This window comes from Acartia tonsa, chromosome 9, assembly GCF_053477335.1.
Source record: "Acartia tonsa isolate MP-2025a chromosome 9, ASM5347733v1, whole genome shotgun sequence".
Taxonomy (NCBI): domain Eukaryota; kingdom Metazoa; phylum Arthropoda; class Copepoda; order Calanoida; family Acartiidae; genus Acartia; species Acartia tonsa.
In genome coordinates, this window is record NC_137268.1 from 46,347,773 (window position 1) to 46,419,861 (window position 72,089).

The window sequence follows — 72,089 nt, forward strand, 5'->3', positions numbered from 1 at the left end:
TAGATTATAAACATATCTAACCCATAGTGATTATATGTATAAATATAGTTTAATATATTGGATTAATGGTAAACTTGACACCTTATTGAGATATTACATCATATTAAGTAGAGCAACTTCTGTATAATCATACTAGCAGCTACGTCCCCCTAGAGGACTCTAGGGGTATTTGAGAGTGTGGAGGGAAAGTCCAACCCACTTTCAATTTTAGTTTAAAAAGAAAAGGTAAAAAGAAAAAAAGGGGGGCGAATTTTCTTGGTAGGGTGCAGTAAACTCTCCCTAAATAGTTAAGAACCTTCCCAGAACCTATGAAAAGCTACCCTTTAACGAAGAACCATTTCGGTTCAGTGGTTATCCTCTTACTTCATCATAAGAATTGTTTACCCTTAAAAAATTTGAAAAAGTTAATTTTATTCCTTTCTCTATCCCCATATTAATCTAACTTATTAGAAATTAGCTGCAGGACATATTTGGTAGACTCGTTCAAAATCAAGGACGTCCAAGCTTTTTTAATTGGGCGGGGGGGGGGGGGTAACAAATCAAAAATTACAAATTTTTGGGGGTCCTACGGGGCACCCCTAAATTATTCTTTTTTTTATAGGGAAGGATGTCCAGGCTTTTTTATTTAAAAATTATCGTGTAAATTATCTCACTTACTGTTTACTCACTTATCTTCTTACTTCTTCACTCCTTCAATTAGAACATTACTGTGATATATTACTGCTATTGCTCGGCAGTCATACCTTTCCCAGCGGCTACAAGATTAAAATTCTATGCCTGCAGATGAGTGGCTTAGAACTAAAACTTTACCCATCTACGACCGGTCATTATAGTTAGAACTCATGGAACAATAAGAGATTACAGTCGCAGGTGTAAGAAATTTGCTCATTGTCGGGAATGTTATAGGTTCAAATCTTGGCCCAATACCGCGTCATAACAACCGACGATAAAAATGGTATTTTGCAAAATTGCTTAAATACAGAATACAGTAAAAGTACATACTTTCATTTTTAGGATTTAATTGTAGAGATGCCATGCTTATAATATTGTACCCTTTTGTTCTAGGAATACTTCTTATCAAAAATAGATAAATAGAATAATTATATCAACAAAACATAAAATTATAGAGTTGCTTTGCTTCCTTAATTGTACCTTACTATTATAGGAATTATTTTCAAAGTTTGAAAACAATAGGACAATTCTAACTTGTCTGAACTTGCAGACAGATGGAAGACCCTAATTATAAAAAAGATCACTTATGAAAATAAAAACTTTAATTTGGAACAGGTCTAACATACATGTAAATTTGAAAGGTATTCAGAGACAGTCAACAGAGATGTTAATGAATTAACTTCTCAATGTTTATACAAAACAGAGAATACTTTTATTAAAATAGCAAATTTTTTTTTTGAAATTAATAGCAAATTTTCAATTATGCAGATGGAGTAAAAGTTTCATATGGTGGCAATTTTGAATTTAGATTTTAAAAACCCTTTTTATGTGTTTGATAAATTTTAAAAATACCATTTAAAAGATGCCTGTAACAACATGTTTTCATATCTTGAAAGGGTTATATACCATTCATTCTACTTTTCTTTGGATTGGACGATACAGGGTAAGATGTTCTTAGCGAAGCATCTCCATCATTAGAACTTCAAAGGACTGTCCACAAATAAAAAAAAGAATTTTAAAAACAAAACTTTAAACCATAATGTCTCTTCTCAACATTGTATAATAGTTATTAGTTCTCTACTATCACATTCCATTCAACACTAGATGCATACACACACACATACACAAACACATACAGCATGACCCTCGAAAAAGTATTTTTAAGCATCTGCAGACCTTATTTCTCAATGAATTATTAAAAAATGCATATGTCCTTGTTCTCTATAGTATTCCACGTAAGTAGATATAAAAATATTTTTTTTACCTCCATTAACACCGGAGATTTTTAGTGCTAAAGTTTTGAAAAAGTGACTGAGGAAAAAGTAACTTTTAACATGAAACGACTTTTTTAGCAAAATTAAGCTAGAAATCCTTTTATTTTTGTTACTAGCAGAAACTTTATACAAAAATGAAATAAAAAATTTTGTTTTTGAGTAAAAAGCATTTTTTTACACATATTTTTTGAGTCTTTTTAGTTTAATGATATTTTGAAAAACTTACTTATTAGGCAAAATTGTTTAAGATTAAAAAACCAAATAAATCTCTATGAATATAGCAGGAAAATTGTTTTTGTTTCACAATCCTAACTTTAATAACAAAAAAGTTATAAAGAAAATAAAAATAAACATAATGATTTTTTAGTCTAAAAAGCTTAATTTACCCCCTATTAAATAATTGAGATGTCAGAAAAGTAGGCGGAGCAACTGTCATAATTAATCCTTTTCTATAAATAAGGGTTAATAAATAACCTAAAATTTGCAAACAATCAATTCATTCAGTAGTATTTTTTGCCATTAAAAATTTATATTTTTTGGTGGAATAAAAAAGAAATATTTAGTTAACTTGTTTTTCTTTGTGTCTCATTATTCAGTTGCCAGAAAAACATAATATAGCCATCCAAAAAATAAGAGAAACAAAAAAAAATTCTTTTTCTCAGTCACTTTTTCAAAACTTTAGCTCTAAAAATCTCCGGTGTTAATGGAGGTAAAAAAAATATTTTTATATCTACTTACGTGGAATACTATGGAGAACAGGGACATATGCATTTTTTAATAATTCATTGAGAAATAAGTGCTGCAGATGCTTAAAAATACTTTTTCGAGGGTCATGCTGTACACACACACACACACACACACACACACACACACACACATACAAGGATGGAATTATCCTTAAGAAACGAAGCATAACTATAGAACTGCATGCATTGATAAACGAATGCATGGACACTGACAGATTCGGGGTGATAGGTTCGAATCTCGCTTAACACTGCGTCATAACTAAAGACGTTATAAATAGTTTCAACTTAGAGTATGGGGAATGCCATGGCCCAAAACAGGCGCAACTCATTGATTCTCACACAAAGGGTGTGCATTCAAATAGTTGGTTTATCTGATGGGTGTTACTTAACCTAATGCCCCGGCTGTTTGGACAGAAAAGGAGACATTTTGCTTCCCTTGGTTATCCTGGGTTGTTTGACCATGGCGTTTGAGTTTCATGGACAGCATATCCGCTCTTATGAGGTAATTGATGAGGTAAGTTTTAGAGAAGATTTTCTTTTGACAGCTGACTTTAGCCAAATACCTTAAAAGAAAATAATTATTATGGACGGTCTGCCGTACAAAAAGCCGGACGGACAAAGTGAATGTAAGGTTTAAGGAATTAAATTTTCTAAAAATGCCCTTCTACCAACGGTTAAAAATTCATGTTAATTTAATATTTGTATTTTTTGTAGCAAAGCAACTCTGTCCATGTTTCTGTCTATATGTGGTATTAAGTAGTAAGATGATTTTCTTTCTCTCCCCTATAACCTCATTTCTCTTGAATTTCTCTTCAAAGATGGCCATACTATTGTGTTTGTGACTTTGTTCTACATGTAAGATGATATTTTAAATCAGGGCTCGGTAGCCGCGCATCAGACGCTTGTAAGCCTTAGAGAAATCAACCTTTTTATAATTCAAAAGAAGCAGCTAGAAGCCTTAGCCTGACCCGTTTATGACAATCTCACTTTTCCAAATAAAAAAATACATGCAATCATGTTTAAAATTGAGGCTACGTCATGGCTGATGCGCGGCTGCTGAGCCCTGTGTTAAACTAATATACGGGTGTTAGTTTGTGTGTGTTTGGAATTAATATGATTAATATACAAGCCACAGCTATTTCAAACTTTTGCAAATTCCCCAATTACACCAATGGACCATAATCTACGCCCCCCTTTTTAATACCTTTCTTAATTTGGAGATTAAGAAGATGAATAGTCAAAGTATAAAATGGTATTTCACCATTTTATAAAAATTTGCGGCTTCGTCCCTAGAGGCCTCTAGGGACACTTGAGGTGGTGGAGGTTTAACTTTAGTTTTAAAAAAGTTTATAATTTTTTCTAGGGTTTCACTTGGGAGGTTGATAAATAGTTATAAACAATTCCAGAAAGTTACATTGTAAAGGAGAACCATATCGGTTCAGCGGTTTGCAAGATCCTTCGTTACAGACATACACATGAGAGGGAGGGAGGGCCATTGGACTGTAAAATACACTGGTACCCAGAACACAACTGCACCAGGGATTTTAAGGGATAAGACAATTGACGGTAATAGTTATTTCACGCATCGTATTATAAACAGCTTTCCGCGGATATAGAATGTACAATTATAAGATTAAAACCAGTTTTTTTAGCCCCGAAGTGCCGAAGGCACGGGCAAAAATAATTGGTTTTAATATTATGATTATACATTTTTATATTCGATATTCGATATCCACCGGATTCGAATGAATACGAGAAATTAAATTACATCCCCAATGATGATAAGTAAAAATACCGATACTATTAATAAAAGTTATCCGATTTGTAAATATGCTCAAAAAATTGTGGGTACTTTATTGAATGCTGATTGGTTGGTTCCAAACAAGTAATGTTCAAAATCTTTAACGAATAATTTTAATCTACAGAAGATATTATTGTATGAAAGCTTTCTTTGCAACATTTATAGAAAAAAATATCCCTTCCAGAGAGAAAAAGTTCCTAATATCTTTTCATTTTACACTTTGCATACAATCTAACCCTATTGAACAGATATTTTGTGTTGACATGCATATTACACGTTTAAACGAAGCACTATAAAGATTATCGTAAACATTATTGCATGTTTTCATCAAAGGATTTTTTTAAGTTCACAGATTTTTTTCCTTTAAATTGTTTTTTTTTAATCTCTAAGGAAACATTGAAAACCTAATCTTAATGGGAAACACATCTCAAAACATTAAAAATAAAATCTTCATGGTAATCTATAAATCTTCCTGGTACTTGTAAAAATGGAAACAATGAGGTCATTACAAATATTTATCGTCAAACAAGGATGACAACATCCATAAAAACGAAGCACTGAAACGGTAGGACAAACGGACATTAACACTTATATAGTGTCAGAACTCAATAATCAGAATATAAATGTATAAGAGTCGAAGCATAATTGTAAGTAAATTTGTTGAAAAACTGCTTGATACAGGATAATGTTTATGGACATACTTACATTTTTATGAATTGATTATAGAGTTGCTTCGCTTCGCCATTGTCTTATCCCTTTAGATTCTTGCTTGCACACCTTCAAGCAGGTGTATAATTACTGCTAGAAATCAAATTTACCATTTCATTTATTCTAATAAAGAAATTATGCCTTTACTCTTTTAATATAATGCCAGCACAAAAACTTAACCGGGTACATATAATCCCGATTAGAATAGAACAATTTTTATTGGAATTCAAATTACCAATTTAACTTGATATTTTTCTACACCATGGCAGAAAACTGAAAAAATATTCAGAAAACTAAAAGGAAGAACAGTCTAAATTATCTAAGATAGTGAAGTAGATGTATGTATGTACGTTTATTAAGATCCTATCACAACGAAACTGATCCTGTAACAAGGATAACTATTAGTCCAAAGCAGGTTTAAAGTTACGAAATATTTCCAAGATACCATTTTTCGTTACTCCCTAATTGATATATTGTTACTTGGATCTTACACCAGATTTTCATGTTCCTCACTATATAGTGTACATGCAGCAGGCTAAAATAACAATTCCTTCTACTACCCCTTTACCTATTTCCTCCCCTTGTTCTGGATGAACCAATAAACGATTTCCATGTTAGCAAGCTAAACCGACAACAATTTTTCCCCTGTTATAATATCAATGTATATTCTACATCCATTTTCTCCAAACCATTTTCACAGAAAGGAATTTCTAAAAGTTGATTTTTTATTCATTCAATATTTAAATTCTAAAACATGTAAAGAAAATATACAGTGTGTTTAAATGTTTTCCGTCCGTTTTACAAGAGATCAACATGACTGAATCGCACAATTAATTTAAAACATTTTTATAAAAACAAATTTCGTAGCTGTGTTTAGTGCCCTATGAAAATGGGGATAAATGTCACAGCGTTTGTCCTAACTATTATATTGACTTCATAGTAGAAGCAAAAGAAAAGGGGGAAAGAAAACCCCTAGAAAATAGATTTGGTATAGGGTATTTCCTGACGTCAATAGAATAGGTAGGCCAAAAACAGTAAAATCTATCCCCATTTTGCTAGGGCATTATAGACAGCAACCAAATTTCTATATTAATTTTAGTTTACGAATTACGAAAATTGTCACAAAATAAATAAAAAACACTGGCATCGACTGTTTTGTTAAAGTCAAGGTGTTATGAATACAACAATATCTATAATTATAGCTTTATTAATTCACGATTTAAGTAAACGATTTAGTTAAGTACATTTGTCGTATTTGTGTCTTGTAGTCCGTTGTTTTCGGATAAGAAATTGTAAGAAATTGTGTGTCGAATCTTCATAAGAATCACCATAAAAAAATTCAAACATTTATAATAAAATATTTAATAATTTATTTAAAAATCGACATTTTTGCATCCACAGAAGGTCATACCTAATTTAAAAGAATTCCACATTGAAGGTTCAAATTAAATAGAGCAATTATAACATGCCTTGAATAAAATGAGAGCAATATAATATCCTGATAAACACCCTGTAGTAAATATTCTAGAGAGGAAAAAAATGTTTTGGTTTGAGGAATAAAAGGAATTTAGATTGATTGAATCAAATCTTTTGTCATGGCTTAAAAACTTGAGTGTTTCTTTTAATGGATTTATGTATTTTTAAACATAAAAAAGCATTAAAGATTTAAAATAAGGTAAATAAATAAACAGCAGAACAGCCTGAAATATTTTTTTGATTTTGAAAATTAGAAGCTACGTCCTACAAGTGCGATCATTATGTGTCCAGAAAATCCAGTGAATTCTAGTGGACTTGGTGTTGCTTTAGGTTCTGGAGCTCTCCATGCACCTTGAAACATAAATTGCAGTGTAAAGCGTCCATTTGCTCTTTAGTCAACTAAGCCTTTGATTGTACGACCTTTGGCTGAAAGTCCTAACTGTGCATGGTATTGAGTTGCGCCTGATAATGGGCCAAGGCATTCTCCATAATCTTATTATTGAAGTCACGCGCCTTACAAAGCAGCAGTAGGTACCATTGTTAACTTCTAGAGTATGACGAGATGTGAACAAGACTCGAACCCGACACCTTCCCGACAGCAAGCCCACACATTACCAATTATGCAATTGCTAATGTCGCAGGTTTACAAAACATAATAATAGACATTTGTGTGAATGGTAAAACAATACATTCTTAGTAGCGAAGCTACTCTATAATTCCAAATGTCCGCCCGTCTGTCCGTCAGTCACTAGGTGGGGGAAACGTGATTTTCTCGGCTTCTATTTAATATACAAGACTGAACTTTTTTGTCAACATTCCCAATATTAAGGAGCTTAAGAAGGGAAACTTCTTGTCAATATTTTCTTTATTATGCACCATATTTAGATATAAAAAAATATATGGTAATTAGACTTCTTTTGATCAGCTTTTTAGCTGCTTTTCTTTTTACAACTTTTAAAAACATAAACCTTTTTGTTAAATGATATCATTTGTCATGATAACAGATAATTTGCTCTATAACTCACTTTGTCCGTTTGTCTATTTTAAAATAGATTTTGTGCTTAGCTACTTATGGGTGTTGTCATCCTTGTTTTAAATTTGATGATTGAGAATTTAAAAGTATTACAGACTGTAACACTTATAAAAAAAAATAACAAAATAAATTAAAATCGAAAATCTATTTATTTTAAAATTTATAACCAAAATTGAATATTTATTTTCTCCAAATACCCTGAAACATATAATAATGTATATATATATTTAAAATAAATTATATAATTTAAAGTTTTAAAGTATATATTGCTTCAAATAAGGAGTGATTGATTTAGGCAATTCATTGTAATAATTCATATGCTAGAATAAGAACAATTTCATCCAATACAAACGAAACTGTTAGTTCAAGTTAATCTACAATATTTTAGATATTTATAAATAGTGGACATTGGATAATATTGGCAAAAAGCACAGGTAATCTAAATAATGTAAGATCTCGTAAACGGCTATTATAAATATACCTTAAAATCAAAAAATATTTTTATTATTCCGGGTCAACGACACAACAAGAGTTCCATTTGATGAGGCTTGCTCCGCTGCTTGTTGATATACCATTGAAGGACACTGGAATAATAAAATTGTCTAATTTATGTGTTCTTTTATCAAAAAAAAATCTTACATATGCTACACAAAATTATCTTTAAATAACGGTAACAGGATGCCTGCCTGTCGGTGTGTGTAGAGAATGATTTTGCTAACAACTAAACCTATATAGTTCTTCATGTACGGGGAGAAAGTCGCTCAAAAAATCAGCAATTGACGTCATAAAAATGAAAGAGATGATAGGAGAAGTGGGAAAGAAAACCCCTAGAAAAGAGATGGATAATCGCTCATTTTTATGACGTCACATACTATTTTTTTGAACGACTTTCTCCCCTTACGTTCTTCATTTCAGTGAAGCTTCTTGTGTGTCAGGAAGGTTTAAAACTATTTAGGGGTACAATACCACCAACTTCTCAAGAAAAATTAAACACCCCTCAAAAAATGTTCACTTTAAATTTCTAAACTAAATATAAGAGGGCATGGTCCAACCCCACCTCCCTCTTCATTCAAGCCTTTTAAAGCCTCTAGTAACATAGCAGTTTCTACTGAATAATTTGTTAAAGACTAGATATAATATTTATTCAGATGACTTAATGTTCATAAACCTGTATAGGTTGATGTATCAGTTTTGGAAGTTTTTGAACTATTTATGAGTACAATGAGACCTCTAGGGTCATAGCCACTTGTACTAAATAATTTTTCAGAAACTATATCTAAATATTAATCTAAATGAATAAACCTGTATAGGTTGATGTATCAGATATTTTGGTAGCAGCACTGTCCAATTTCTTGATGTCAAATCCAGGAATATTTATAGCAGACACAAAACCAGCTTCAGCCTTTACCTAAGGTTAGGTTAGGTTATATTGGGTACTATGTAGGTTATCTTGCAAGGTTACGGCACTGCAGGTTTAGGCAACGTAGGGTTTGGACATTGGACATTTGGCTCAATCGGCCAAATGTGTGAAAAATTCATATACAATGTTCAATGTAAAAGTTGGGGTAAAACAGTTTTTCTTATATGAACCAATTCTTGTTCCTGATTTTAGCTGGATATTTTGTTAGGCACAATCTTTTACCACATATTTTTCATCTTTTTTTGATTGATTGATTGATTAGCCATAGTCTCTTAGGGTTTGGACCTAAGTAGTCATGGAGTAGGCTGAGACACTTTTGTATAGCCACTAGGGCTATCAAGCTCCACGTTCAAGTACATTATGTCTTGACCCGCTATCTCATGAGAGCTACTCAATATTACCTAACCCTTGCCGAGTATTGCAGGTGTCCCAAATTAAGTCACCGTAATGAATGACGCTCTCCGCAGAGGAGCTTGGGATAAGGGTAGTACTGATATTATGTACTTGACTATTGAGTATCCAAACTTACTCAATAATCCCCTTCTTACACATCCAGGGGAAGTTGCGTGAATGTATTCAACTGAGAAATTCAAGTTGCCACATGGAGACTAGAACTCGAACTCTCATCACCGTAACTCAGTGCGTTACCACTGAGCTACGACGCCCCTTTTTTATTTTTCATCTTATTTTTCATTTGCTTTCATTTATTCAAAAAATTTTAATTTCTTTTTTTGTGTGTGGATCATTCTATATTTTTTTGTTATACCTCTTCCAATTTTGTTAAGCTCAGAACCTCGAGTGTTTTTCCATCCTTACTGGATAGTGCAGATGTTCCAGAATGGTCCTAGAAGGTTATCACAAATAAAAAAAAACGACAGGTTAAATGAGGATATAACCATTTTTTTTTTCAACATAGTAAATCCAAAATACTTTGCCTTCTAAAAAATTCAGATTTACCTCTTAAAGACATTTGTTTGAAGAGAGAAAATTTAATTGATAGTTGATTTTTCTCAAATGTACTTAACACAAACAGGAAAATACCTGTAAATACATCCTGCCCCTAACAGCACTATAACCAACTATGTTTCTTACATACATTGGCAAACCTGCAAAGGATTTATTTCAATTTAAGAAAATCATAATAGACTACAAAAAAAAAGTTTTTCAAAACTTATACTTGTGTATTCAGTGTTAGATGGGTCAATTGTATAACAGGAAACTCTTTCTCTAAAAAAAAAATTCATCATAATAGATTCTATCATGGCTATATGAATAGTGGTTGTTTTATAAGCCTAACAATTGGAGACTTAAACAATTTCTAGGAAAAACCTTTTTTAAACTGAAAATGCAACCTGTAAGAGCCAACATCACACATGTAGACAATGTTATTGATTGTATCTTCAGCTACATGTCTTTGGAAAAAAATGTTTAAGTTTAACACATTATAAAGATTTAGAATTAACACATTTATCAAAATCAAAAGGAAACAACAACAAAAATGATAATGTTTGATTATTCTTCTTATTTGAAAAAATTATATGAAGAGATGCTTACCTATAGTTGACAGTATCAGTTGCACTGATAGTGAAGTTTCTTACTGCATAAAATGCTTCCTTTTGTCTAAAACAAAGCAAAACAATTTTAAAATTAATTTAGACATGATCCAAAAATCCAATAACTGATGTCAAATTATAATAACTAATATTAACCTTTGTGGCATAATAGTTCCATCAGGTTTATCTTGAATCATTTCAGATATTTCTTTCTCCTCCTTACATCCAAATACTTTAAGACTAAACAAATATTTGTACAAGCATCTGATTCTTAAAAAGGAATAAGAATACAATATATAATCTATTATTAACTATATGTAATACCCTTAAAATATTAGTAATATTATTAAGAATAAAAAATATAAGAATATGATTTTTCTTTTTACTTGTACAGTTTGATGGCCTTCAAGTTAGCTGTTACATCATTTGTGGTTATGGGAATAATTCTAAATTTTGTAATTTATCATTTATTGAAAAATTGTAATATTTTTGTAAATTCAAATTGTCAAATATCATAGTAATTATTAGTATTTAATATTTTTACTTGATATATCTTGTGATGATAACTTTTTTTAAACTAATTGTTTTATCAAACTTTATGTCAGCTTCATCTCCCCTAAATTAGAATTTATAAATTTTGTAAAATCAAAATTGTACACCATTCTGCTTCACAAAATTTGTATCTGAAATAATTCCACAGCTCAACTCAAAGTAAATTTAGACTTTTACCTCACAAAATTAATGCCAGTAGAACTGTAATCAACTCTGACCCTTTTAGGAGCTCTTTGAGAGGCAGGGGTGTCAACTAAGAGTTTTGTTACTCTCATCATTTGACCCAAGTCAATCTGAAGCCATGCATGTTGGAGTGTTGTATCTCCAATTCTTAATAAAAAAGATAAATCAATCTTTACAAAAAAAAATTTCATAATTTGATTCATTATTTTTTATCTTTATTTGAATTCAAACCAATAATATCTAAAAAAAATGTACCTGATAGGCATTGCCCAGGATTTTGTTTCAGTTATAGCATTTTCAGGAGCATCTTCTTCTGCTTCAGTAAATCTAAATTAACAGGCTCTTACAAAAAAATATGAAGAATTTGTATTATGAATCGTTTGAAGATCTTTTGGCATAAATCTATTAGACTAGTATTGTTTGATATGTTGTTATTAACCTGTATTTAGCCTGTACTTGTTTGGGAGGATTCTTTATATCTATCACATCATAACATTCTACAAAAAAAAATATTTTATATCCTTTCAGGATCCAATATTAGTATAGTCATTTACCCGTATATGTTACTGTGAACATGAAGTTTTGATATTCAGATAAAGTTGTGCTTATATTTGTAGCAGGATAGCTATTGAAAGTAGAAATTTCTCCTATGGCAACAGCCTAAGATAAACAAATTCAATCAAGTTACACATTGATGATTTTAAAATGTGTAAATTATTAAATCATAGATTTGTTTTTATATGTTTCAATTTTTCATATAATTCTTTTACCTTGATAAAATCTGTATAATCTGCCAGTCCTGGAGCTCTTTCCATGTAGGGATCAATGGTTACTGTAAAGTTTACTGATATGGAATCAGGAAACATTATTCCATTTGAAAACTAAAAATAAATGATATGCAAAACAACCACTTTTTTACAGTAACTAGCATAATTAGTGCTATCCTGGCGTATAACATATGTTTAATGTCTAAGAAGTATTGTAATAGCTTAATCAAGATACATTCACGACTTATTAATATTCAAAATTATTAGAAGGGCATGTAATAACATATCCTATTCACATTTTGACATTTTATCATTCTTATTCATCTATTTGGGAAAAAAATTGTAAAATGATTGGGTAAATTACCTTGATATCAAAGTATGATCCAGAGCCATTTTTGGGGTTAGAAAAAAAGGTGCTTACTCCATCATTGCCAGTGTAGTTGGTCTGTATTACATTCTGATATAAAAATAATCAAGATTTGTCAATGCATTTCAGATTCCAGCAATTGTTGTAGTTTTTTTTTCAGATATACAATGACAAATTAAGGTAAAAGAAATAAGAAATAATAAGAATAAACTTACCTTGCCCTGTACAAAATTTGTAAACCTTTGAAGAAGAACTCTGAAAACTGCTGGATGACCCTCAGCTAGTATTTTTTGATGAAATAATTAAATAGATATCAAACTTGTAAAGTGTAGTAAATCTTAAAATTTTATTTTAGGTTAGTCTAGGGTTAGCTCAGATATCCCAGATATCCAGCTGGATACCGGATATCTGGCAATATAATCTTTTATATTATACAACAAAAATCCAAAAAACTTAATATTTGTTTCAAGTTGCATGAAAAATTAATTTGAGTTTTACCTGCCAAAAAAGCATTTAGAAGTAGAACAAATGTTAGTAATAGTTCTTTAGATTAATTTTTTGAAGAAAATTCTTTTGTATTTCATCTGGTTATCTAGCTGCTGAATATCTGGCTGATTTCTAATACTGGATATCTGGTATCCTACCAAATATGTATCCAGCCCAACCCTATTTATTACAGGATTTTTTAGATTTATCTTATTTAATCAAAATTCCTTTAGATGTGTTCCTATGTTTGATTATAGCTTCTATTCTGATCTCATCTCTAAATTATTTTTTAAGTATTAATTTTCCTTAAGAATTATAAGTTTCTTCCATCAAGATTTTTTATAGAATGTCTATTTTTATTACCCTGGAACATATTCAGTTTTATTGGATGATAGATTAAAGTCCAATATTGGCCTCGTGGTCGTTTTTCTTTCTTTCGTTGTAGCATATCTGAAGGCATAAACTTGATGCTTGTCTGAAAGAAGGAAAAATTATGTTAAACAAAAGGAATATACAACTTATAATATGAATAAATTTAGGAAATGTTATCTAATTCTTACGTTGCAGTTCAGTTTCATCTATTTGTAATTTAGCAGTAATTTCAATTTTGGGAAACAAAAAATCATTGTGTGGATGGTCTGTCAATTCAGCCTCAACATACACTATCATTGTCTCACGAGAATATCCAAGATTTGGTGCCCAGTATTGATTATAGTCTACATACAAGAAGGAATTATTTCATTATGGAAATTTTGAAGAAAACATTTGTTATATTTTATTGTCTAATTTTGTTTAACAAAACAGTATTTAATGCTCAAAATATTTCCTTATGTGTTAACAAATATCTAAATTACAAAATTGAAAAATTATATTTCTACGTAATTTCTCAAATCCTCAATTTATATCTTTATATCTTAAAACTTAAGCCTTAATCAAGTAAAGATGAATATTGTAAGATACCTGAAGTTGTTATCAATCCAAAGTCAATTATGACATTGTCCATTTGCATATGTGTGGTAAGATTTTCTGACTGATAATAAGTCACATTGTACATTCTAGTGATATCATTGCTTGGATTAGCACCATGTACATTAATGCCTGACTGGCTAGAGAGATTCCATCTTGTGTTAGTTTCTGTAAATCTTACTGATTTAAAGTGAATTTGGGCCCTTCCTTGACTTGTGGGTGCAGATAAATGCATCTAGATTAAAAATTTGTTTCAAATATAAAATCTTTTTTCATTTCTAATAAATACTGTTTTAAAATGTACCTTTACTGGTAGAGTTTTAGCATAAGGCAGGGTAAAGTTTAATTTTAAATCAAAGGTGTCTCTAACATCAGGATAATAATATGTAACATTGTTTTCTTTGGACCACTTTCTTCGACCATTAAATCTAAATATAGTATAATTAATGTACATTTGAAAACAATGATTTTATGTTTCTTAATATATAGCTTACATATCCAAGTTAATGTCTTCTTGTGTGTATGTTGATTTAGGACTATTAGTATCTGTCAAATCTGCTACCTATAAGAATATAAAAATGAACTTGATAATTCATTCAATCATCATAACACAAAAATGAGTATATACAAAACTTATATCAGACTTACTTTTAATGTAACTATTTTTGTTGATGATGATCCAGCAATTATTTCTAACTGAAGTTTTACTTCTGTTCCAGCTGGAGCTAGTTTGTCAGCTCTAACACTCAACTCAACTTCCAACTGAAAGGTAAATTTTTTTTCAAATTTAATTTTATTTATTTCTTTCACTTCTAATAGTAATTTCTCGCATTGTATTATAAACATCTTTCTGTGGATATACAATGTATAATTATTAAACCAGTTTTTATAGCCCTGAGAAGCCGAAGGCACAGGCTAAAAAACTGATTTGTACATCTTTTTATTTGTAGAAAACTGGATATAATACTATGCTAGACATAGTTTTTTCATATGAATGAGAACCGGTTCTAATCAACAGCCATTAATCGATTTTGATTGAATACCAGAAAAAAAAATTTTAAAACTTACATCATTATCTTCTGTATTAATGCCAACTGGAGCATTTAGTACCATCTGTTCGGGATATGTCAGTATTTTTTCATAAAATTCTTTGGTTCTAAATAATGAGTTTTAGAGATATTGCAACTGACTGATACTTAAACTTTAAATTTTATTCTTAAAATATCAAACACAAGATGTGACTATAAATTACCCTTGGTCATCAACTTTCACTGAAGCTGTTTCATCCACCATCCAATAAGCTTCAGCTTGTTGCAAACAAGGGAAATTCACCCCTTTCTAAATAGATATTAAGAATTAAAATTATTCATATCAGACACCCTAGTAGTTTCTGAATCTTTTCGGTCAGATTAGCAATTCACTGTCGCTAGTTTTCAGATTTCAATCTGAAATTTAGTGACATTAAGTCAGGTTATTTTCTCATTTTTGGCAATGCAGTCAAATCTAACACATTATTACCAAAATTCATATTTGACATGTATTGACATAGAGTCAGAGTTCAGAATATTACCTAATCTGACACATTGTTACCAAAAGTCATATATGACATATAGTGACATTGAGACAGATTCATCAGATTATAATCAGAAATACCCTTAGTCAGATTAAGATTTGGCTGCAAATACTGAGTTTTACTTACCAAAATGATAAAAACTCATATTTTATCAGATTATAATCTGACGAAATGTAATCAAAAGTCAGAGTTTATAGATGAGAGGCGGGATTTAAGTTTCAGATTAAAACCTGACCAAATCTAAAAAGTAGTGACAAAACCTTGCCAAACTCAGATTTGGTCAGATTAAAAAACTACTAGGGCAGTATCATTTCAAGAGAAAAAAACGACTAAATATATAAGAACTGAATAAGAAAAACACAAATCAGTTTAACAAAAACTGAATGCATCATATGATATTTATAAGATTACCTTTGATAATCCAAGCCTGCACCAATGTACATATTTACCATCAGCAAAGTTGAGGTTACTAGCTGTGAATTTGATCTTTCCAGTGTAAGGAAAACTGATAATTTTCAGTTTTATTTATGTATATTAAAAATCAGGAACGTCTGAGGGGGGAAGAGGGGGTCATGTTGGAGAATAACCATAAAATTTTATTTTTTTTGGAAACATGATAGATTTTATCCTTTCTACTTCCTCCCCCTTAATTCTTCCATAAAAATTTTACCCCCTAAATAAGCATTTAGATTGAAACTTGTTAACAACAACTATAATACAAAAGATGTATAAATATTATATTAAATTTAAACTAAATTCCTGAATTTGAATCTTATTCTTTTACATGTGCCTCTGATTAGATCATAGGTTCCATCATCTGTTGAAGCAGTCATTTCAATAGAAGCTGGTAAAGCAGGTCTTGCACTCTAAATAAAGAAAATTTAAAATACAGTGTGCAAATTATTAAGTATTTTTGTAATAAAAATACTAAATTAACAATTTTTCTCCTAGCTATTATATTTACCTCTGTGTTACTAATCTTATATGAATATGATGTAGTAGTTGAAGAAATTGTTGTGGCAGTGTTGGGATATTTATGAGCTGTGACAATTTCAGATATTGTCACCAGCTCATCCTCAGTAGTGGTGTTACTTGGTATATTGTAGAAAAAAGCTGTAAGTTGAACAGTATCATCATCAAGAGGTACATCATAATCTACTGCTTTACTTCCTGTTCAAGTATAGATTAAATAATTTAGGAAAAAGAGATATATTTTCAGAAACATTGCTGCAAAACATGATCAAAATTTTAGATTTATAAATATGATTGCAAGACAATCACTAAATAAAACTTTTTGGAAGATGGTGATATATATGAAAAAAAATCTAACCCCAATTAGCTAGTTGTAGAAATGAAATTTCCAATGTCTTAAGATCAGGATGGCTGGAGCTTGATGTGTTGTCACTTGTAAAAGGTGGAATATTTGGATTCTTAACACAGGGGTAGTTTCTTCCAATATAGTTTACATTAGCTATGCAAAATCTTTGACGGTCACCTGAAATCAAGTAAAGAATTATAAATTTAATTTGAAAAATTTACATACAATATTTAAAAAACAATATTCTGTTAAAAAAAAGTTTGTAAGTCAATAATATGAATTTACTTGATCCTCCTAAATGTAGCTTAAAAGGAGTTTGAGTTTCAGCTCCAATTTTTATGTTATATTTCATGGTCATCAAATCATACCTAAAAGCAATAAAACAATAGCACAATGAAAAATAATAATAAAAAAGTAAAACTACACAATGATAGAAATATACACATGTTAAAAAACTTTTTGTGTAATCTAGATGATATAAAAAAACATGTATACATATAAATAAATTCATTTTATTGATTTATTTAACATGACATTTGATAAATCCATATTTTGGAAAATTTCGCAATAGCTAATAAAAATAAATGAAAAATTTATCAGTAAGATGTATTAAAGACAGTCTAGGTAATGAATGTACAGACATTTCCTAATTATCAGTAATGATGGAAATATATATAATATTACTTACACAGGTATAGTTTCTGGAAGTTCTGTTGTCATTGTAACTTGAGTATACTTGTTGTTGGTATCTCTATAATCATCACCTTGAATTAATAATACATTTATCACTTTTTCACCTCTTTATTTCATTTTTAGTCATTTGACTGACACCCAATAATATCAAAATCTGTCAAATTTCATTTTGTGTATGAATTACTATATTTACCTTCTTTCATGCAGGTAAATTCATTAGAGGCATCTGTGTAGAACCATGACTTTAAGAAGTAATTCGGCCTTGATATTGAAAAGTTGATGTTAAAAGTTCATATATTTTCTCCTATTCATTCAAAACCAATTAATATCCGGTGGATTAGAACCGGTTCTCATCCATACAAAAAACTATGTCTAGCATTGTATTATATATATTTATAATACTGTGCAAGAAATAACTAATCTTGGAAGATTAATGAACAAGACAAAAAATAAAAATTTCAATTTCAATACACATCAACATGCCTAGCATTTAGATATCCGCCATCTTTATAGTTATATATTTCAAGAAACAGATATTGATATGCATTCATGTCCATCCACTGGAACTTGTTTGTTATAGGTTTGAACATGCCTCCATAAGAAATGTCCACAGGTAATCTTGAATGTCCCCACTATAAACAGAATAAACTTTTTATATTGTTAAAGGAACCCTGCAAGAAATACCACGCTATAACGGCTGAAAGAATGCCACAAGTAGATCCAATACCCCAAATTTGAAGCCTTCAGCTTCAATAACAAAAAGTTCTAGGCATTTAAAAATTACATTTTATCTACAATGAAAGTTTTGAAAGATTTCCATTGCTTCTAAAAGAAATTATAATAGTAAATTATGTTGCCTAGGCGCAAAATTATAACCTTATCTTTGTCAGAAACTTAGATTGCCGGTAACAGATTACTTTTTTACAATAAAAACACCACTTTTTATAGTCAAAATCTCTGAAAAAATTCGGTTTAATTTGCATTTGTAAGTGTAAAATCATAGCAGAAACAAATGAAACTAAAATAAGCTCAGCTGTGATTGGTTGTTGGGCTGATTCAGCCTTCTGATTGGCTGGAAATACTACAGTACTCTCAGTACCACATAAGTTAAACTTTATTTTTTTTTATGATTTTGACTATAAAAATAGGTATTTTTATTTTAAAAATATAATTAGTTACTGGCAACCTAAATTTATGACAAAAATAAGCTTACAATTTTGTTTCTGGGCTACTTTGTTTAATTTCAAAGTTTTTAACTTGAGCATGAATTGAAAATCTTTCAAAATTTTCATTGTACATAAAATATCATTTTAAAATGCCAACAACTTTTTTGTTTTTAAAGCTGAAGGCTTCAAATTTTGGGTATTGGATTTACTTGTGGCAGTCTTTCAGCAGTTAAAACGTGGTATTTCTTGTTGGGTGGTTCTTTTAAGTATTGATAAAAATAATGACCATTCAAGACCACAGTAAATCATATAGTCAATAGAAAAAAAATTATCTTAGAGACGATAAATTATCAATAATTCATCATAATTTAATGGATGTATAAAATCTTTCTATAATAATATTGTTTTTGGAACTTTTAGAGCAATTAGACATTAACTTTTAGAGCAATTAGACATTAGGTGTCTTTGAACTTTAATATGTACTATGAGTTAAAATCATACCTGAAGTTGATAAGTATAATTTGTTGAAACATCAGCAAACACTTCAGCACCTGTAGCAATCCAACCAGTGGACTTGCTTTTGTACTTTTTTAAGTCATACATCCATTCTTGAAAAGCATTGAAGTCATCAAGAGTGTGCAGTTCCAGAAGATAACTACCTATAATCAAATATCTATATTCCACAACTTTGTAAAATACTCAAACTGAAAAAATTCAAAAATTTACATTTTGAAATAAATCTGCAAACATTATTTACCTAATTGTTGACAAAACTTCTTTCTTTCATCATGTAACTTAGTTTCAGTAATGTGACACACAACTTTTCCACTTGGTAACTGAAACCAGCCACCAAGACAGGAAACTGAGCTCTGTAAGTCAACCCACTCACTTTTTGATGCAGATCTAATTGTCACATTACTTTGCAATTCATACACAGAGTTGTTCACAAATGTCATCTGTGATACTATGTTGGTAGTTGTTTCTAGTTCTGAAATGAAAGACATATTTCTTAAGCATTACATTTTCATTAAAAATATTTTGTTATTTTAATATGAATTACCAAACTAATATGTTTAATTGTATTATTTTTATGTTTGTTTAAATATATATATGTATATTGTATATCCATCTACTTTTGCTACAAAATAATGTATTGTCATTTAAATTATATTTCTTTGTACCTGAGCCATTTTTCCAATACATTTGATTAGGAATATGCTCATAGATTGCCTGTACAGTAAAAGTATCATCCCTAACAGGGGCCTCTAGAAATGAACTTGCTGATGCGGGCCAAAAAGAAATACTTCCTTTGTCTTTCAACCTGAACAATAGAGCTCAATAATCTGGTTAGTTTATCTACAAAAACCTGAAAACCTTAATAATCTATAAAATATTAATGTTATCTCTACATCCAAATGACTGTTATGACATGTTAAAATCAGTTTACTGAGTTTTGGTAATTTTTTATTTTTAGCATTTTTATTGTTTTTCACTTCCAGTGGTTTCATTATTAGTAGCGAAGCTACTCTATAATTCACTTTGAGAAATGGGATTTACTCAGCTCAATTAACTATAAAACATCAATAGCAGTCAGATGGCTTTTTAGCAGGTTTTAGGCTATTTTTTAATTTTCCACATTTTTCCCCATATCTTTGGTGTTTATGGTCCGATTTTCAAAATTTTTTCAGTTAAAGATATCAATCCAAAAGTTTTTGTGCTTTGCTACTTATGGATGTAGCCATCCTTGTTTTATAATTTTTAACAGCCAGAGAAAGGTAAACCTGGCATCAAAAGTACATGGTGCCTGGGGTATCCTGCAAGTTCATTTATTTTACTCAAATAGCTTAGATATTTTAAAGAACTTTTAATTAGCCATCAAAATTGATTTAATTTTCAAATGTGGCTTATTCTAAATAAAATGATTATTAAATACATATTTACCATTGATCATTATACAATGTAGATTTAGAATAGATAAATTCATCATCTCTAACATATTTTAATCCATGAAGGTTGTATCCTACATCTTGGAACCTCACAGCGCAGAGATGTAGATAATGGGCATAATGTGATCCTTCCTAAAACCCACAATTGCATGAATATGTTTAATTAAATTGTCATTTTAGTAAATAAATAAATGACATCTATTTTAATTGTGAACAAAGAAAATTTTAGTATTAATTGATAAAATCTAAAAATTACTAAAGAGTCAGGTTCAACATCAAATTTCATTGATCCTGCTCCCATAACTGGAGGAATTTTAACATCCATTCCAACCATAAGTTGTTGACCAGAGTGCATTACTGTTCTACTTGTATAACTTGGATTAATGTGGATTGTACTGTAGGTCTAAATAATTTATAATGAGTCGCTAATCAACAGCTGACTAAGTATGTGAAACATGTAAAAAAAAAAACAGCTTATAACTGTCTATGGATTAAAGGGACTGTGAACGTAAATTTTTCTCATCTTAATATCAAATCTTAACATTACCTCATTCATAATATCTCACAGATAGAGCAAAACGCGCTTTTGTTTGCTTAAAAAACGGCTTTATCCGACGATTTTATAAGGTAAAGGGAAAGGAAGAAATTTTCCGTATTATATAAAATGTGCAGAAAATTGCTTTTTTCTCCCATTATAGTTAAAATTAAACTTTTTCACATAGTTGTTGATTTTTCCTAACGGTTAAGCTGACTTTTAATATAATCCTTGCTTTAAACTAATGTATAGTTACTTAGAAATTGATGAAATAAGCAATATTTTTTATTGAAAACCAAATACAATAACAAAGCTAGAAACAGGTTTTTTATTAGTATCCAATTAACTTTAGATGGCCCATCTCCCGCCCACCTTTAATTACAAATTTTGTAAATAATAAAGACGCAATATTTCTTTATAAACAGTCTGATAAAAGTGTAAACTAATTCTCGAAAGTGGGTTATTTATTGTCCAACACAATAAAAAAGGATATTATTTTTTTAAATAACCTATGAGATTCAACCCTTTGTAGACAGTTAGGTATTTTTTTGTCAATAATACGAATTTAAAATAGGTCTTTATTACCTAATTACTACGTTATAAAAAAACTAATTGGCAATTTTATATCATAAAATAAATCCTTAACAGTAAGTAAATTGTTTCAACTATATATGCCAAGTTAAATATCCCTACAAACATTATAAGAAACAAAAACGTTCAGATTTTCCCTGATTTTTCCTTTTTCCCTCCCAAAATACCATAAAATCAAGGCATTATTCCTGGATATTTTTGTTAATAGGACGTTTTTGGTTGATCAGTGTAGTGAAATGTGCTTAGAAAATGTTAAGATTTGATAATCAGATGAGAAATTTTTACGTTCACACTCCCTTTAATAAACGGATACATTTGAATGTTAATATTTTTAACATTAACTTAAAATAGAAAAAAAAGTTTGTTAAATATTGATATTTTATTAGATAGATAATTAATCTGTATTGGACCCTGAGTTTTAATCATTTGAGAAAATCTGCTGTATAATTACCTGTTGTTCTTCCCCTGAAGCAAGAGTCCAGGTATAGGTTGCCAGTTTAGTACCAGACTCAGTGTTTAGGTCACAATTAAACACATGACCAGCCTCACTATATATTCATTACTTAGAGATTTGAATCATACAACAACCAAAGGTTTTTATATTGCAAACAATATAATAGAAAATTTATTTCAGACTTTGTTCTTACATTATAATGTTAATTTTTAATATAGAAAAAAAGACTTCCCAATTCTGTTAAGCCTCTCTGAGATTTATATATAAAGGGGTAGTTGCATAAAACGCATTTGAACTTAATTTAGTGAACCACATATTTTTTCCTGGTTAATGGGTTACACTACATTTATATGGCATATATTTGAAAGAATTTCAATTTTCTACCATATAGTTTTTAAAAATCGTCTTTTTAAATTGCTTATATCACAAAAAGACGATTTTCAAGTCTTGATATTTTAAAAACTACGTGGTAAAAAATTAAAATTCTTTCAGATATGTGCCATATAAATGTAGTTTATTCCACTAGCTAGGAAAAAATATGCAGATAAATAAATTAAGTTCAAATGTATTTTGTGCAACTACCCCTTTGAAACAAATCTAAGCAAATACTCACTTTTTTGCAAGTTGATAAGCAATAACATAAACAGGAACATTGATATCAAAGTCATACAAGTTGGCCACAAGACCGAAGAATAAAGGAGCCTCAGGTCTTGATGGCATATACCCTAGCTGAAAAATTATTGATAAGTTTTGAAACACAATTAAATTTTTTTAAATTAAGTTTTTTAAATATATACTAACAACATAATATTAACAAGAAAACAAATAACCTACCCAACCAATGTTATCATTAAATTTCATAAACATTTGAACATCTAACTCTAAATAGGTAAAGTGAAATAGAAAATAGTTTGTTGTTAATTATTACTACAAAAGAGATTTTTCTTTGACATATTTACCACAAGAATGATTTAGATTCAAGTTTGTATATCCTGGTGGTAATTTCATATATCCATAGAAAATGGCAGCATTGGATGGCCATATTGGATCTACATTGACCAACTCAGCCATTATCATTGGTACTGATTCCTAAAATGGTAAGCAACATGATAGCATTTCAGAATAATCATTTCTCGCATCGTATTATAAACATCTTTCCGCGGACATATAATGTACAATTATTAGATTGTACAATTATTAGATTGTACATTTTTTTTTAGAAAGCTGAATATAATACGATGCTAGACATAGTTTTTTTGTATGGATGAGAACCAGTTCTTATCCACCGGATGAATGCGAGAAATTAAATTATTTTTTTTCTGATAATTGAACTAAACTTACAGTAAAAGATATTATTCCACCACCAAATAAATGTTTGCAGGAGGTTTCAACCTTTCAAAGGCCTCCAAGATAATAATTTTAAAATTTTAGGAAGAGGGGAATTTAAACTATCTACTGGTAAAATAAATGATAAAGCATTAGGTACATGAATTACAATTATAAATACTCACTGATGTTGTGGGTAAGCCAGCTCCCTGGGTAACTTTAAAGTCCATATTTAATGCATAGTGTCCCATCATCTAGAGTAAAAATTTAGTTTTAGATAATTGTTTTATCTTTCTGAATACAGTATGTTATTACTACTTACATAACCCCCAGCAAGAACATTCACATTTATTTCATGTTTTTGTCCAGGTTTGTAAGGTGTGTCTGATGGCATGCTGATTGGTACTCCAACAACAATCTAAAAGTTGGTGACTTGAATCAAGAACACTCTAAATAAAAATTTTCATTCATCATTTGCTTAATATTTACCTTGTTGATGTCACTTGTAGCATCCCTTTTTGCATCAATGTTTATCAGGCTGTTTATTATAAACTTTCTTTTTACAACTAGTTTCTCTAAACATTGAGGTTGTGATTAACTTTTATACATGAACTATATTTAGGTGGTTTAAATAATCTATAATGAAATAACTTGCATTAATGTATTCAATAAATTCAAAATTCATTTGTCTTGAGACTTTTGTTTTATCTGAGGATAAATCTTAAATGTTGCATTTATGTATTTCATTAACAAAACAAAATTATTTCTCTCCAACCTACTATTGGTTGGATACATTTTAAAACTAGTTTTACCATGAATTTAGCCAGACAAAATATAAATTTTGTCCAATGTGAAGTAAAATGCTAAATCCTATAAACAAATGTGTAACTTTACCATTTCCAACAGGTCTTGGACTATAATGATAAATTCTCTCGCCAAGAGTGTTATTATTCCACACGAGTCCCTGGGTTAGGTTCTCACACTTGAAAGCGGTTCCAACACTTACAAAGAAGGGTTTCCCAAGATGGAGTGATTTCTAAATAGCATTCAAAAGTTGCTACAGGAGTACTTTATGATTTCTTGCAGTTTAATGAAGTAAAGGTACATTTACATATATAAAATCATATAAATATATAAACTTACAAAATTGCCACTAGATTCAAACATTTCAAACTCTAGATCTCCATCAGGAACTGTAAGGTAGAACTCAATAGTTGCAAGTGTTGATTCACCAGGTTTAAGTACAAGGTTAGGAGGTGGTATAGCTGCCCCAACTAGAAATATTTACAGATTTGTATTAAAGATATTGGTATTACCTGTTAACTATTTTAACCATCCCAATAATACTAAACCTATTAATCTAACAGACAACTTACCTTTATCACTAAATTGTATTTTCTAACTAAGCACAATAATTAGTAGTGCCTAAAATGTTTATGTAAAATGCATTTACTTTTATTACTATTAGTTCCAGCCATACCAGCAATAAGTTATGTTTTTGATGTCAAGATTATAAACCTGTGACCCCAGAGTTGAACCTAACCCTACACACATATGGCAAGCTGGTATGCTAATAACTATGCCAAAAGATGTGATGCTTTTAGAATGATTTGATGAAATTATAACATGTATATAGATAAGAGAATATTTTCAAACATTACCTAAATCAAATGTTCTTTGAAGTGAATCATTTAGTGTGTCTGCTTTGAAATCTTGACCCTCAATGATTATATGATCAAACTATATAAAAGAAAAATTAATATAGTTATAATCATTTGATAAAATCAATTATATCTAACCTCCTCAATATCAGGCCCATAGGCAGCTCCAAGATATGTATAATAGAGACCAGATGATTGTGTTTCAAATGCATTTTCGTTTACCACTAGATCATAATCCATTTTCAATCTTTGACCATGCTCTGATAAATCTGTCAGTTTTTCTGTTGTATATATTACATCCTTCAACTGAAGTAACAAATGTTTCTTTGATTTCATATAAAGAAAATAGAATTTAGATTTAAATTCATTTTATATTTTTTTAATTTAGTGTTTAATGATATTAGTGAAGTTTAGTTCCATAGTTTAATTATACAATTATTTAATCATTAAAATTAATTTTGACAACAAAATTACAAATGAAAGAATAGACAAACCTAATGACTAAGTAATAGGTAGTAACATAAAATGTTACAAAATGCACTATTTTTTTTTAATATTGAAGGCTGTTAATGATTCTATACTTAAATATAAGTTACAGTATTGGATTAAATTATCTTTAAAATATAATGAAATGAGATACCTTTAAACCAACAGTCTCTTGATAAGAATTGTTTACAGAGATTATTTTATCAAAGTTCTCTCCAGTGTTTGTCACTAATTTCGAAGAACAAATCATCATTGTAGATCTTCCATCATAAGTTTCATAACCTGTAAAGTCAAACAGTAATTGGGATTTAAACAAAAATGTAAATCCTTTTACTAAAGTAACAGGATGTAAAGTGTGTTACCTTTTTTTTATGTTTTATTATCATTTGGCCACAATTTTTTCGACCGATGATGCTCAAATGGTTCCTTTACAAGCCCAATCAATCAGTTTTAGGATATCTTTATATTTCAAGGAAAATTAATGAAAATACTAAAAAACAGCAAATTTGGGTGTTGATTTTATGGTATCTGTGCATTTAAAAGTTAACACCCAAATTTGCTGTTTTTTACTATTTTCATAAATTTTTCTTAAAATATAAAGATATCTTAAAACTGATTGATTGGGCTTGTAAAGGAACCATTTGAGTATCTTTGGTCAAAAAAGGTCTGATTTGTGAGCATTTTTGACCAAGTTGTGGCCAAATAATAATAAAACATGAAATAAAGTAACACACTTTATGTCTGTTTGTGTGTCTGTGTGTTTGTACCAAAGGATCTTACTAACCGCTGAACCGATCGGGTTCTCCTTAACAGGGTAGCTTCTTATAGGTCCCAGGAAGGTTTATAACTATTTTGGGGGTAGGTACCACCACCCTCCCAAGAGAAATCGCCCCTAGAAAAGAATTCCCCCCCAAAAAAAATATTTTTGTAAAACTTTTTCTTTTCAAATCTAAAATAATAAATTGGGTTATCAAATTCGACTCTCCCCTCTTTAAGTGCCCCTTGAGGCCTCTAGGGGCGTAGCTGCTAGTTTATATATCTTTGAACAAGCATATTTAGGTCTATACCTTCATTGTAGGGATTTATTGTAGAAAGACTCATCAGTAATACACTATCATTAGCAGGAGGAAGATCAACGCTGGCTTCATATGAGAACCATTCTCCCAGCTTGAAAAGACTTGGTGATCCTTCCCCATCAACTTTTGTAGCAGTTATCTCTGGATACCATACTGGATCTGGGTCTTAAATTATGTAATGTAGGGTGATTACTGATTATCTGTACATCCTTATTTATATTTTTTTAAATCTGTGTTCGTCTGTCTGTGTGTACCAAAGGATCATGATAACTGCTGAACCAACAGGGGTTTTCTTTATAGTGTAGCTTCTCATAGGTCTTGCGAATGTTATATTTATGTTATATTACCGCCAAACTCCAATTAAAATTGCCCTAGAAAAAAATTCCCTATCCCCAATTTTTCATTTTTATTTTCTTAAACTAAAATTGAAAGGTTTGATTGTTGACTTTCACCCCTTACACCATAAGTTCCTATAGAGACTTTTAGTGGGGTAGATACTAGTCATGTATAACACAAAGTTAATATTATAAAGTTACCTGTTTTTGGAACACACACTCCACTATCACAAGCTTCACCTTCTTCAGAACTGCCATAACATGAGTAACCTAGTCCCTTAGGAGCTGGATTTGTGCAAGTACGAACCCTATCATAGAGGTAACACTTATATCTGAGCCAAATTTATTTGTTATAAATTTAGGATATCTTAGTAGGTATCTACCTTGTTCTGATTCCACTACCACATTCAGCAGAGCATTGAGACCATTCTCCCCACTCTGACCATTTTCCACTTTCACTCCAGGTGTCATAAGCTAATTATTAGATAATTAAAATTGTAGTAAAATATTCAAAGTGAAACAGGATTGATAACATGAAATTAAGTTTATTGAGTTTAAGCTAAAAAGCATTCATCAAAAATTCAATAAAATTATAAATTTATATTAAACGTGGAAATAGTTATTTCTCATATCGTATTATAAACGGCTTTCCGCGGATATAGAAAGTACAATTATGAGATTAAAACTAGTTTTTTTAGCCCCAAGGTGCCGAAGGCACCGGCTAAAAAAACTGGTTTTAATCTTATGGTTGTACATTTCTATATTCGTAGAAAGCTGGATATAATTCGGTGCTAGACATAGTTTTTTCGTATGGATGAGAACCGGTTCATATCCACCGGATTCGAATGAATACGAGAAAATATTTTTTCTTTATTTTTGTCCACAAATTTCTTATTTCTTATTTTTTTACTGCAATTTGTGTTGGTTGTTAAAAAATAAATAAAACTATAACAAATAATGATCAATTACAATACTTTCATAATCATTTATAAGATTCAGATATTAATATCGATTAGCTTTCTTATAAATGTGCATAGGAAGATATATATCAATTTTGATACCATAGGATTTTCTTGATCTAATAAATACTTGATTTTCCAGGATCTAATTATTCTGACTCCCTTTTATAATTTACATTATTAACAAATGTTGTATAATTTCTTTTTTAGGTGTACTTTTTTGTCTTTTTGTATTGTTTAATATTATTGTGCACATCTTAAATTTTCTTTAGGTACTTACGCCAAGCCCTCAATTTTGTAACTTGACTTCCACTTGGTTCCAAACAGATATGATTAATTTTAAACTCAGCTAGCAGCCCAGCACTGATTATAGAAGTGTCATATTGATCTCTTCCAACCTAATATACAAGTTAAAGAATGAAATTTTCATTAAAAGTATAAATTTTTGTCAAATAATTTAATAATAGATACTTCTTTACCAAACCCCAATGATCAGAGAATGTGATTCTGACAAACAATTCTTCCACAAACCCCTTCCCTTTTGTCTCCCCTTCTTACCCATTCCCATTTAGTTACATGAAAAATAAGTTATACGCCAACTTTACCCCAACAAAATATTTAATTTTGCAACAATTTCAATTGGAATTAATTGGGTGAATATCAGCCCCAGACCAAACCCTACCTGAACAAAAATAGCTGGATCATTCCTCCAGTATGTTCTGATCCAGAATGTCCTGGTATCATCCAACCATGATGACCGAAACAGGTTTTTGACAGTTGTCTATATTAGAAAAATAACAGTCTAGAAATAAGACTTAGTGACAAAATAATTCTAGTTATACAAAAAATCTAGTTACAAATCAGATAAAATTAGTTTTGTCATCTTTAATTTTATGGCCCCAGAAAAAAAGTAAACTATATTGTACTCACTATTGATTTAAAAGCAGTATCACAATTTTGCAGTATGTGTATGGCATTTTCATCAATTTTAACAGATAGACTGTTGGAACAATCATTTACATCCTCTTTCAAATGTAACTTGAAGCTTCCTCCAGCTTGGACTAAAATAATTGTCAAGTTTGATTACATCACTTTTTATGAGTTAATTTTAGTATCTTTCCATGTTTACATTCGTTTGATGGGATAGCTTGATTATTATGCATCCAAGTTTTAGTAAGAAACATATTTAAATCCCTTTCATTTCTTTGTAATTCACATTTATATTGACTCTTATTATTTATTGTTGTCCCTCATTAAGCTTTAACCTTAGAATGCTTATTTAATTTTATCTTAACTTCAATAACATAAACTGTAAAAGCTGGTTTTCAGTTGCTAACAGTTGATGGGATATTGACAAAAGCTTTCTATCTATCTTTAAAACATAAAATAGTAAAAAATCTTACTGTTAAAGTAAAACATTCTATGGTAACCATCATCATAAATATTTGGCTTTTCAATTGTAGGAGGTGCTTGGTTTGTCAATGGATCGGTCACTAGAAAAAGAATTTTGTCCTTTTCAGTGCATTAACTAGATAACTGTTTTAACCTATTTTTGAAAGGTTTATCAAAAATATACTCTGACACCTGTAAAATCATACTGCAGGGCTAAAAACAAGAATAAGCCCCGAAATAACTTTTTGGGGGGATTTTAAAGTTTATTTTTACTATAGATAAAAATAAGTTTATAATTAGGAGTTTTGAAAAATAGGATAAAAACAGTTTGATAAGGTATTTCATAATACAATTTAAAAGTATGTACTAGTTGGTTGCTCTTGCCCCCATGGATGTGGCCAAAAATAGTAGGTAAGACTAGATCTCCTTACTACCATGAAAACAAGGATGACGAAATCTATAATAGCAAAGCTCTGAAATAGGAGGACAAACAAACATTAACACTTGTAGAACGTCAGAATTGAATAAGCAGAAAATAAATATAGATTTTAACAAAATTTTAAGAAAATTTGTTACTAAATTGCTTAAATACAGGATACTGTTTAAGGACATACTTAAATTTTTAGGACTTGATTATTGAGAAGCTTAGTTTATAATATTGTACTCTGTTGTCTTGGGACTTTGTGGTAATGATGAAAGAGTTGCTACACCCACTTTAAAATCGTACCTAACTGTTATAGGAATCATTTTAGTTTTAAAGTTTTAAATCTAGAGGACAATTCTAACATTCCTTATTTACAAAAAGAGCTAACTGTTATGGACGGACGAGCGTACAGATTGACAGACATACCAACGGACCAAAAATTTATTGATAAATACAAAGCTTCTTAATCAGATTATTAGCTTATATAATTTTTTTAAATAAAATTTGATGAATTATTTCGGTTTTGAGTTTGACTCATTGATAAATGTAACTTACAAATAATTTTTAAAACTTGTAAAACTAGAATTTTCAAGATATCCAAGTGTAGTCACTAGAACTGTATTCATAGTTAATTAGTAATTTAAAGATCTTTTTAGTGAAAAAATTCATTTAATTATATGTAACTTAAAAAATTATAAAATTTATGATAAAACTACTGTTTTTAGATACAAAATGTCATATTCCTGTGGTGTATGTTGGATAAGTTTTACTTCTAAGTACTACTTAGAACTACATCGATCCATTCACACAGACTATAGCAAATCTGATGGACTTACAGCACCTGATAAACAGGCTATTGAAGCAGATAAGACTAAGTATGAAAATAAAAGTTATCATTGCGGTGTTTGCTGGATGTCATTTTCTTCAAAGCCTTTTTTGTTTATTCATGTGAGAAATTCTCATATGGGAAAATAAGATGGATTAAATTTAGATGATTCAATGAGTGAAAAGTGCTGAGAATTTTTTCAGTTTTTATTTTAAAACTCATTTTTACTATGGTAAAAAATATCTTACCCCCTATGATTAGAATAAAATTTTAAATATGTTTAATCTACATGATCAATATTTGAAAGAATTATCATAAATTATTGTATCTTTGTGTGTTATCTTCATCATGTATAATGATATGATTTTTATAAAAAAATATCAATAAGCCGTATAATAAAAATAAATACATATATTTGACTTCATATCTCTCCACACCTAAAGGTCACAAAGGTCAGGAAGCTTAAAGGGACTGTGAACGAGAAAATTTCTCATCAGATTATCAAACCTTAACATCATCTCATTCATATAATCTCAAAGAAAGGGCAAAACTGTCTCTCGTTTCCTTGAAAAACGGCTTTTTCCGCCGATTTTTACTATGTCCAAGATTGGGGAAAAAATTTCCGGACTATATAAATGTGCAGTTAATTGTCTTTTTTTCCTTCTATAGTTAAAACTAAACTTTTTGACATAGTTCTCTATTTTTCTTAACGGTTAAGCTGACTTTTAACATAATCCTAAACATCTAAAGGTCACAAAGATCAGGAAGCTTAAGGGATATGGCAATAGACGATAAATTCAAGTACTTCACCAATAATGATGAATAAAATTACCCCTTCTGTAGATTACAATTAGTGGTTAAACGTTTAAACATTTAGCTTAATGAATCCAGTAATAAAAAACTGTTATTATAAAACTTTGGGAATTAGTGCAATAAACAGTCCATTGTTTCCTTCCCTCCTGGTTCACTGACTACTGTTCAGTCCAGATAAAATGTGATTATTTTTAGAAATGTCACCTTGTGTAAATCCTGGGTTGATAACAGAAAAGTTCCATCCTATGCAATAGTTGTTTGGATCCCCAGCTGCATAGATACTTCCATGAGTAACTACCGTATACATATCTCCGTAGGTTGCATCATAACCATTGTAGGCAACTCCTAAATTATGTATGAACATTGTTTATGTAAATAACATGCTTTGAAAGTAAATGACTGAAGTCTGAAGTGAAGATTCCTGAGACAAATGAGTATCCAGACTGTAATTTATTATGTCTGTTGGTCTGTTATAAACAAATGACAGAGGATTACAATTATATTTATTACTAATTTTTTTTGCAATGTTACTGTCTGCCAAATGACCTAGTTAAACTGTCGGTCTGTCTGTCTGTATAAGTATGTGAGAACTGGAATATAAAATTACTACATAAAAGATGGACGGCTAAATAGTTACAAAGATTAGCATTAAAACTATAACTATAAACTGTCGGTGAATCTGTAAAGCTTTAAAGTAATTAAATTATATGATAAAAAAAATATCTTTTGTAATTAAATATACACCATCAAAATTTCTTTAAATGTATGTACCGCTGAACATTTGCTCCATATCTTACTTAGTACATTTGTATGTCAATTATTTCTTGTGCTTTGCTACTTACTTATAGTTGTCATAATTATTATTAAATAATTCACCTGTAGGTTCAAAATAATTTATAGCAGCATTTGCCTTTGTCTTAGCATCAACTGTTAAAGTAAGCGTGTCTGTGAATTCTTCTGGAGTAATGATACCATAATTCATAGTTACCAAACTACAGCTTTTCTAAAAGATTATTATTTTTGTAAACATTCTGTGTAAATAACGTTCAAAATTTTGAAAGGATTTTTTTGTATACATCAGTGAAGGAATTATGAATTATACAATGTTTTTTCAAGTTAAATTAATTTATTGAATGTTAAATGTAAATAGTTGCATAACAGTTGTACTGATTAAATACGAAGATATATAATTAAGGTCGGTCCGTTCGTCCGGAACGGGTAGCTTTTTTCGTTAATTTAGGCAGGTTAGAATTCTCCTATTGATTTTAAACTTTGCATGGTGATTTCTGTAGTAGTTAGGTACGATATAGAAAGCGTAGCAACTATATGATTGTTACCAGAATGTCTGTACGTCCATTTTAAACATGTTGACTTTTAACTTTTTTTAAATCAAATTTCTATGTGTCATTATTATCCGATTGATCTGATTTTTAGAATTCCTAGGGCAACAAAATACAATGTTTTAAGAGAAGCATCTCTATAATCAAGTCTTAAAAATGTATGTATGTCCTTAAACATTATGCTGTATTTAAGCAGTTTTTTTAGTTCTGATTATTCAGTTCTGACACTCTACAAGTGGTAATGTTCGTTTGTCCTACCGTTTAAGAGCTTCGCTTTTATGGATGTTGTCATCCTTGTTTTCCTTAATTTTCAACATTATTAACATAAAGCTCCTTATTCATCAGTCTTGCTTTACAAAATTACAATTATATTTTCATTAAAAATAGTCAACTAGGGTCCATTAATTTTTCAATTATAATTTCAGATTTACAATACTTTTTATAGTGTAAATGGACTTATTTTTTTTTTTTTAGCTACATACTTTAAATCTTGAATTAAAAATGTTGGTTTTAGTTTTTGTAACGGCAATCCCTAGTTATTAAACTATGTATACAAACAATGCATAAAATTGAGTAAATATGTGCTAATAGTATAATTTTTGTATAATTATATTGAAATACATATCTATCTATCTGTCTAATCATTTAAAGCATAAACTTACAGCTAGGCCAGAATCAGATAGAGTTCCAGGTATGGAGAGGCCACTAGGTGTTTCAACAGTATAGTCAGAGGTATGGGCATCTTTTTTCTACAAGCAAATATTAAATCTTATGGGTAATAATATAAAAAAGCAAGAAATATGATTCTTTTACTTACAAAAAAAAGTAAAAAGAAATTCACTATCTAATAGATAGCAGTTGTTTAATTTATTAAATCAATTAATATTAAAAAACATAATCAGAATTTTTCATGTGACATACCCAATCATTATGAGAAGCTTTGATAACATAACCATCAAGCTGAGCCTTACAAGTCATTGTATAGGTAGCTTTAGCTGGTAGGTCACCATCATCTAGATTATTGTTGGTATTATCAAGTGTAGCTGGACAAAGTGTCTAAAATAAATCAGCCTTAGGACGTCATAAAAATGAGGGATTATCCATCTCTTTATAGGGGTTTTCTTTCCCACTTCTCCTCTCATCTCCCTCATTTTTATGACCTCGAATGGCTGATTTTTGACACACTTTGTCCAGCTACTTAGCAAGTACATTAGCCAGAGTATTGAAAGCTATAAATGAATGGATGCAGCTTCAGTAATAGCTGAAGTATTATATTGATCAGCAACTCCAGTATATTCATCAAATTAACAGAAGATGTTTTTAAAATGGAGAAAATATTATTTTAAGAATAGAGATGAAAGGTATTTGTAATGAAATATTATTTGGCAAGACAAGAAAAATCATTTAGAATAGAAAAATTTAATTTTAGAATAAAAAAATTACTTGATTGAATGAGCCAAAATCGATTCCTGAAAATAAAAAAAAATAAAACTTATTGTTTTCCTGAAAAATTAGGATTAATTAAATAAAAATCATGCTACATGCAGCGCCACTGGCATCTTGGGGTTTGGAGGTCAGTAAACAAGGTTTAAAGTCTTAAACTATAAATAAGAATAGCCAAAAACCATTACTTACACAAGTTAATGTGAAACAAATTAGATTATAAGCCATAATGTACAAATATTTATATATAGAAGGTTGAACTTACAAGTATCTGTCATTATACAATATACGTGTTTCAGCAAAAAAAGTTTAAAACACCCCAAGACTTAAACTATGAATTAAAATAGCCAAAAACAATGACTGACACAAGTGAATGTTGGATTCTAGGCCATGATTAACAAATATTTCTATAATAAAGGTTAAACTTACAAGTATCTTTCATCAGGACTTTGATTTATGTTTTCCTCACACTGGTTCTCCTTCAAATTTTCAGGACCTAACCCGGCGGCAAAACCAATATCCGTAGTTATAGATGGATCATCTCTGCATAATCCAAAATATTCGCCATCTAATTAAAAATATATATACAAAATCAGTTTGGTCAGTTATGGATTTATACTTTTACGGATTCCAGGACTAATGCAGGAGTGACAAACGTTGGAATGGAAAAACGAAGGATTGTCTAAATTATTAAGTTAATTAAGCATTTCTATACAGGTTAGGTTAAGATATGAATTTAAAAATAAGCCCCCAGCCGGTTTAGGCATTTAAAAACCTGTAGAATGCTTTAAAATATGTAAGGTTAGTTTAAATGTCCACTCAACAAATCTATAGTATAGGTGTATATACAGACAACTACCTTCCTTTCTTTTTTAATGATCTTTTTCGTCTGCTTCTAGATTATTTTCTAACACTTGGCTGTGTTAATATAAGCGATACCATTGGTTGATTTTCAATGACTTAATAGAAAGGTTGCACAAGGTTGATGCGATGAGGAGATTCAATTATTTAAGCCTTTCTTCCTCTAGTGTTTTACTCTAATGTTTACTCTGACGTTTGTACACTCCGACGTTTGTCACTTCTAGGTTTTTACTAGGACCCTTTTAAGTACATAAATGGTGGAAGAGTTTAAACACTGTTAGTTTGTGCAACTCAATAAAGATTTAATAGACTTTAGTGGCCAATGTAATTTAAACTCCAATAACCTCCATTATTAAATTTTTATTATGCCTCAAACCCCACAAAACCCCCTAAACAAATTTAATAAGGTGAAGGGGTTTAATGGTATTAGTCAGGGAAGGTAAAGACATTGAAGTATTAATTATACTGGTACCCAAAGTTTTATAACAATTCGAAAGGGAAAGCGTATAACTTCTCGTTTCCCTACTTCTCGTTCTTAATGGTGTTCTTCTTCTTACTCATGAACGTCCAACCTTTTTTAATGTGGTAAATTGTAGAGTTTCATAGCTTTAAGGAGGGTAATCTAATATATTTTTTTTAATTTGAAAGGGTAAAATGAAGGGTTTACTCCGCCCCTCACCCCTCCCTCCTTTAGACATCTATTTGTTGATACATATAAACATTACCACAGGGATCTAAAGGTTTAATACAATGGTCAGTAAATTGATGTACATCCCCAATGATGATTCACAAAATTCCCCCTTTGTGTAAATTGTGTAGTGGTAGTTGAAACGTTTAGACACGGAATACTAAATTAACCAATTAATCAAAATTCAAAAAAGTCTCCATGGTTGTTAAGCCAACGAATAAGAAACGTTATTATAAGACTTTGGAGACTAATGTATTAAACAACCCAATGTCCCCTCCCTCCCTGTAATCATCATTGACTGTAAGAAATAAACTTACCAATTCCAGGGATGAGGTTTATGAGCTTTATTAAAATAATACATTTTGAAATTATTCTATTACAACCCATTATTCTCTAAATCAAAGAATCTATATCTATAATACACACACCCCACCCGAAGGCGTGTTAGGTTAGAAAAAAAAACCGCAGAAACGGTTTACACAGGATGTACTTGGACCTTATGGTGAGTTCAGAACATGCTTTCCCTAAATTTAGTTAGTACCTTCCCATAGTAGAAAATTTTAAAATTACTTTTGGTGATCAAATTTTACTTTTATTTTTAGACCACCTTCACCTAACCTGCTTTATTGTCTTATTTTGCCTTTCATGTTTATCATGCAAATTTCCTACGATTAACATAATCTAAAAATAGTATGTATGATTTCAATTACATGGATGTTAAAAGTGTAAACCATTATTCCAGTTTCGCCTCTCTTGAAAGTGGAATGGTACATTTCAAAAATCGTATCGGCATTGATGATATCATCACCAAGAGAGAAAAAATTGTAATGGTAAATTACAAAAATCATATCTGCGTTGATGATATCTTTTCCAAGAGAGGAGAAAGTGGAATGGTAGATTACGTTTTTTAGAGGGTCAAAACCGTAATCATAGATTATATTTATGCTTTTATAAAAATGGATTTAACTCCCTAACTGTAAATTAACGAAAATAGCTAACCGTTACGGACAGACCGACCCTATTATAAAAAGCTTCGCTTTAAAAAAATAAAAATTTAAATGTATGGATGGGGATTCATATGAAACAAAATATATGAATAAACTAAGTAACGAAGTCAGTTGTTATCATTAATTGTAAGCAAAAACTTATTAATTATTTATGACTTTAGCACTAATGGTAATGTTAACAAATCATTTTGTTTCATAAACAATATGTATTCACGTGGTCAAACTAAGAGAAACAAGTTAAAGAAGTTTCACTTGGGGCCTAGGTGATGCTTCAGGTACAAGTCCTTTCTACGCCACCTAAACCATACACCAAAAAGACAACTAACTCTTTGATTGCACAAGCTTTGTCTGGTAATAAGTTGCGCCTGTTTTGGGCCAAGGCGTTCTCCCTATATTAACTATAAATGTTGCGCATCTTATATAGTAGCTCAGTAAAAACCTTTTTTAACGTTTTTATTTCTGACGCGGTAACGAGCCGAGACATGAAACATCCTTAAAGACGCACGTTTGCTAATTATTGATGTACAATTTCATTTTTAAGTTTAGTTATCTTTTAATTCTAATCAAACGCTATAAAAGAAAAAACACATTTTGGACAAAAATTCTAAAAAAATCCAGCTATCTGGTAATAATTCTGTAACCACAAAAAAAGGGAATATTGCAGTATATTAAAAATTTGGACAACTAATAAAATAAAAGGGGCTCTATCTAACATATACACTAATATACTCTAACAGTCAGTCAGTAACCGAGGGACAGACGGACAGTCAAAGTGAATTATAGAAAAGCTTCTCTACTAAAAATGTAAATAGCGTATTGGGAATTTTGGAGTTAAACATTTTACAGGGAATTAACAAAAAGAAGGGCTATCTACTTTATTTGGAAATGTCAAGCATTTTGCAAACAACAAAATAATAAAATATATGTTCATTTCCAGTCTTTTATAAATTACTCTATGACAAGGCACCATAGCAATAGTATATTATATATTCTCTTTAATGTTCATAACAATTAATAATAACGTTGGTCCAGTAAAGGCGTATTTACCAATTTAATTATGGGGGGTAATTTTTTTATACCCCAAAATAGAATATGTCCTTAAATAAAACTAAAAATCGACTTAAACTACTTAAATAAATAAATATCCTTTTTTTTATTTTTGAAGAAAAATTATTTTCTCAAAAATGGTCTAATAAATATTACATTTGAAAAAACATAGCGAGAAAAAAATCTTCCAACCAAAAAACATTGATAAAAAATCCTCCAATGAAAACATCCAATAATGTTAATGCTAACCTTTCTAGTGCTCCGTGTAAAAATGATTTTGGAATGAAAACTTATCTTTACACCCCATATTTACGCCCGTGTGTTGTTTACATGCTTTTTCATTAGGTTTTTTTTATATTTTTGTTGTTGTCTAAGTAAATCATTAATTTACTCAGACGTGGTCAACTTTCTTTTTTATGGCTTTTTTGGAACGCAGCTACTCTTGCATTATAAAATTGTCATTTGAATAATAATACAAAAATAGATATTTATAGCATCGTATTATACACAACTTTCCAAGGATATTAAAATGAAAAATTTGTTAGCTCCGATCGGCCCAAATCCCAGGCCAACAAACAAATCTAGCTTGAAATATATTATTTTTATCTTAATATTCGTGGAAAATTGTCCGTTATACAATGCTATACATGATTTTTCATTATGGCTTAGAACCGGTTCTAATCCAGCAGATATTAATCAGTTTATACTGGAAAACTAATTCCATGAAAAATTTATATTAGCGGCTACGTCCCTAGAGGCCTCCAGAGTATTTATAAATAGTATGCTAGATATTTTTCGGCTAGGAGACTAAGCATAGCAATCAAGCAGGTAGCGAGAACTTTCGATACAAACCATTTTTATTTAAAGCCATAGAGTCTGAAATTAAATTAAATTGGATTAAATTTGATCATCCCAGTTTCACATATTTATTAAGTACTAGCGGGTATGCTTCTAGACGCCTTTAGGGGCACTTGAGTGTATTGAGAGGGACGGGGGGAAGTCGCCCCTCCAATTTTTGCCTTGAAAGAAGTTTTTAAAGGCATTTTTTTAGGAGAAGGGGTATTTGGGAGTCTTATAAATTTTCACTTAACCAAAAAGAAGCTTCACTGTAAAGTAGAGCCCTATTGGTCCAGTGGTTAAGGTACAAATATACATACAGACATTTTGTTATTGTTATATAGACAGACACAAAAATATAAATTTGTTACTTTTAAATTTCTATGGATATATTGATCCTTTTTAGAAGCGAAGCTTTTCTATAATTAGGGTCGGTCCGTCCGTCCGTCCGTCCGTCCGTCCGTAACGGATAGCTTTTTTCGCTAATTTAGGCATGTTAGAATTGTCCTTTTGATTTCAAACTTTGCATGGTGATTCCTGTAGTAGTTAGGTACGATTTAGAAAGCGTAGCAACTCTATAATCCTTACCAGAATGTCCGTACGTCCATTTTAAACATGTTGATTTTTTTACTTTTTTAACAACAAATTTTTATGTGATCTAATAATCCGATTGATCTGATTTTTGGTATACTGATTACTGGGACAACAAAGTACAATATTATAAGCGAAGCAACTCTATAATCAAGTCCTAAAAATGTAAGTATGTCCATAAACATTATTCTGTATCAAGCAGTTTTTTAACAATTTTACTTACAATTTTGCTTCGACATTTATACATTTATATTCTGATTATTCAGTTCTGACACTATATAAGTGTTAGTGTCCGTTTGTCCTACCGTTTCAGTGCTTCGCTTTTATGGATATTGTCATCCTTGTTTGTTGATTATTATTTTGTAAAATATAAAACGAAACTATTTTAAGTTAATTGTATCATAGGCGTCCAAGGGGGGGGGTAATGGGCCATTTGGCACCCCCAAACGATTTTGGGGGTGCCGTAGGCACCCCCAAAATTTTGTGAACAATACCCCCCCAAAAAAAAAATTACCCCTACCTTGGGGGTGCCGTAGGCACCCCCAACGATTTTGGGGGGGTATTTACCCCCCCAAAACGATTTTGGGGGGGTAAATACTCCCCCCAAAATAGAAAATCTCTAACAAAAAAAATTTTTGCGCGCTTCGCACGCATTTTTAATACTAAATTTTTTATAAAATTTAAATTACCCCCCCCAAAAATTTTACCCCGGGGGTAAATTTTGGGGGGGGTAAACAAATTTTACCCCTGCCAACAGATTTCAGGGGGGGTAATTACCCCCCCCAAGCAAATTTTACCCCCGGGGTAAAAATTTTGGGGGGGGTAAAAAAAATTTGCGGCGCGCTTCGCGCGCCATTTTACCCCCCCCAAAACCAAATTACCCCCCCCTTCAAAAAATTTTACCCCCCCCAAAATAAAAAGCTTGGACGCCCCTGAATTGTATGTTTTTCTTTATTAAAAAAATTCTAATTATTATTTTTTTATGTTGGCCGTTTAATTATCTTAAACAACATTCAAACTAAGAGACCTATAGCATTGGTCTGCTCTGTTTTCTTGATTCTAAAATATTGTTATATTATTGGTAACGATGCTACTCTATATTTCACTTTACTGTCCGTCAGTCCGTAATGCCATGAAAGAATGTGATTTTCTCGGATGCTAAGACTGAAGAAATTTTACGTGAGGATTCCTATGACATATGCGAATCTAATCTAAACATTTTTTTTTGTTTTTTTTTTCTTTGTGATGGGAACTGAGGATCTGCTCTATAAATTACTTTGTCTGTATGTCCATTCCATGATTTTTTGCTTCGCTACTTATGGATGTATTAAAATACTTGTCCTTGTTATTACATTAAAATTATCATATTTATCTATCTTATCTCCCCAAAGAGTAGAAGTGTTAATAGGATAATTCAATTTTTCTCATATTTCCATCTCCATCTTTTTCTCTATCTCTCTCTCATTCTCTCTCTTTTTCTTTCTTTCTCTCTGTCTCTGCCTCCCTCTGTCTCTATCTCTCTCTGATTCTCTATTTCTTTCTCTCTGTGTTTCTCTCTCTCATTCGCTTTCTCTTTCTTTCTTTCTCTCTCTCTCTCTCTCTCTCTCTCTCTCTCTCTCTTTCTCTCTCTCTTTCTCTTTCTCTATATCTCTCTTTATCTCTCTCTCCCTTTCTCTTTCTCTCTAATTCTTTCTTTCCCCCTCCCTCTCTTCCCCCTGATTATCTATTCACTATTTCTCTCTCAACCTCTCTTTATATTCTTCTTTGTTTCTCCTTCTCTAAATTTTGTGTATCTCCTGTTCCCTAGGGTACTATCACTTTACATGTTGTATATTCCAGCCAGCTTATTAACAAGAATAGGGGATAACTATTCTCGAAAATATTTTGCTTTCAACCCTTTTGTCTTCAATAATTAGTTGGCAATTTTTTTTTTAAATCGAAGCTTTTCTATAATAACTAGGATCGGTCCGTAAGTACGTCCGTAACGGATAGCTTTTTTCGTTAATTTAGGCATGTTAGAATTGTCCTAACGATTTCAAATTGTGCATGGTGATTCCTTTAATAGTTAGGTACGATTTAGAAAGCGTAGCAACTCTATAATTATCACCAAATGTCTGTACGTCCATTTTAAACATGTTGATTTTTTTACTTTTTAAACAACAAATTTTTATGTCATCTAATCATCCGATTGATCTGATTTTTGGTATATTGATTCCTGGGACAACAATATATAATGTAATAAGCGAAGCAACTCTATAATCAAGTCCTAAAAATATAAGTATGTCCATAAACATTATCCTGAATCAAGCAGTTTTTCAACAAATTTACTTACAATTTTGCTTTGACTCTTATACATTTATATTATGACTATTCAAGTGTTAATGCCCGTTTGTCCTACCGTTTCAGTGCTTCGCTTTTATGGATGTTGTCATCCTTGTATAAATAGGGTCTTCAGTACTTTTTGAAAGGATAGCTCTTATCGTCAATACTCAATTTTAGCACGATAATTCTTGTAATAAGTAGGTAGGAATAAAAAGCGTAGCAACTCTACAATCGTTACCAAAAAGTCCGTACCTCCATTTAAAAATTGCAGTTTTATATAAATATATTATCCTAAGTATCCTATTCATCTGAAATTTGTAATAATAATTTCTTGGGCAACAAGGTACATTGTTGTAAGCAAAGCACTTCTATAATTAATTCTAAACACGCTCTTGATGTTTGTTTTTCTTACCGTCTGATTTTAGAGCTTAGTTTTAATGGATGTTATCCTTGTTCTTTAATGGTAATTTATTATTTTTAAAAATATATGATAGATAAGAGAATAAACAATATCTATAATAATGGTATAAGTTTTTTAAATCTAGCTATTGATATATGTAGAGCACCTAACACAGCAGCAATAGGAACCATTTTAACGTCTTTAGTTAAGACGCGACGCAAAGCCGAGATTCGAAACTATCATCTCCTCGAAGAAATTTTATTCAGAAAAAAAAATTTATACCATACTTAATTTATCATTTTAAATATTCTTGTTGTATTATTTTAAACGCAAAAATATTCAATCTAAAACAATACGAGTTTTAATCCTAAATAGGTTTGAACTTTTCAGTACCTGCTTATATATTATTCATTTCACGATTACCTACAGTTTTACTTTTAATTCCAATTTTGTACGTTTTTACTTTTCAGCTAATAATTCAATTTAGCTTCTTGATACGATATTAGCATTTTAATAGTGAAGCTTTTCTATAATAAGGGTAGGACCGTCTGTAGAGATGGGTGTTTTCGTTAATTAGAGAATGATGGAATTATCCTATCGATTTCAAACTTGGCATGGTGATTTCTGTAATAGTTGGGTACGATTTAGAAAGTGTTGCAACTCTATAATCATTACCAAAATGTCCGCATTTCAATTTAAAACATGTTGATTTTTTACTTTTTTGGCAACATTTTTTACAAGATATAATTATCATATTAATAAAATCTTCTAAATATTAATTCCTAAGACAACAAAGTACAACTTTATAAGCGAAGTATCTGTATAATCATGTCTTAAAAATGTAAGTATGTTCTTTATCATTATCCTGCATTTAATCAGTTTTGCAACAGATTAACTTACAATTTAGATTAGACTTATATTCTGCTTATTTCAGAGCTTTTCTTTATTGAAATAGAACTGAAACAATATATAAATGTAAAAGTTTTCTTAGTTTACAGATTAGTTTTAGAATTTGTCCTATTTCATAAAATTTGATGACAAATTACTACATTACTGCTGAACAACCTCTAAACAATATTTTCTTTGTTAAAATAGATTTCAGTTGCAATGTTTCAACACCTATTTCTATCTTTTAGTTTTACTCTTTTAATTCTCTTTTCCCAACTCAGCAATTACAAATTATACACTTCAGCTAACTCTTTTAACAGTAGGAATAGTCAAAACAATCAGGACAATTATGTCTAAAACAAGGATGACAACATTCATAAAAGCGAAGCACTGAAACGGTGGGACAAACGGACATTAACACTTATATAGTGTCAGAACTGAATAATCAGAACATAAATGTATAAGAACCGGAGCAAAATTGTAAGTAAATTTGTTGAAAAACTGCTTGATTCAGGATATTGTTTAAGGATATACATAAGGACGTACGGACACTCTTATTATGATTATAGAGTTGCTACGCTTTCTAAATAGTACCTAACTACTAAAGGAATCACCATGCAAATCGATAGGACAATTCTAACATGCCTAAATTAACGAAAAAAGCTATCCGTTTGTGAAGGACGTACGGACCGGTACACCGACAAACGTCCTAATGCGACAAACCTCCTAAACGACAAACATCCTAAACGACAAACGTCCTAATGCGACATGTTCTAAAATAAAAGGAAATAGATATACATATCTATTTTTTTAATTTAGAAAATTAAAGGTTTATTTTTGTACTGCACCGTTGAATTGGGTTCGAAACCATTCCGTTTGTGATAGCCAACACAGACTTTGGGAAAACTGTCGGACAGATTTGTAAAATTTAGCCTATGGTTAATGTTATTCGATTTAAAAAATATTTTTTCCTGTGTTTTATCGCCATTTTGAATTTGATATTGTTAAATATTTTTATAATTAGAGGATTTTGTCCTTAAATTCGGAAGATTTTTTTTTATTTCATAATTTTTGAAAATTTTTAGGACGTTTTACTTAAGAGATGTCGCATTAGGACGTTTGTCCCTTTAGGACGTTTGTCGTTTAGGAGGTTTGTCGTTTAGGAGGTTTGTCGCATTAGGACGTTTGTCGCGGTAGGACGTTTGTCGGTGTACCTACGGACCTACTCTAATTATAGAAAAGCTTCGCTTTTAAAAATAACAAGGCACAGTAAAAAATAAGAATTTAAGAAGCATAGTTAGGCTATTTGGTGTGCTTTTGAGTCAATATCAGTACTATTTGTAAATAAGGTAATGTTAGATTACACTAGATATTTATTTTATGACTCACATAACAAATACTAATAATAAGAGTAATAAATATTCATATACAAAAATAAAATTGAATATGAATAAAAAAAATTAATGACAGATCATTCGAATAATAATTGGACCATATTCCTGGGAGAAGGAAACACCCCCCAACACTAACTCTTCTTCATTAAAGAATAAAACTTTTTAAGAAATAAATTATTTATTTTTGATTATAATTTAAATATTTTTCACAGGTTTATTATAATAAATTATTGAATATTATATTTCAAACTTTGTACTCTCTGTAGCTTCTGAGATAATATTAGAGAACTTGTACCCTAAAATTAAAATAAATGAGTTAATATGTTATTTAATAAACTTTAAAAGCTTACAATATTGCTTTTAGCCAAAGAATCAAATTCATTATTTATTTATTTTTTGTTATTTGTGTTTTTTTAACTAAAATAACTACAATACCTCTTTTTTTGGTGATCAACAAAGTGACTATGGATCAATAGAACAACATGATGTCCATTTGACCAAGTTTTTACCAGTTGGACTCATTATTCCATTGAAACCAACTAAAATAAATAAACATGATTGTGAGCTATTTTTGTTGGGTGTTTTATTGTAAAAACAACTTAAATGTCTGAGTTTTATTTTATGGAAGAAAGATTACTTTTAGGGCTAGACCTGTTTCATTCAAGCTTTATAATTGAAGGGAAGGTAGTCAACTGAAAGACGCATAACATTGCTGAAGGGGGAGGGGGGATTTACATTTTTTTAGTGATTTCCAAAAGCCACTATTGGACATAAAAGATTTTATTAAATTTGCCTTTATATTGTGAAGTAGAGGAGATAGTGAGGCCTAGGGATGTCATTTTTTTTACATCTAATCCAGGTACTACTGTTGCCAGTACAAATCCAGCTTCCTTCACAATCTGAAACAATACAAGAAAAGATTTAAATCTAATATATAATATATTTATTCATCGCAGCGTATAATAGTAGACATTCCACAAATAAAAAATAAAAAGAAAGATTAAAACCAGTTTTGTTAACTCTGATGGGCCACAGGCTCATACTTACAAAACTGGTATTAATTTTATGATTTTTATATTAATATTTGTGAATTATTGTCTGTAATATAATGCTATACATGATTTTTCAATATTGCTGAGAACTGGCAGATATTTGTCGGTTTCAAAGCCATACTGGAAAAATTATTTCTTTAGTTGACAATTAATATCTGACCTGTTCTAATTGTTGAACACTTAGAACTTCCATGGTTTTGCCATCTTTGGATGAAAGTGCAGACCTTCCACTGTGATCCTAGTGTCAACATATTTTGGTAAAAGGGCTATATATCATGGAAAAATGTAAGTTAATCATAAACACCCGTACAAAAATAACTATTGCTAAAGATTCTCAAATATCCAATAACATGTTTACTTATTAGCCCCTTTGAATTGTTTCTTATTTTCTATCTGAAGCAATAATCATTTTATATTCTATCCAAAATTGATTTGAACCTTGGTTTAAAAATGATACCTGTAGATACATTCTTCCTCTTACTGGGCTGTAACCAACCACATTTTTTACATACAGAGGCAGTGCTAATATTAAATAACAAATAGACTTTTGAAATTCCATAAAAAATCTAAATGTTGTTATGGTAATGCTCTAAACAATCAATTTTTTATACAAAAAAAATTAGTAAGAGAGTTGACCTGTATACTCATGACTAACTGGATCTATTGTGTGACATTGACTTCTGTCTCTAAACATTGTTTATTGAATATTTATTTTCATTTTAATGTTTAAAACTGAAATTATTTTTTAAAATATAATAAAGTAAGAAATTAATAATGAAACCTGTAGGAACCAACATCACACATGTAAACAATATTGTTCAGAGTATCTTCAGCAACATGTCTAATAAATCATAATAGTAAACAATTTAAACAAATTAATATAGGCTAAAAAAGATCATAAATTGAAAGGAGATTTTATGTAAATCTACTGGAGAAATAATTTTCCTTTAAAAGATTTTTTTTACACAATACCTGTAACTGACAGGATCTGTTGCACTGATGGTAATATTTCTAATTGAATATGCACTTCCTTTTTGTCTAGAATTTAATTTTTATAAGAATATAATTGTGTTTCTGTAAGATAATTAATTGAACTTTATTTTTACATAATACCAACCTTTGTGGCATGATTGTTCCATCAGGCTTATCTTGTATCATCATAGACATATTTCTTTCTTCTTTACATCCAAATACTTTCAAACTAAATCATTGTAATGAGAGTTTATTTTCATATCTTAAGCACTAATTTGTAAACATAAAATAAATCTTACTTAAAAATTTGAACTGGTTTGAGAGTAGCTGTGACATCATTTGTAGTTCTGGTTACAAGTCTTAATAAAATAACAGTTATGGATTGGAAATAATATCAAATATTGATCATCATGATATTGATTCAATGTTAGAATCTGAACTGATTAAGTTTAATTACCTAATATATCTTGTGTAGATTGGTGACCTAATCTGTATAGTTTTATCAAATCTTATATCTGCTTCCTCTCCACTATAAATAGAAAAAAATTTAGAATGACATTATTCTGAAATTTGAAAAATAACAATTTTTACCTATTAAAATGTATTCCAGTTGTACTGTGGTCTATTCTTATTCTTTTTGGAGCTCTAGATGATGCAGGGGTGTCCATAGCAAGTTTTGTGACTTTCATTACTTCTCCTAGAGTATTTAATTTATTAATTAGAATATCACAAAATTGAATAAAAATGATCAGTGTTTGCTAAAGCATTAATTTAGATAAGAGAGAAAAAATGACCTAGATCAACTTGTATCCAAATCTTCTCGAGCCAACCTTCCCCAATTCTAAAATGAAATCATATATATAACAATCAGATATCATAATTTGAAAGTTTTTAAAAAAGAAACTTACCTAAGTGGCATAGTCCAAGATTTTGTATCTGTAATAGCATTCGCAGGGGCATGTTCTTCCCCAGAGCTGTATCTGTTATTTGGAACGAATGTTTCATTATATATTTTCTTGATAAGGTTAATTTATTTAGAAATATTTAAGTAGCATGAGCCTTTCAAATGCCTTTCCATCTATTAATGATGAAACTTTTTCAATTCTTCTCTGTTGAATTTAAATCAAACATACCTGTATTGTGCTTGAATTTGTTTAGCAGGATTCTTTATTTTGATCAAACTAAAGCATTCTAAAAATACAGAAAACAACACATAAAGTGCCTCTTACTATTCTTAAGAATTTAGTATTTTGTAATTTAGTTTATTCTAATGAAAAAAAACCTACCTAGGTAGGTAACTGTAAAAGGAACAACTTGATATTCAGATAAAGTAGTAAATATGTTTGAACTCAAAGGGTAGTTGTTGTGAATTGATATATTTCCAAGAGCTACAGCCTGAAGTAAGGATTTTAGTTATATTCAAATCAATTTATTATTGGGAACAAAGTCATAATCCTAATACCATACAATGTAACTTACTTTTAAAAAGTCCTTATGATCAGCTAATCCTGCAGGTCTCTCCATTTCTGGATCAATTGTTACAGTGAAGTTCAGTGATATTGAATCAGGAAACATTATGCCATTCATAAACTAAATTTTGTGTTGTTATTTTTCTCACAATTTATATATAGATTCAAATAAATTAATTATATAATATCATTAAGTATGACTTACTATTATATCAAAGTAAGATCCTGTTCCTTTCTTTGGATCTGAGAAATGATAGTTTACACCATCTTTCCCAGTATAGTTGGTTTTTATATAGTCCTAAATAGAATTTTTTTAAAGAAATGTGTCTATTTTCCGTCAAAAATGTTTAAATATGCATCAACAACAAATTATTTTGCTGAAAAATTTTTAGATTATATATGCCAGTTACTTATTTGATAAACTTGTTAGCTTTTATTATACAACATATATAATCTCACAGCCACCCAAATTTACCCAAGTCACAGCTGGCTATGAAGTAGTATAATATAATATAATGATTGAATTTGATAATTATTTACCTTGTCTTGGATAAAATTAGTAAACCTCTGTAGAAGAACTCTAAATGTTGCTGGATATCCTTCCGCTAATTATGCATCTCCAATTAATGTTAAAATTTCAATTTAGAAATTATTTCTTTGCTAAATTTTAATTAGTAAATTAATAATATTCAAAAAATCTTATTTTTAATACTTTGCTATCAGCTAATTCTAATAATTTACAACATAAATTTTAGCACAATTCCAGACCAAATTCCTTTTTAAATTTTATGAAGTTTTATTTTTATTTATATTGAAACAAGAACATTGGTCCATCCTACTGAATCTGCTAATAACATATCTAAAGACCTTATTGGTAAAATATTAATGAAATCTTTAATCAAATGAAAGTTTAAATCCTAGAAGATACATTCCTTTTGAAATATTGCTATGTTTGATAACAGCCTTAACTTCAATTGTTTGACTGTAAATTATTAATTAGAAACATATACTTTAAAAAATTCTTTATTAAATAAAAAGAAATATTTTGTGGTAAATCTTATTTTTAATATAATTAAAAAGATATGTAAAGGGTTACCCTGGTGTATACACTTCTTTATTTAGAACCATATTGAAGTCAAGAATTGGTCTAGTTATAATATTAAACAATTAGCACAACATCTTTAAAAAATATATGAGTTGTATAAAATCAATGATTGTACCTATCAGTAGTTTTTCTATCTTCTTCAGATGAATATCTTTGGATATCAATATAATGTCGATCTAATAAACAAAAATAAATTAATAATTTATGTATGCATGGTGTTGAAATAAGTCAGACATTACTTAATTAATTTAACTTTTACTTTCAAATCTTATGTATCAATTATAGATTATTAGACAATGGAAATAATAAGAAATATCAATCTCTAAATTTCAGATTTCAATAATATGATAACAAGCAAATATTACAATGTTTATGGTTAATGTCATTTTTCAAGGATGTTTTTGATAATTTTTACTTACGTGTCCGTCTCTTCCAAATAAAATTTCCTGAATGAGAAAAATTTGTATACACATTAACAACACGTCTGACAAGGTCTTGATTCATAGAATGATCAGTTAGTTCAGCATCAACAATAATCGTCATGGAAGTTCTAAAATCTTGTGGATTGATGTTTGGAGCCCAGTCGGAATCATAATCTTAATAATACATATAAATATACTAGGAGTGTAGGAAAAGAAAGAAATTTGCTTAAAATCATCCTAGGACAAATTTGAAGCTTTCTGCAAATAGAGAACTGAATTAGTTCAATAGTTAAGCTGCAGAGAAATGATAACTTACTACTTACTAAATATAAGGTATTAAGAACATTAGAATAAAACTTAAAATTAAAGATATACTAACTTTTTTTTAAATATTTCAAAAACACAAAGTACAAGATCTCAGTACATACAACACTACTTTATAGTATAGGATATTCATGTCAGATTTAAACAACACTCTCAATAAAATCTATAATACAAAGTAGCTTGATGTCTGTCCGTCTGTCTGTCTGTCCGTCCATTAAGATCTCGGTCACCACTGAACCGATCGGATTCTACTCTTCAGGGAATATACCTACTCGTCCTGTTGTGGTTTTAGGCTATTTTCTTGGGGGATGGGACACCTCCAAACCCCCCAAAAACCCAAAAATCCCCACCATTTTTTTTTTAAAGATTTCCTTGGTCCTTTTATGAATTTATGAATTTTTTTTTAGACATAAAGCACCTGAAGTTGTGACAAAACCAAAATCTATAATAACATTATCCATCTGCATGTGTGTTCTGCAATCCTCAGATTGAAAGTAAGTTACATTGTAGGTTCTGGTAATATCAAGAGAAGGATGAATTCCATGCACATTAATGCCTAAATTTTTAAAGATTAAAAATTAGTATAAAAATTGATAGGTTTTAGTTATAGTTATCCTTATAATAAAGTAACAGGATGTGTGTTTGTCTTTTTCAAAAGATCTAACTAAATGCTGAACCAATATGGTTCTCCTTTAGAGAGTAGCTTTTCATAGGACCCACAACCCTTCCCAGAAAAATCACCCCCAAAATAAATTAACCCCCCCCAAAAAAAATAAAAAATACCTCCCCAAAAAATTTATTTTTATTTTTGAATTATCTAATTCAACTCCCCCCCCCCCTCATCAAGTGCCCCTAGGGGCGTAACTGCTAGCTCTTTAAAAAGAATTGATGTTTGCTAGAATGTTTATATTTTGCATCATTCACATCTAGTAATATTTCTTTAGTGCCTGAATTATTTTACCTTGTTTGGTTTTGAACCCCCAATTTGTATTATAACCAGGAGTAAATCTAACATCTTTAAAGTGAACAAGAGCTCTACCATTATGAGAGGCTGATTGTACATGAACCTTAGAATATAATAATTATTATTAAATATCATTCATTACAATTCAAAATGTATATACTTTGTTATTAATTTCCCTTGCTAAAATTTTATTATTAAAGATAAAATTAATTATGCAGCCACTATCCATTATAGGAATAGAAGTATTATCAGTAAGACACTTCCATAAAAGATTACTAACGAAAAACGAAATTGACAAAAACACACCCACTTTTTGTCAAAAACACAGTGGTTGTATTTTTGCTGGTGGTAAAAGTGGCAGCACTCCTTTAATTTATATAGTTTATTGTTGAGATACAGAAAGACATATAAATTTTACATTGGGTAGGTCTTGCCGCTAGATGGGGTTTATTTTTTGTGATTTCTCTTGGGGGGTGGTGGTACCCTCCACCAAAATAGCTATAAACCTTCTAAGGACCTTTGAGAAACTACACTGTAAAGGAGAACCATATCAATTTGGCAGACTAAGATTATTTGGTATGGACAGACATCCTTTTACTTTAATATAAGAATGAAGTCTTACAATGAGTGGAAGTGTTTGAGCATTTGGTAATTTGAAAACCATTTGTAGTTCTAATTGATCTCTAACATCAGAATAAATTTTCGCAAAACCCATCATAGGTCCAGCCGTCCCTCTGTACCACAAATACCTAAAAAAATTAAGATTATTTTTTTTTTTTCTTACAGTTTCCCTTATGACTAGCCGCTTCACCCCTAGCCCTAAGTGGCGATGAGAATTCTATTTGCATTAGAATCTGCACATTATCTATCTATTAGTATTATTACAACAATTTTAACCTGACAGAAACTTTTCTTTTTTTATAGGGGGGGGGGGCAGTAGCATGATTTTTTATCGGTCTTTATCGCCTCAAGGTGTGATATGGAGTTTACTATCCTCCTTATTTATTTTTGCTTTTAAAAAAATATTTTAGGGCTTTGCCCCAAGAGGTTTAATCAAACCAATTTTTCGTATTTTAGATTTAAAAGAAAAATTTTTTTTTGGGGGGGGGGAAATTTTTTTTTTTTGGGTGGTAGTCGACCTCACTATTTTAATTTTAGCTTTAAAAAAAATATTTTTTTTCGGGGGGGGGAGGTAATTTTCATTTTTTTGGGGGGGGGGGTGTCCTACCCCCAAGAAAATAGTTATAAACCTTCCAGGGACCATATGAGAAGCTACCCTGTAAAGGAGAATCCGATCAGTTCAGCGGTTAGTGAGAACCTTCGGTACAAACAGACAGACAAACAAACAAACAGACAGACAAACAGACATTGTTCTACTTTGTATTATAGATAATACATAATTAAGATCTTACATTACTGTTTTTGTTTGATACATTTTTTACAAATAAGTAAATTAGATAATTCAAAGCATATTACCCATTTAAAGCAGCAGCAGCACCAGTGTAATTTGTTTCTGGTGAGTTTTCTGGAGTCAGTTCAACAACCTACAAAACAAAATATTTGCATAGGTGATCTAAAATGATATTATTCCATATTATCTAAAGCTATTACTTACCTTTAAAGTTATAGTTTCCCCTCTGTAAATATCATCATAAAAATACTCAAATTTGATATCTATTTCTGTTCCCTCAGGGGCAAGTTTATCTGCCCGCACACTCAGTTCTGCCACTAACTAAGAAATTTAAATTTTATCATATCAGAATTATATGACAATTCCAAAACAGAATGCTGTTATTACTAAATCATGCTTGTAAACAGCTCTGTTTTTAACAATAATTTTATTAAGTTAATAGTTTAATAGTCTAAAATTAATAACAAAATATTCCTCTATATAACATTTATTATTACTTTTACAATTTTAGTTGTTAATCTCTTATATTATTTGTGTTAAACTAAATAATAAACCTCATCATCTTCGGGTTCTGCACCAACTTGATGCCAAAGCAACAATTGATCAGGATAGGTTGTTATTTGTTCATAAAATTCAATAGTTCTGAATTACAAGGATAAATATTTTTAGTAATAATTGATAATTATTATATTTTCTCGTATTCATTCGAATCCGGTGGATAGGAACCGGTTCTCATCCATACGAAAAAACTATGTCTAGCATCATATTATATCCAGCTTTCTATGAATATAAAAATGTACACTTATAAAATTCAAACCAGTTTTTTTAGCTGGTGCTTCGGCACCTCGGGGCAAAAAAACTAGTTTTAATCTCATATTGTACTTTCTATATCCGCGGAAAGCCGTTTGATACGATGCGAGAAATAACTATTCTCGTATTCATCGAATCCAGTGGATAGGAACCGGTTCTAATCCATACAAAAAAACTATGTCTAGCATCGTATTATATCCAGCTTTCTACGAACATAAAAATGTACACTCATAAGATTCAAACCAGTTTTTTTAGCTGGTGCCTTCGGCACCTCAGGGCTAAAAAAACTAGTTTTAATCTCATAATTGAACTTTCTATATCCGCCAAAAGCCGTTTATGATACGATGCGAGAAATAACTATTATAATGAATCTTAACATCTTAACTTCACTATGTTAATTTAATTCATAATAATACCCTTGTTCATCTGTTTTGTTAGCTGTCCAAGATGAAGGTTCCCAATTAGAACCATGTTGTTCAAGACAAGGAAAATTCTTGCCTTTCTAAAAACATAGCAAATAACGATTAAATTAATCAACTAATACTTAGCTGTTTGTTAGTGCATGTTACCTTAGAAAATCCAAGTCTACACCAGTGAACATATTTTCCTTTACTGAAGCTAAGATTTTTCGCAATCAATTTTACTCTTGCTGTGAATGGAAAACTAGTGATTAATGATGATTTAAAGTAATGTTCATTTAGAAAGAATGGCATTTCAATTTTAAAATGATAATTAAATATTCATATTTGTAAAAATTGAAATATAAAAACAATGATCATCCTTTTCCTGAATTTTAAAGAAATTCTCTTGCAGGTTCCTCTGATTAAATTGAATGTTCCATCATCCGGTAGTACTTTAAACTCAATAGTTTGTGGTGAAGCTGGTCTTGGACTCTAGTAAGAAAATCTTTTATTTTATGAGCATGCAAGAGTAATTCAAATTAATATAAATTAATTGTAAAGTTATAAAGTTTATGCCTCTGTATTGCTGACTAAATAATTGTAAGTTGTTTGTTTTGATGAAACTTCTGTAGGACTATTTCCATAACTATGGGAATAAATTCCTTCAGTTATTGAGACTGGTTCATTATCCATGTCATCTAATGCGTTATACATATAAGCTGTTATTTGAATAGTGTCTTCATCTAATGGATTACTATAATCTGCTGATTCAGTTCCTAAAAAGATTGTTGATTTTTAAATCTCAGTTGGATATTCTTTATAGCATTGACTTTATCATGTTATAAAATGTTATATATGATATTATAAAAAAAATACCCCAATTAGCCAAGTGATTAAATCCAAACATTATATCTTTAATATTCTCCATACGAACAAAGGAGGAATTTTGGTTAGTGAATGGAGGTTTATTAAAGTCTTTTGCACATGGGTAATTCTTGCCAATGTAATTGATTTTTGCAAAACAAAATCTCTGACGATAACCTAAAACATAAATTTATATTATTTTAAAATTTATAAAAAAAAGCATTACAAATATTTTAAGAATGAAATGAATTTTTAAAAATCAATCTTATTACATTATAGTTGTCTTACTTGATCCAGTAAGTCTAATTTTTAATGGAGATGAAGTTTGAGGTGCAATCTTTATGGTATATTTTAGCTCCAAAACATCATAACTAATATAGCACAAGTTATTTACAAGGATAAAAACACATCAATATTTCAGAGAAACAATCAGTCAAACAAAAGAGTTAATAATAAGAGATGTTAATATTTATTTATACTAAATATTTTTTAGTAGATCACTTCCTTTTGCAACAAAAAGGGGATGAAAGGAAATAATTTTAATGAATAAAATGACAATTAATTCATTCACCATAGTGATTTTAAATTATTTTAATTTTAAAAATAAAAAAGTATTTTTTAAAAAGACAAAATCTCTATATTTTTGTTCTATTCAGCTAAGTAGATAGGGTCTATTAAATGAGAAAGGTTTGAACCAGTAGAACTTTAAACTAAAACATATTTTTTCCTAAACTCACATTTTTACCATGTGAAATTAATAGTTCTCTCAGGAAATGAATACTTTCATACAAAATAATTGGTTCACATTTAACAAAAATATGTAACTAAATAGTTTCAATACTGCTTATTTGATATTCCTTTAAAAAATAAAGACCTCATTATAGATAGTATTTGCTTATTAATAGGTGAAAAATGGTCCTTGTAATCAAATTTGATGTCAAAATATTAGAATAAAACATTAGAGGGAGAAAAGGTTAAATAACTGCATCTCCCCATCGCAACCGTCTTGTGTAACCCTTCTATTGAGTCATTGAAAATCAACCAATGGTATCGCTTATATTACACAGCCAAGTAGCAGAAAATAATTTAGAAGCAGATGAAAAAGGTCTTTGTAAAATGAATGGAGGTAGTTGTCTGTATATACATCTATACTATAGATCTGTTGTCAAAATATTTAAAATTTAAAATTCTTAAAATCAATATATTTTGGTAAATATTCCAGATTTGGTAGGCTTTCTAAGTTGTTTTCCACTGTTTTTGGAGTAATCATAAAAATAGTTGAGAAAATTACAACGTGCTTGATTAGACAAAAGAGCATAATACATAAGACAAAGGGATGTACAAACAAACAAATTAACCCTAACTGTAGAAAAGATTGGCATGAAAAATACTTTTTTGCATATATTCTACATAAAAACATTACTATTATTTTGCAAATTTGATCCATAGAACAGAGAATTTTACATTAAACAGAAAATTTATTCAAGATTTATGTAAACAACTTACACATTTACAACTTCAGGGATTGATGACACCATTTCAACATAGGTATATTTATTATTTGCATCCTGATAGTCATCACCTTGACAATAAAAGAGTTATAACACATATATTATTAATTTATTAGATTTGGAGAAAAAAATTTAAATAATGTTACCTTCTTTCATACAGGTGAATTCAGAAGAAATATCTTCATACAACCAAGTTTTTAGAAAGTAATTGGGCCTATATAAGTGAAGAGAATTTTGTGAAAACTACTTGAACATAAATAAACATATTCATTATTTAATAATCTACATATGATACCTTCCAGTAAGATATCCACCAGAGTTGTAATTAACCATCTCAAGGAAAAGGTAAGGCTCAAATTCAAGATCATTCCAATAAAAGTCATTGTGCCTTGCCTTGAATAATCCTCCATAACTGGTGTCAACTGGAATCTGGGAGTGACCCCACTAAAACATAAAAATCTCAGGGAAATATAACTGAAATACTTATTGTCTATCTAACACAAATAAAAATTAATCCTTAATCCCTATTTTTTGCATGAAGTATATGTATAAGTTAATGAATTATTCTGTTACAATGAGAATATACTAACATTCTATGCAAAATTTTAAAAAACCTAAATCTTTAAGATAATACCTGTAATTGATATGTATAATTGGTGTTCACATTAGCAACAACTTCAGCACCTGTAGCAATCCAACCTGTACTTTTATCATGCCACTTACGCAAGTCATGCATCCATTCTTGAAAAGCATTAAAGTCATCACGTGTATGTAATTCCACAAGATAACCACCTATTTGTAATGAAAAATTAATCAATTTGTAGATTTACAAAATAAAAACTCTATGTAAAATAATTATGAAACCACTGAAAACAAATATTTACCCAATCTTCTACAGTATTCTTTTCTTTCCTTGTGAAGATTTGTTGTTACAATATGACAAACAGCCTTTTCATTGGGAATTTAGGTTATAACAAAAATGTTTAATAAACAATTAAGCATGTTCAAATACTTTGTTACTGTTCCATTGAAACTTTTTAGTATATTAACTTTTTATCTTTCTGATTAAACTGTTTTTAAACTATTTTTGAATGGGGGGTCAAAAATATACTAGGACACCTATAGAATCAGACTGCAGAGCCCAAATTTGAATTAAGTCCCCAATAAACTTTTTTTGGGGGATTTAAAAATTAATTTTTACTGTTGCTCTGGTCATTTTTACCAGATCAAAAGGTCTTTTTTTACTTCGTGTAATATTGTAACTTAGTAAACAATTTTATATAATTCACTTTATACTGATACAATAAAAAAAGCATTACTCTGTTCAATGGAGATAATTTTTTTTCTAAAACAATTAATTTCATTGAAAAAACTGACATAATACAATAAAAAACATAATGCTGAATTTAAACCAATTAGAAATTAGAATTTCCGAAAGAGTGTTTTCACAAAGTGACTTATTTCAAACGTAGTTAAATAATTTTATTTAATAAAAATGAAAAGAATGAAAACCCTACTCATAAAAGATACATACTTTTTAAAAATATTTTTAAAAATATGTTTGAATAATCTTATTTTATATCATATTTGTATATGGGACAAAAATAAATTTGTTGTATTGCATAAACATTTGTTGTCATCTTAATTTTTTTAACCCTTTTCAGCCAATTTTTATGTGTTTTAATGTATAATAGACATGAAACATTTTTATGTTAATTCATTGATATATTGTAAAAAATTAATTTTTAATTAGTATTGATAGATAAAATTAAAAGACCTAACTTTACTGTATACTAGTCTGGTAAGCCGAGCGTACTCGGCCCACGGGGTAACGAGTTCGGATTCAACGAGCCCTAGCCTTTAAGTATTCTACCAAACAAACAAGCAGGATTCAATCATACAGAAATTATATATTTAAACTGAATAATATTTACAAGTTATGTTTACTATATATATACAACAAAATATAACAATGGTTAGGTTTGAAGGGGGTGTGGGGCGCTAGGGCTTAGCGCCCGACGGTAGACAGGCTGTGGGGGCAACGGTGGTAAAAGGGGAGGCAGTGCCTCCCGATTATATAAGCGCATGAGGGACTCGTGATAGTTGCATGTTCAAGTCCCCTCCCCACATTTAGGCAGGCTAGTTTGACCGCTGGGTGCGGGGTTAACAGCGGTCATGAGATGGATAGTGATATAATAGGATTAGTGCGGGGGGTTTGCTTATCATAAGTCACAGCGAAGCAACTCTGTAAACGGCCTGTCCGTATGGGTGTCGTATTACCACACTAGCATACAATATTTACGAAGCAAGACACCCTAAAAGCTGAGTATTTTACCTACAAAGGGAAGAAACATCACGATTCAGTAAAAATTATTTAATCCATAGTAAAAAATAAACATTAAAATCCTAATAAAAATTGATGTGGGCAATTGTTCTCATTTTTGGCTTTGCAGTATGATTCTACAGATGTCAAAGTATATTTTTAATATACCTTTTAAAAATAGTTTAAAAACAGTTTAACTATTTGCATAACATAAATTACAATTCCTTGCCACTAGGAAGTTTAAACCAACCACCAAGACAACTAACTGCACTATTCAAATCAATCCATTCATCATTTTCACCCTCATTTACTGTAAAATTAGTGAGTAACTCATACTCTGATCCATTGGTAAATATCATCTTTGATGTAAATGTACCATAATGTTCAGTCTCTAAATATAAAATTAACATTTTTTTTTTAAAAACATACTTCTCAGACTATTTTTTTTATTTTTAGAATTACAATTCAAACTAAATTATAGACCTGAACGATTGTAGAATAACTTATAATCCATATTAGGTGTCATTTCGTAAATTGCTTCAGCTCTGAATTTCTGATATTTTATTTGGCCATCTAGATGGGATTTTCCAGGGGCAGGAAATACACTTAATGATGCAGAATCTTGTAACCTTGTAAACATTTGATTTAACTTAATTTTTAGAAACAAAAAAAAATCAGTTATTAATGGATTACTAAATATGATTGGAAATTGGGAGTTTTGATTATATAAAATATAAGACTCCTAAAAAATATAAAATTTCAAACAATTTGTAGCAAGTAATTTTTTTTAAATATTTGGATATATTTTGTGTGTTTGTATCTCAGCATTACGTTTGGGTAAATTTTGACAGGAACATGTTCTACTCAAATGTATATATAATTATCCACAATAGTCTACAGTAAAAGAAAAAGTTGGTTGCGGGTAAAATCCGTAAAGGTTGTGTGTTTTAAGTTAAAAACAGTAGTAGAATGATAAAAAGTTATGTTAACTTTTACGGATTTTACCCGGAACCTACTTTTCCCTATTATGATTTTTAAAAGTCAAATTCTAAATTTACCATTGATCATAAACCACTTGACCCATTAATGATGTTCTGTATGATGTTCTGACTGATTCACTATCAAATCCATGTAAATGCTTTCCTATATTAGTGAACCTTGCTTCACACAGATGCAAGTACTGAAAGTAACCTTTGTGGCTTACCTATAAAGAATAAAGATAGTTAAATTTTAATCATAACATATCAATATTAGATTATATTATAAAAACATCCTTACCAACACAGAAGGAACAACATCATATGTCAATTGTCCTACATCCATAACAGTAGGTATTGTAACATCTAATCCCACTACAATTTGCTGCATTGGAAACATTGCTGTTCTGCTTGTATATCTTGGTGATATATGAACTGTTGTAAAGTTCTAAATTATAGTTCAGATTTTAAATTAAAGACCTGTGTATTTTAACAACTACTATACTCTAATAGAATGGTACCTGTTCTTCTTGTCCCTGGGCCAACTTCCACACTAAAGTAGTCACACTTGATCCCAATTCTGTTGTTATAGAACAGCTAAATTCATGGCCTCCTCCACTGTAAAATAAAGAAATTGTTTTATTTTTGTTTTCTTTGTGATATATTTTATGATAATTAATATATTTGAATACAATGATGTTAGAGTGATAAAGATATTAGTTAAGCACCAAGTAGGATGGAGGTTGGGATATTTCACTGTTTAAGTTGTTTCCCAACAAACATTTTACATCTTTTTTTATTTGTAATAAGCTTTAAAAGTCTTGTCTGACAAAATTTGAAAAAATAATACTCACAATTGTTTCTTTTGATATGCAGTTAGAGTAAATGGGACTATGATATCATTTTCTTGATTCAGATTGGCTACTGAGTTGAAATACATATGAGCTTCTTTGCGGGATGGTAGATATCCAAACTAAAATTGATTCAAAATATACATTTCAATGTAAAAAAAGTTAAAAATATTTTAGATTACACACATAAAACCAGGGATCTAAATGGTTGTAATGTTTGACACTCAAACCAACCAATGAAAATTCAATAAAAGTCCCCAAAGTTGATTTTTTTAACTTTGGGGACTAGTGTGATAAAACAGATACTTACATATTCTGCATTTTCATTCAATTTCATTATCATATTTATATCCTCAACTAAACAAAGATTTTGTAACGAAAATACATATCAATTTTAAAAATCAAAAATTAGTTTTCATGTAATGAAAGTTACCACATGATTGATTAAGGTTGAAATTCGATAATCCAGGAGGCAATTTTACTGTTCCAGAAAATATAGCTGCATTTGATGGCCAAACTGGTTCTTCATTTAATATTTTGTTTGATATTGTTACAACAGGTTCATCAGACTAAGTATTTTATATTAAATAATTTTTGTAAAATATGATATTGTATAAATTTTTCATTTATTTATTATTACAATCAATATTGGGCATTTGATTAAAAGGTTAGGCCAGATAATTATTACTTAAGATTTTAAATTACCATCATATACATAGTATAGTGATTTAGTAATGACTTACTAGAACAACAGGTTCTCCAGGACCCTGAGTAATCTTAAAATCCATGTTTAGAAGATAATGTCCAACAACCTGAATAATAATTTTTGAAAGATTAAATTAATTATCTAGCATTATTTTGAGTCCTTTCAAAAAAAAATCTTTACACATATTAAGCAATTTAGCAAGCACAAGATTTTTACAATGCAGAAATAAAAAAAAAAGATTATGAATTATTTTTGTAGATTTAGACCCTAGTGGAATATAAAATAGGGGGATGACAAATTATTAAGTTTTCTAAATCACAAACTTTTTGTGTTATTAAACTTCAAAGATTTAAATCTATAAAAATGGTCTAATTTTGTCAGTACCATTAGTGGAAACAATCAAATTTCTAATAAAGGAATGTAATGTTCTTGATTTAATCTTTAAATCCTAGCAATCATTTGGTTGTTATTTAAACTAAACCAAATGTTAGTAGTATAAGGGTATTAGAAATAAGGTTAATTTACTTACATAACCATCAGACATTATGTTCACTTCTATATTATGCTTCTTACCAACTTTGTATGGGGTGTCAGGAGGCATGCTTATTGGTACACCAACCACAAGCTAATAAAATTTATGATTTTCTTTTAATATTTATGAGCCTACATGAAAGAAACAGTCACTGTTTAATACATTTGGAATAAGATTTAATATTATACATGGGGTTACCTTATTAATGTCACTTGTTGAATCTCTTTTAGCATCAATATTTAGCAGACTTTTTATCATAAACTTTCTTTTATTTACAAGCTTTTCTAAATAAGATATAAACTTTTAACTAAACATATTTTAGTAGTTCCATAATTATTTTAAGAATTAGGCTATTTCATAAAAAAAACATAAAATTCTCATAGAAATTTAAGAAAAAATCAAACCTTCACCAACTGGTCTTGGGGTATAGTGATACAATCTTTCACCAAGTGTATCATTACTCCAAGAAAGGCTATTTGTTAAATTTTCACACTTAAACGCTGATCCAACACTGACGAAAAAAGGCTTGCCCAAGTGTACAGATTTCTGAATAGATTTATTTTAGTAACTTCATATTACCCTGTCCCGTTTTAGAAAAATTTTGCAAAATATTTTTTCTGTAATGCAAAAATTGCGATGGTACAAGCACTGCAAAGTTTTTAAAATTTGCAACAAAAAGTCCTGTTTTTAAAGCTTTTGTACCATCTCAATTTTAAAGATTTTTACATTTTTAGTGTGTTGATATAAACCTGAAATTTACCAAAAAATGGGGGCCCTCTCAATTATAACATAATGAAGAACAAAGGTGTAGCAAGTAATCTTCCAAAGTACAAAATGCCCAATTGCATACACAAATAATAGGGTTGGGCCGGATTGGACGGATACAGATAATCGGCTGATTTATAATTCCGAATATCAAGTATTCAGGTATATATTGAAACACTAGAATTGAAATTTTGTAAGAATCTTTAAAATTGAGATGGAATAAACACTTTAAAAAGAACACAGTAATAGTGTCTGACTGATTATGACGTAACAAAAAAAATTAGCCAATGATAGGCCACTATAAATTTTACCATTGGTCAATAATGGCCTCTCATTGGCTAATTTTTTTGTTACGTCATAATCAGTCAGACACTATTACTGTGTTCTTTAAAAACGTTCTTTTTGCAGATTTTAAAGATTTTGTATCATTTCAACTTTAAAGATTTTCACAAAATTTCAATTCTAGTGTGTCAATATAAACCTGAATACCTGATATCCAGCATTATAAATCAGCCGGATATCTGTATCTATTCAATCTGGCCCAACCCTATTATTAATGTATGAGATTTGGCAATTTTTACTGTGGAAAATTACTTGCTACACCTTCGTACTTCATATGTTATAATTGAGACAGCCCCCATTTTTTTTGGTAAATTTAAGGTTTATATCAACACACTAGAAATAAAATTTTGTAAAAATCTTTAAAATTGAGATGGTACAAGAGCTTTAAAAACAAGCCTTTTTGCAAATTTTAAAAACTTTGCAGTGCTTGTACCATCGCAATTTTTGCATTGTAGAAAAACTATTTTGCATGGGTCATTTTTTTGCATAAATCAACCATATTATGGCTGATGGCCAAAATTTTAACAAAATTTTTCTAAAACGGGACGGGGTACTTCATATATTAAAATAATTATTTGATTATAATCTAATCATTAGTTTCCAAGACAAAAGAAACTTACTAAATTGCCATCAGATTCATATATTTCAAACTCTAGATCACCATCTGGTACTGTTAAATAGAACTCTATCTTTGCTAGAATTGTCTCTCCAGGTCTAAGTACCATATTTGCTGGTGGTACTGCAAGCCCAACTAAAAAGATAGGTAATATCCTCTTAGAAATTATTTTTTTCAATTTTAAAAATTTGAGTGCTCCCTGTCAGAGAACAGCTGGCTGCAGCGCTCGGCCCCCTTGCCTGCCCAGCCGCAGCACTCGGCTCCCTAGCCTATAACCTAACCTAACCTAAAATAGTTGTTCTCTGTCAGGGGGGGGGGGTACTCAAATTTTCAAAGTGAAAAAAAGATTGTATGTTTAAAACTAAATTTAACTCTAGAGCCCCAAGATAAGCTTTCCTAAAAACCTTTATTTCATCTTTTCAGCCTTTTAATTAATTCTAAATACAGAGTATAGTTTTTTTCTGTTTCACAAATCACTTATCGTCTCTTTTACACCCCAAACTTTTCTCTTTCCCCACCCTTCTTAATGTCTTACATCCCCCTGCCCCCTATACCACTACCAGATTTGGTTCAAATTGGGAGGGGAAGTCATTTCAACAGAAAAATAAGGACAAATAAATCTATAAACAACTGCAAACCCACTGACCCTAATCAAAAGTCTTAACTCCTTAAATATATATTATGAGAATATTCTTTTAATGGAAATACATTAAAAAGTATTCTAGCGTTTAGAGATTGACGACTATGTTATATATTAAATATATTTCTCGTATTCATTCGAATCCGGTGGATAGGAACCGGTTCTCATCCATACGAAAAAACTATGTCTAGCATCGTATTATATCCAGTTTTCTACAAATATAGAAATGTACAATCATAAGATTAAAACTAGTTTTTTTAGCCCGTGCCTTCGGCATCTCGGGGCTAAAAAAAACTAGTTTTAATCTTATAATTGTACATTCTATATCCGCGGAAAGCCGTTTATAATACGATACGAGAAATAACTATTAAATAATTTTAAAAATTTATATTTTGAATAATGTCTTTACCTAGATCATAATTATTTTCTGATTCTTCTCTGATCATATCAGAGTAATAATCATGACCGTCAACAGCAAGAAAATCAATCTAAAAATAAAAAGTTTATAATTTTACTTCCAATTAAATAATTACAAATAGTTAAAATTTCTTCATTAAGTAAAGAAAGGTAGTTTACCTCATCTTCACTTTTACCATAGGCTACTCCAAAATAGGAATAATATGTATAGAAATCTTTTGATTCATATGCGTTCTCATTTGCGACAAGTTCATAATCGAACTTTAATCGCATACCATGTTCATTAACATCTGTAACATCTTTAGCAATATAGACAGCATCTTTTAACTAAAGAAATGACAATTTTCATTTGATGTTTTGTAAGATTAATTTAGCTATTTATTTGTTTTTGTACCTTTAATCCAACAGATTCTTGAAAAGTTAAATTTGAAGTAAAGGAGGGTAATTCCCCTCTTAATGTTGTTATAGTTGGAGTGCAAATCATCATTGTAGATCTTCCATCATAATTGTCATACCCTTCAGTTTATAATTAGAATGAATATATGGCAAATAATTTATAAAACTTTATAAAATAAATAAAGTTAAACTTGCCATCATTATAAGGATCAATAGATGATACACCAAGTAGAAGAGTGTTGTTAATTCCAAAAGGTAGATCAATATCTGCATGATATGAGAACCATTCACCAATTCTGAAAAAATCTACAGGACCTTGTCCTCCAACTTTTGTCAGAGTAAGTTCAGGCAACCACAAATTTACAGAACCTGTATCATTACCTAAAATAATGTAATATTACCTGTTCAATTCACTGTTTAATTAGATTTTAAGTGTATTTAAACCCCCATCACAAAAAAATTGCTCAGAATCAAATACAAAGAAGGTTTAAATCTTTAATCAAAAAAGTATATGTAGATACAGACATCCTAAGGACAAGTGTACCTTTAACACAACTAATTTTAACTTCTACCTAGGGTTAAAGGGCGAATATAGGTTTGATATGATATGAGCTTATATGAAAGGTGCCATTTCATACTTTTAGAATATCTATGCCAAATTTAAAAATTCAAAAAAATCCTTAAGTAGATTTTGCAATTTTCTGTTTCAATTGAACATATGATAAATGAGATTGACGACAAACGGTTTATTTTAGCCCTTTACAAGACTTTTTTTTGACTATTTTGCTTAAGTTTGATTGACTATTACAATTGCACGCATCTTAAATGATGATTTAAATGTTTATTATTTTAGATTATATACTCTTTAATTCAATTTTTAAAATGCATAAAAATAATTTGCGTAAAAGTGCGCCAATAGTTTTGACTAGGGTAAATAATACGTCTTAAAGTTTATTTTCTGTACAAAGATCATTGGTTAATTCTGGAAAATATATAAACCCTGAAGTACGCAATTTTAACACACACACACACACGAACCTTAAAAAAACAGGGATTTGAAATCATTCTTCCTCCAAGAAAATTTTATCAATTATTTTTTTTTTACTTTTTACATTATTTGATGTTTTTTTAAACTTTTAAATATTTTACTTTATATAATTTGTATGAAGGTAGAAGATGGGTATATTTACCTCTGATTAATTGGTTTCCACGTTATTACGACTATCCTTTAACGAAAGCTTTTTAATTCAACCTTGCTACGAAGCCTTGTGTGATGCTAGGGTGTTTGAGTTCTTAGGGAACCACACTAATTACATAATATAATCTTGAGTTAGACAGGTTTTAAGCTATAAACAGACTTATACAATTAGATATGTCAATATCTTTAAGTTATTTATGATCTATATAATGGCACCTTTGAAATAAGCTCATATTATATCAAACCTATATTCGCCCTTTTAATCTTTAATTGATCTAGAGATTTAGAGGTTGTCTTACTTGAGCATGGCATGCTTTCACAGCTTTCTTGTTCTTCCTCTGGTCCATATAAAGTACAATTATAACCTAGTCCTGTTGGTTCTGGATTTGTACATGTCCTTTTTCTAGATAGATTGACAATTTTTAAAGAAAAAAAAAACATTTTTGAATATGTTTCTAACAAATTTATAATAAAATTGTTTGTAAAAACGCAGATACAAACCATAACTAACACAAAAATAAACAGATACCTAATCCTTTTTCCAGTTCCACAATAGCTGGTACAATCACTCCATTCTCCCCATTCAGAATAGTTACCATGAACTGTATATGGATCATACACTAAAAATAAGTATTGCTTATTTAAACAAATTTACTTCTCAATTAGAAGTTGATTTGATAAAAATAGAATGCCAATCAAAAAAACTTACTCCATGTTCTTAATTTGGTAATTGCTCGTCCTGGAAGAAATTCAATACAGACATAGTCAATTCGCTTCAGATATTCTATTTAGATTTTAAATAAGATAGAATCTTTTTATAGATTCTCTGTAATTTCATAAGGGCAAATTCATTTCATGGAAAGAAAACAAAATCTTTCCTTAATTAGGACAGAAGTCACCTTCCTAGGAAGGACATAAGTAGCTTCCCTTATGTAAGAATTTGTAAAATGAAGGGCATAACTTGTCTCCCTTAACAAAGATTTTGCAAGATGGAGGACATAAGTAGCCTCCCTTCACCACACAAAACCTAGCTTTTTGGTCCTTCACATAGCAAAATCTTGCATAAATAGTTTATCTGTCCTTCACATAGCAAATTCTTGCAAAACATAGCATTTCTGTCCTTCACATAGCAAATTCTTGCAAATCATAGCAAATTCTTGCAAAACATAGCATTTCTGTCCTTCACATAGCAAATTCTTGCAAATCATAGCAAATTCTTGCAAAACATAGCAAATTCTTGCAAAACATAGCAAATTCTTGCAAAACATAGCAAATTCTTGCAAAACATAGCAAATTCTTGCAAAACATAGCAAATTCTTGCAAAAAATTGCATTTCTGTCCTTCACATAGCAAATTCTTGCAAAACATGGCAAATTCTTGCAAAACATAGCAAATTCTTGCAAAACATAGTAAATTCTTGCAAAACATAGTAAATTCTTGCAAAACATAGCAAATTCTTGCAAAACATAGCAAATTCTTGTAAAACATAGCAAATTCTTGCAAAACATAGCATTTCTGTTCTTCACATAGCAAATTCTTGCAAAACATAGCAAATTCTGGCAAAACATAGCAAATTCTGGCAAAACATAGCTTTCCTGTCCTTCACATATCAAATTTTTGCAAAACATAGCAAATTCTTGCAAAACTTATATATAGGGGTCCCAAACTCAAAAACAGAGTTTCAGCGCTCTCCGACCACCCGTTCTTGAGATACGGGCACCTGGTGTCCTTGGTACCCACGGTTAGATTTCGGAAATGGTTCGAATCCTTAAAAAATGAATAAGAATAAGTGCTGAAACTCTGTTTTTGAGTTTGGGACCCCTTTATATAAGGTTTGCAAGAATTTGCTATGTTTTGCAAGAATTTGCTATGTGAAGGACAGAAATGCTATGTTTTGCAAGAATTTGCTATGTTTTGCAAGAATTTGCTATGTTTTGCAAGAATTTGCTATGTTTTGCAAGAATTTGCTAAGTGAAGGACAGAAATGCTATGTTTTGCAAGAATATGCTATGTTTTGCAAGAATTTGCTATGCTTTGCAAGAATTTGCTATGTTTTGCAAGGACAGAAATGCTATGTTTTGCAAGAATTTGCTATGTTTTGCAAGAATTTGCTATGCATTGCAAGAATTTGCTATGTTTTGCAAGAATTTGCTATGTTTTGCAAGAATTTGCTATTTTTGCAAGAATTTGCTATGTTTTGCAAGAATTTGCTATGTGAAGGACAGAAATGCTATGTTTTGTGAGGTTTTGCTATGTGAAGGACAGAAAAGCTAAGTTTTGCAAGATGAAGGACATAAGCAGCCTTCCTAATGTAAGAATTTGTCAGACAAAGGACATAGATCACCTCCCTTAAGTTAGATTTTGTTAGATGAAGGACATAAGTAGCCTTCCTTAGACCAATTTCCAGTGACTTCTGTCCTAATTAGGAATGACTTTGTTTTCTTTCCATGATCCGCAAATTCTAATTAAATCAATAATAAAAACACAATTACTTTACCTAAATAATAACTAGATTCAGAATTATAAGCTGCAAGAATACATATATTCATCTTTAGTATAGTATTGTCATGATATATTTAATATTTTTTAAGTAAATATATTGCTGTAATCGCTGAAAGACTGCCAACAGTGCGTTCGAAGGTGCTTTGACTTTTGTGTCAGAACCTAAATTGGGACATTTCATTACCCTTTTCAATAAAATCTAAAATGTAGCCGTTTTTGAGAAAATTAGATTTAAAACTTTCAAGTTCAATTTTCATACCCTAGGAGTTACCACATAATCATGAAAAGCAAAGATTATTTATCTAAAATTTTTAACAACTTTGCTTTCATGAAGTCTTTCATAAAACCTCTTTATATATGATTTATTTAAGGCTGAATTTCCATGACCTTAGTCATAGACGTCCAAGGGGGGGGGGGTAATCACCCCAAATTTTTTTTCATTTTACCCCTCCCCCCCTCTTTTAAAATTTACCCCTACCCTGGGGGGTATTTACCCACCCCCAAACCCCCCATCCCAAAAACAAAAAATCTCTAACAAAAAAAATTTTTGCGCGCTTTGCGCCCATTTTTAATACTAAATATTTAATAAAATTTAAATTACCCCCCCAAAAAATTTTACCCTGGGGGTAAATTTTGGAGGGGGGGTAAACAAAATTTACCCCTGCCTACGGATTTCAGGGGGGGTAAAAAATTTGCGGCGCGCTTCACGCGCCATTCCCCCCCCCCCTTATAAAATTTTTACCCCCCTCAAAAAAAATCTTGGACGCCCCTGACCTTAGTAAAGCATCTGATAAAAATGACCATGAATCAATTCACTTCAGGAGTGGTTTTATGAAGAACTTTAAAAAAGCAAACTTGTTCAAAATTTTAAATAAATAATCTTTGCTTTTCTTATCATGATTATGTGGTAACTCCTAGGGATGAAAATTTAACTTGAAATTTTCCAATCTAATTTTCTCAAAAACGGCTGCAGTTTAGATTTTATTGAAAGGTGAAATGAAGTTGCCTAACCTTGGATAATGAAAACCACTATGTCCCAATTTAGGTTCTGATACAAATGTCAAAGCACCTTTGAACAAACTGTGTGCCTCATTGAGACCCATACTTAAATAAAAAAATTTTAAGTGACATTTCAAATTTTTCTAACAAAATATTGGTTTCCTTATTATACTGCCAGGATTTTATGTTTAGTCTTTTTGAAAAGGGGTGTTTTTGTTGGAAAATCACTAAAATGTAATTAGTTACTAGCATTTTAAATGGCTGTTAAGGTTTCTTATATGAGAGTTAGAAAATTTAAATATTTTCAACTCCTTAAAATGTAATTTTAAAATTTGTTATTGAAATTTGGGATATTGGATCTAATTGGGCAGTCTTTCAGAAGTTAAAGCGGCTTCCTTCAAGTGTGTTGTATCTACAACTTCTGTACAATAATTTTAAAGGTTTTATTCTATTTATCCCTAAATGCGTAATTATTGTTTTGCTTAGAATAGGCTCTTGATTGTTATCTCTTCCAATCTGCTTTCAAATTTAATCAAACATTTGTAATTGATATTTTTTAACACACAAACTAAATTCTATAATGATTAAGATTCCTCAAACTATCTGTAGAAACACTTTTAGAGTATATGCTTTTAGAGTGCTGGAATTAGCATAAAAAATAGAACTCACTTTATTCATGGGTCTGTAAGCTCTCAAGATAATTAAATTTTCTTAGGGTAGATAACTGATTTGTTTATTAAAGTGATCATGAAGCTGGAAAATATACAGATCGATGTTTTTTAAGAGTTTTTTTTTCAAGAATTAAGTCTTAAAAACTTACTATTTAAGAATAAATCAAACTTTTTAAAAATGGTATATGCCCTTGGAAACATAATTGTCCAGTCTGTTTTATTATACATATCTTAACCCATTAGTGACAAAACCGGTTTTTATTGCCTGGTTACCAAAAACCAAAAAAAAATTTGGTTCCCAGTTTCTTAATTGTATCCTTCTCAGTATGAACCCCCCTCTACTACCCTGGTTCCCCTGGAGCAGGCAGTTTTGTTTACTTCCATTTGCTGATATAGCTCAACAAAATTTGAAAACCAAGAAAAACGAGGTGATTTCAAAATACCCCTCCTAACTTTTTTGTTTATGTAGTAAAGTAGCTGATTTTTTTGTGAAATTTAAAGTTTATTGGCAACTACATCCATTTGTGAATTGTTTTTATTCAAATTATTATTTTTTATATGATTTTTGTATCATTTTTTTACGTGCTATATAGCTCCGCCTTGGCATATGGGGGAAAAGTCCAAAATTTTTATTACCCGATTTTACTAATACAACAACAACAAAAATGGGTTTTATTAACCAAAAAGGGGTGGTACCTATAGCCAAAATCTTAATTGTGATATAAATCGTTTCGTATCTTACTTGTAGCTCAACATGAGGTTTTGTAGTTTTCAATTACGAATCGTATCATAGTATTAGCTACTCTACAACTCACTTTTGATGTTCAAAAATTACATTTTTAATTTTTTGGGCCAAAAAAACGGGTATGTAAAAAATATAATAATACCGGGGGGAAACCGCCAAAAACGGGTACCTATGCCGGGCGGGTTTCTTTACTCACGCCGAACCAGGTTTATTTGCAACTTTCATGTGGACGCTACTAGAGCAAAAAAAAAATTGGAATTCCGTTTTTACCATATTAAGCTTCCATGAAATTTTCAGCTCAATACGTCCTTAAAAGTGGTGCTTGGCACGAATGGGTTAAAACCTATATAAATCATCAAATAGCAACTATTTTTGTTGAAGTTTATTTTACTTTTAACGAAAAATATACACTTTTTTTACATACATATTAAACTAACAGGTTGTAATTGTCTTCTATGGGAAGATTTCTCCCAATAATCAAAAAAATATCACCTAATATGGTAAAAATTTTACTTATTATTATGGAATTATGGTCCCTAGATTTTAAATTTTTCATTTATTTCAAAATTCATAAAATATCTACACATCTTTTGAATCATTTGAAATTAGTTATTTTCAATGTACAATGTATATGATAAAATGTAATAATAGCACTGAACATGCAATTAGATAATATGAATTGAATACTTAAAATTGAGATAATCTGATAATCTAGGAACCATTCAATTGCCATGTATTAAACACCTATCTTAAAAATGCTTATCTCAAAAATACTTGTCTATAAAATGCCTACAACATTTTATATTTAGCAATCAATAGATTATAAGAATATATTTTAATATCATTAATATGTTATAATTATATCTATCATTTTGTATAAAGTTGTAAGCTTTTTTTCTTCATGATCTCTTTAACATTGTATTGTACTGACAAATGCACATCTACTTTTAAAACCACTTATTTGTCAGTCAGTCTGAAATACTCTGGAATTTTAAAAAATTTCTGTTCTTTTTACTTTTGAGTCTTGCTATTGTTATCAGTGTTTGCAACTAGCCCTTTTTATCATAGATATGAAACTGGTGTATATGTTTGAGATTATACATATATGTTAATTGATAAGTATATTTATGTTTTACTTGGTTGTTATTAGTTTCATTTTACTGCTACAATTCAATCATGTTTAAAGTTGTTAAATTTCCTGAAATTCTAACAAACCCATGTGGTTCTCGTATGTTCTCAACCAGAAATTTCTAACATCATCCTCCCAATCTCGTATGATATTGTCTATAACCTATAAGTATTTAGTAGGAAAGGTTAAATATCACAGATTTAATATTATGTATGCATATAAAAAAAATTTGATTTAAAGTCTAACTTTAATTAGATTTCAACATTTCCCAGTTCTAAATTATAAAGAGTTATATCTAAATGAAAATACTTATTATTAAACTTACAAATGGCTCACTTGACCAAGCACATCTCTGTAGCGTCAATGCATTTTCTTTGAATTGGATAGTATAACTTTCTAGACAATCACCGCCAGGATTGCTAGGATTAGGAATAGCTGACAGTTTTATTTGAAATCCTTTGCCAGATTGAACTGAAAGTTAATAATTATTTAAGCATATTTAAAATTATCACTTATAAATGGAATGATATCTCATGAAGGACAGAAAATGGATAGTGTATTCTTATAAATTTTACAAAT

At 30.0% G+C, this 72,089-nt stretch overlaps 6 protein-coding genes across 6 annotated transcripts in view; all 6 read right to left on the reverse strand.

Moving 5' to 3' along the window:
- Window positions 1–8,191: 8,191 nt before the first annotated feature.
- Window positions 8,192–12,862, reverse strand: LOC145327912 (uncharacterized). The gene is made up of 17 exons (XM_080171443.1): window positions 12,768–12,862; window positions 12,550–12,642; window positions 12,189–12,299; window positions 11,973–12,078; window positions 11,858–11,915; window positions 11,674–11,745; window positions 11,413–11,565; window positions 11,228–11,299; window positions 11,070–11,129; window positions 10,840–10,923; window positions 10,685–10,750; window positions 10,483–10,542; window positions 10,308–10,357; window positions 10,172–10,236; window positions 9,897–9,974; window positions 9,013–9,118; window positions 8,192–8,294 (listed from the first exon to the last, which is right to left on the reverse strand). The coding sequence occupies exons 3-17, from the start codon at window positions 12,282–12,284 to the stop codon at window positions 8,215–8,217; spliced, it is 1,206 nt and encodes a 401-aa protein (XP_080027569.1). The 5' UTR covers window positions 12,285–12,299; window positions 12,550–12,642; window positions 12,768–12,862; the 3' UTR covers window positions 8,192–8,214.
- Window positions 12,863–13,235: 373 nt separating this feature from the next.
- Window positions 13,236–36,315, reverse strand: LOC145329067 (uncharacterized). Its single transcript, XM_080173086.1, has 48 exons — window positions 36,228–36,315; window positions 34,791–34,929; window positions 34,362–34,387; window positions 33,840–33,931; window positions 33,581–33,667; window positions 32,455–32,581; window positions 31,783–31,923; window positions 29,527–29,616; window positions 29,054–29,184; window positions 28,806–28,904; window positions 28,404–28,521; window positions 27,548–27,638; window positions 27,366–27,472; window positions 26,821–26,994; window positions 25,908–26,035; window positions 25,406–25,573; window positions 25,268–25,346; window positions 24,750–24,880; window positions 24,501–24,642; window positions 24,096–24,181; window positions 23,929–24,024; window positions 23,792–23,860; window positions 23,240–23,369; window positions 23,115–23,161; window positions 22,894–23,009; window positions 22,278–22,374; window positions 20,957–21,103; window positions 20,696–20,832; window positions 19,936–20,075; window positions 19,512–19,742; window positions 19,256–19,413; window positions 18,072–18,220; window positions 17,782–17,849; window positions 17,584–17,659; window positions 17,181–17,263; window positions 16,908–17,072; window positions 16,542–16,747; window positions 16,337–16,443; window positions 15,989–16,082; window positions 15,257–15,342; window positions 15,073–15,160; window positions 14,653–14,766; window positions 14,499–14,566; window positions 14,309–14,432; window positions 13,999–14,239; window positions 13,599–13,754; window positions 13,402–13,513; window positions 13,236–13,315 (listed from the first exon to the last, which is right to left on the reverse strand). Exons 1-48 carry the CDS (start codon window positions 36,295–36,297, stop codon window positions 13,249–13,251), a joined length of 5,598 nt encoding a protein of 1,865 aa, XP_080029212.1. The 5' UTR covers window positions 36,298–36,315; the 3' UTR covers window positions 13,236–13,248.
- An 8,842-nt stretch (window positions 36,316–45,157) lies between these two features.
- LOC145327584 (uncharacterized) lies at window positions 45,158–53,638 on the reverse strand. Its single transcript, XM_080171123.1, has 29 exons — window positions 53,495–53,638; window positions 53,342–53,427; window positions 52,670–52,757; window positions 52,320–52,436; window positions 52,181–52,248; window positions 51,327–51,453; window positions 50,702–50,807; window positions 50,159–50,296; window positions 49,414–49,590; window positions 49,110–49,170; window positions 48,986–49,036; window positions 48,822–48,871; window positions 48,430–48,494; window positions 48,095–48,187; window positions 47,900–48,010; window positions 47,707–47,815; window positions 47,554–47,611; window positions 47,329–47,400; window positions 47,215–47,261; window positions 47,012–47,117; window positions 46,878–46,949; window positions 46,720–46,779; window positions 46,566–46,649; window positions 46,421–46,486; window positions 46,230–46,289; window positions 46,085–46,134; window positions 45,906–45,970; window positions 45,609–45,686; window positions 45,158–45,295 (listed from the first exon to the last, which is right to left on the reverse strand). The coding sequence occupies exons 1-29, from the start codon at window positions 53,636–53,638 to the stop codon at window positions 45,158–45,160; spliced, it is 2,547 nt and encodes an 848-aa protein (XP_080027249.1).
- A 258-nt stretch (window positions 53,639–53,896) lies between these two features.
- On the reverse strand, window positions 53,897–56,657 carry LOC145327586 (uncharacterized). The gene is made up of 8 exons (XM_080171124.1): window positions 56,586–56,657; window positions 56,336–56,493; window positions 55,997–56,145; window positions 55,848–55,915; window positions 55,697–55,772; window positions 54,479–54,561; window positions 54,203–54,367; window positions 53,897–54,102 (listed from the first exon to the last, which is right to left on the reverse strand). The coding sequence occupies exons 2-8, from the start codon at window positions 56,435–56,437 to the stop codon at window positions 53,897–53,899; spliced, it is 849 nt and encodes a 282-aa protein (XP_080027250.1). The 5' UTR covers window positions 56,438–56,493; window positions 56,586–56,657.
- Window positions 56,658–58,239: 1,582 nt separating this feature from the next.
- Window positions 58,240–66,245, reverse strand: LOC145327587 (uncharacterized). The gene is made up of 20 exons (XM_080171125.1): window positions 66,174–66,245; window positions 65,994–66,084; window positions 65,764–65,867; window positions 64,462–64,647; window positions 64,265–64,386; window positions 64,030–64,197; window positions 63,863–63,941; window positions 62,818–62,948; window positions 61,495–61,636; window positions 61,289–61,374; window positions 61,088–61,183; window positions 60,596–60,664; window positions 60,286–60,421; window positions 60,163–60,209; window positions 59,856–59,974; window positions 59,523–59,619; window positions 59,303–59,449; window positions 59,083–59,228; window positions 58,508–58,653; window positions 58,240–58,415 (listed from the first exon to the last, which is right to left on the reverse strand). Coding segments are annotated over exons 1-20 (2,289 nt in total). The 5' UTR covers window positions 66,175–66,245.
- A 5,325-nt stretch (window positions 66,246–71,570) lies between these two features.
- Window positions 71,571–72,089, reverse strand: part of LOC145327588 (uncharacterized) — a 22,575-nt gene continuing 22,056 nt past the window's right edge. Inside the window, exons 10-11 of the mRNA XM_080171126.1 lie at window positions 71,836–71,981; window positions 71,571–71,672 (exon numbers count right to left, since the gene is read on the reverse strand). Coding sequence (XP_080027252.1) covers window positions 71,571–71,672; window positions 71,836–71,981 — 248 coding nt within the window. The remainder of the gene's footprint in view (window positions 71,673–71,835; window positions 71,982–72,089) is intronic.

Coding starts and splice junctions, on each gene's coding strand:
- LOC145327912 (XM_080171443.1), bottom strand. CDS start 12,284: ATGTTTCCTGATTCCATATCAGTAAACTTTACAGTAACCATTGATCCC. Junction 11,746..11,857: donor CAAGTACAGGCTAAATACAG/GTTAATAACAAC, acceptor CTGTTAATTTAG/ATTTACTGAAGCAGAAGAAG. Junction 10,751..10,839: donor GGAACTATTATGCCACAAAG/GTTAATATTAGT, acceptor GCTTTGTTTTAG/ACAAAAGGAAGCATTTTATG.
- LOC145329067 (XM_080173086.1), bottom strand. CDS start 36,297: ATGGGTTGTAATAGAATAATTTCAAAATGTATTATTTTAATAAAGCTC. Junction 29,185..29,526: donor TAGAATGTTTTACTTTAACA/GTAAGATTTTTT, acceptor CAATTATTTTAG/TCCAAGCTGGAGGAAGCTTC. Junction 18,221..19,255: donor ATTATACTTATCAACTTCAG/GTATGATTTTAA, acceptor TTCTGTTTATAG/TGGGGACATTCAAGATTACC.
- LOC145327584 (XM_080171123.1), bottom strand. CDS start 53,638: ATGCCATTCTTTCTAAATGAACATTACTTTAAATCATCATTAATCACT. Junction 49,037..49,109: donor GATAGAAAAACTACTGATAG/GTACAATCATTG, acceptor TATTATAACTAG/ACCAATTCTTGACTTCAATA. Junction 45,687..45,905: donor GAGGAAGAATGTATCTACAG/GTATCATTTTTA, acceptor TGTTGACACTAG/GATCACAGTGGAAGGTCTGC.
- LOC145327586 (XM_080171124.1), bottom strand. CDS start 56,437: ATGCATGACTTGCGTAAGTGGCATGATAAAAGTACAGGTTGGATTGCT. Junction 54,562..55,696: donor ATCCCTGAAGTTGTAAATGT/GTAAGTTGTTTA, acceptor GTGCTATATTAG/TTATGATGTTTTGGAGCTAA. Junction 54,103..54,202: donor TAATCACTTGGCTAATTGGG/GTATTTTTTTTA, acceptor CAATCTTTTTAG/GAACTGAATCAGCAGATTAT.
- LOC145327587 (XM_080171125.1), bottom strand. Junction 60,422..60,595: donor CTGGAGAACCTGTTGTTCTA/GTAAGTCATTAC, acceptor TAAAATACTTAG/TCTGATGAACCTGTTGTAAC. Junction 59,229..59,302: donor ATGTTGTTCCTTCTGTGTTG/GTAAGGATGTTT, acceptor TATTCTTTATAG/GTAAGCCACAAAGGTTACTT.